The sequence below is a fragment of the Callospermophilus lateralis genome, chromosome X (assembly GCF_048772815.1).
Source record: "Callospermophilus lateralis isolate mCalLat2 chromosome X, mCalLat2.hap1, whole genome shotgun sequence".
In the NCBI taxonomy this organism is placed as follows: domain Eukaryota; kingdom Metazoa; phylum Chordata; class Mammalia; order Rodentia; family Sciuridae; genus Callospermophilus; species Callospermophilus lateralis.
Genome location: NC_135325.1, coordinates 79,046,292 through 79,118,380, shown reverse-complemented (window position 1 = coordinate 79,118,380; position 72,089 = coordinate 79,046,292). Strand labels below are relative to the sequence as shown.

General features: G+C 33.6%; 1 protein-coding gene and 1 pseudogene across 1 annotated transcript; one reads left to right on the top strand and one right to left on the bottom strand.

Annotated features, from left to right (window-relative positions):
• Positions 1 to 48,995: 48,995 nt before the first annotated feature.
• Positions 48,996 to 49,539, bottom strand: LOC143638609 (tetraspanin-13 pseudogene; annotated as a pseudogene).
• Positions 49,540 to 65,156: 15,617 nt separating this feature from the next.
• Positions 65,157 to 65,840, top strand: Tgif2lx (TGFB induced factor homeobox 2 like X-linked). The gene has a single exon (XM_077106469.1). The coding sequence runs from the start codon at positions 65,157 to 65,159 to the stop codon at positions 65,838 to 65,840; it is 684 nt and encodes a 227-aa protein (XP_076962584.1).
• The last annotated feature ends 6,249 nt before the right edge of the window (positions 65,841 to 72,089 follow it).

Genomic DNA, 72,089 nt, shown 5'->3' with positions numbered 1-72,089 from the left:
GTATTGAGTTTAATTCCAAAAGGACTTTATATTGCACTTTTTTTCTTGTGACTTCTTTTACTGAGGTTGGTGATTTTGATTCTGTGTATGCTGTGTGAGAAGCTGAGTGACTCACTTTCATTTCAGGGCCTAGGAATAGGATCCTTCTGCTAATTTAGTTAGGTATAGAAGTGTGACCTCTGTGGTTATTCTTTCAGACCTGCCAGCACTATGTAGTTTGAAAGTGTTTGAGAGTTATGTTGGGATATTTTTGCGTGTGGTAGAGAAACAGTTTTATTTGTTTTGTTGCTAATATGGTCAACATTCAGTGTTGGATCTCCAGGAACCATTTTTGTGCTCACTTGAGGCCTGATCATCAGCTGTCTGCCTTTAACTTCTATTTAAGTTGAGGTATCTGCTGAAGAATGAGTAGTATTAGGTTGTGGATAGAGTAAGATACAAATTCTTTCAAGAGGATTTGGAGTATAGCACAACAGCAAAGCATCCACAAAATGTATTCAAAATACTAGCACCACCTTGAGAGTAAATAAAACAACCATATGTAAGGACAAACTTTTTAAAAAGCCAGTTATATTAATACAATAAAGCCTATTAAAACAACATCTGTAATACTAATAACCATAGAGAAGAAAGAGACAATGATAATGTAGAGGAGACAAGAATATAAACATTAATGGAAGTAAAATTAGTGCTAAAACAAAATTAAAAGATGAAAACTGGAAAAAAGAAGTAAAAAGAGAAAGAGAAAAAGAAATGAAAAGAATAAAAAATATGAAGAAGAACTAAAAAAAGCAAAATTATACAAAGTAAAAATACATAGAGTTAGATAAAAGTATAAAAATAATGAGGGAAAAGAAGAAAAAACACACACACATACACACACACACACACACACACACACAATAAAATAAATAAATAGATAAATAAACAAATAAGCAAATGCCAGAAAGAAGTCAAAGATTTCTCCTTGTCAAGATATTTAAAATGGAGAAACTTCTTTCTGACATCTTTAATTTTGGAAAACATTAGGTACATCATAGTAGTGGGTTGCAGGTACTCTTTCTCATCTTCAGGCAAATAGGCCAAATTAGTTCAGGCAATATGTAGGCTGAACCCGACTCCTTTTAGCCTACCAGCACAGATGAAACCAAAATTTTCTGCAGCAGACAAATTCAGTCTGCAGGCCTCTGTGTTCACACCCAGAGACTGGGACTTGGCAATAATGTGAGCCACCTGCAAGTCATTCTTAGCTGCCAAGACTGTGAATGTATTTATGTCCCTTTGGTTACAAGACCTTTAGTGATTGTATAGAGTGTCCTGGAAAATGTCCAATCTGTATCAATGTAGCCTCTGAATGCCTCTGTATGTGAGGAAAATGATTGAACCAACAGGATCTGCACAGGAGTGGGGAGCCACAGGAACTAAGTGATTTGCCAGTCCAGGTTTTCTACCCAGCTTCTATGTACAACCACATAGTTCATCTAGCTTCTCACCAAAGAGGTTAAATTGTCAATTTGAAATGCCAACACCTTTTGCTTTCCTCTGCCACACTAACTATATATCCCATTGCAAAGAATTCTCAGTGGCTTTGTGTCATGGTCACTTCCCTGTGCCCAAACTGATTCACAGATTAGATTTAACATGTTCACTGACTCTCTACTGCAGCACCCCAGTACTCTCCTTTAACACCACCCACCTCAAAAAACAGCTACACACCCATTGTTTTGAATTGATATTGTGCAGCCTCAGGTGAGTATTGAATGCTGCTAAACTGCAGGCTTCCAAAACTCCTCATTTTGTTTTTGTGCTTGTTTCATATGATGAGAAGGATGTTTCCAAATATAACTGTGGACTTTTCCAGTTTTTCTTGCAGTTATATCATTTTTTTTTTACTTCATATATCTTGACTTTCCCTTGTTTGATGTATTTAAGTACTGGACCATTGTGTCTTCATACTTTATTTTTATAATTATATAATATATCTCTTAATTTCTATTTACTTGCTCTGAAATCTGTCTTATCAAATATTTGTATAGACCTTATATTTTAAATTCCTATACCATACTTTTGATTTTGAACCTACCCATATTGATATATTAGAAGTATACTTTTATTTGTTCCTTTTTTTAACTGTACCCTGCCAGTTTGCATTTTTTGATTGGTATATTTAAACATTTAAACACCATATAATGAGAGATATATGAAAACTAATGTCTACTATTTCATTTTTGTGTTTTCCTCTGGTTTTAGTACTTCTATGAACTTATAATTGCATTTTTATGGGTTACTTAAATTATTTTAGGATTCCATCCTGATGTATGTAGAGAGTTTTGTGTATATGTTATTTATAATTTTCACAGTGTTTACATATATGACCAATATTAGTACCAACATTTCACCACTTAATGTATGGAAGACTTATTCTTATTTCTGTCCCTTTATCTTCCTCATTTTTAAGGTCTTTGTCATGAGTTCCAGATGGTGTCACATTTCTGTTTCAATCATTAATATGATATATAAAGCTCATGAAAAAAGGATGTAACTTTTATGTACTTATATTTCTATTCACTCACTTATTCTTTTTTTCTTTTTAAAAAAATTTTTAGTTGTAGATGGAAACAACTCCTTTATTTTATTTTTATGTGGTGCTGAGGATCAAACCCAGTGCCTTACACATGCTAGGCAAGCAGTCTACCACTGAGCTACAACCCCAGTCCTCTTATTTTCTTCATAATGCTACAAGATTATTTCTCTTAAAATATTTTATTAGTGCATTATATTTCTACATGATAGTGGGGTTCATTTTGATGTATTCATACAGTTATGGAATATAATTTTTTCTATTTCAATGTCCAGTACCTCTACTTTTTCCTCATCTCCTCCCTTGTTCTCCCATTTCTGCTCTACTGGCCTTCCTTCTATTTAGTTATTGTTTTATAAACAAAGGGGGAGTTACCTGTGGTATATTTATACGTGTACACAGCATAATTTTCTCAATTTCCTTCCATAGTTATTCCCTTTGCTCATTCCTCCTCTCTCTCTCCCCCTGAATTCAGCCTCATCCTCTACTCCACTGATCTCCCTTTACCTTGCATGATATTTCCATCCCCCACCACCTTGGTTTTTTTTTTTTTTTAATTTCTGATATTCTCTCTAGTTTCTGCATATGAGAGAAAATATTCAACCTTTGATTTCCTGACTCTAGTTTATTTCACTTAGCATCATATTCACCAGTTCATTTATTTACCAGTAAATGCCATACTTTCATTCTTCTTTATGACTAAAACCTCATTTTGTGTGTGTGTGTGTGTGTGTGTGTGTGCTTGTGTGTGTGTGTTTGTGTGTGTACACTCTGTACATTTTAATGTTGATGAGTTGCTCGGCTGGTTCCATAACTTGGTAATTGTAAACTACGCTGCTATAAACATTAATAAACCTGCATCATTATAGCATGCTGCTTTTAGTTCTTTGGGATAATTACCAAGGAGTGAGATAACTGAGTCATATGGTAGTTCCATTCCTTTTTGTTTGAGGAATTTCCATGCTGATTTCCAAAGAGTTTGTATTAATTCTCAGTCCCACCAGCAATGTATGAGTATACTGTTTCCCCTATATCTTCCTCAGCATTTACTATTATTTGTATTCTCTATGATTGCCATTCTACATGGAATGAGTTGAAATCTCAGTGTATTATTATTCTTTCTTGTATTTCCCTAATTGCTAGGAATTTTGAACCTTTTTCCTCATATTTGTTGGCTACTTCAATTTGTTCTGTTGAGAAATGTCTCTTAAGTTTCTTGTCCATTTATTCCTTGGGTTAATATTTCAATTTTATTTATTTATTTATTGTTTTGGTTTCAAGTTTTTAAAGGATTTTTTTTCTTTTTTGGCAAACTTCCTATTTATTTACTTGTTTATTTATTATTTGTTGATGGACCTTCATTTTATTTATATTTTATATGTTGTTGAGGATCAAACCCAGTGCCTCACACATGCTAGGCAAGTGTTCTACCACTGAGTCACAACCACAGCTTGGCAAACTTCTTTTATATCTTCTTTAAGTGTAGGTTTATCAGAGGCAAAAATCCTTTGATTTTCTTTGAACTGATATTTCTATGTCTCCTTCCTTCTCAAGAACTATTTTTTTTTCTGCATTAGGATTTTGGGTTAAGAGTTCATTTCTGTTATCACTTGGGAAGTGAAAATTATTATTTTCAGGGTTACCAGTGAAATTCTGTTTTAGGATTAATGTCCTCTTACCATTAATGAATCATTTTCTCTGCCTTCTTTTAATCTGTTTGTCTTTTATATTTGTCTTTAAGAATTTTTCAGAAGTTCAATTACAATGTGGGGGTTTCTTTGAGTTTGTTCTGAGTTCTTTCCTCTTGAATCTGTAGTTTTTTATGTTTAAGCATGTTGAGAAAGATGCAATCCTAGATTTCTCTGTATACTTTCCCACTCCCACTCTTTTTTCTTCTTTTGGAAATCTGATGATATTGAGGCTGTGGGTGGGGGTGCAAAAAGATCATCAATATAGATAATATATAATTGGGTCCAATCTGGAAGGTGGGGGTTGGTTGGAAAGGAAAGGAAATCTAAAGCTGTAAACCCAAAGCCCTTTCCCCCTCTTCCTTCCAAACCCTTAACCCCCCTGGTCCAACCTGTTGCTAAGGTAACCTGATGCAGGAATTGTTCCTCCCTACAGGTGGTGTTAATAGTTGTTAATACTTCCTGGCTGTTATCTTACTATCAGGATCACTCTACCTTTTGGCTCTCCCCCTTGCCCAATTGGCCCCCCACTCCTTTGGCTCACCTAGCCACTGGTAACAAAGGCAGGATGGGGAAAGATAAGGGAGAAGAGGGCAAGAGAATAAAGATAATCTAAATTTATAAAAAGGGCAGGACACTTCTACTTCTTTCAATACCAACTCAGGGTCCCCTTCTCTGGGAAGAAGTCTGTATCTATTCTTTACATAAAACTTGCTTTCTACTCTTGCCTTAGAGTTTCTCTGGTGTTCAATCTTCAACATCTGTGAAAATGGAATTCTTCATCACTGATAGCAGACAATATCAATATAAATGTTGTATACTTGATATTATCTCACAAAACACAAAGTCTTTTCTTTTGTATCCCTTTTCCTGTTGTTCTGAATGAGTGAATGATATCAATCTGTGCTCAAGTTCACTGATTTCATGCTTTTATAGCTCAAGCAATGAAATTTTATTGTTTCAATGCTATTGGTGAAAACAAGTCAGGCAAGCAAAAGTAGAGGTAAAGCATTCATTAGTGATTTTCTTTGAGAAAGACACACACCAACTAGAGAGCCAGCTAGAGGCTGGCTCCAAGAACAAAGAGAAATAGTTAATTTTATTTATGTTGAAGAGCTATTTGAAAGGTCTAAAGTGTAGGAATGATGATTGGCTTTATGTACATTTCAAAGATGTGTGTTTTTCTTTTCCAAGGAAGACAATTAACTCTCAGGAAGTTGTGGTAAGAAGATCATCCTGGAGCCAAATGTTAATTTTACATATCAATGTTGAATTCTGTAAAAACATCTCTGATTTGTGCTAAGGACAAGTAGCTGAAGTTGTTAAGAGAACACATAGGTTGGAAATGAACAGAACACAAATCATGGTAATTAAAAGTTCAAGGCCTGGGGAATTTGCCATTTTCATGATTCCTCAACAGTTTTTATTCTTTATGTTATTCATTCTTTGACAGTAGTGGCAATGTTACCAAAAGTACTATTCTTGTTCCTGATGCCAATCCAATAATTAAGACATGGTTTTGAGTAAAAGAATAAAGAAGTGTTATTACTTTACTAGCAAAGGAGAAGAATATGGACTCCTGTCCAAGAGGCTCTGATTCTGCCCAGGGAAAACCAAGGGCTTTTCAAGAGGCTCTTCAAAGGCTATATTCCATGTGTGCCCTTATAGGGGGTTCCAGGTTCACCCCAATGGTATGTTGAAATTCACTTGTTAATTTAGGAGATAGGTACTTTCTAGATCTTTAAGTGGCATCTCCTTCCTGTGGTGGGTATGGACTCAAGGACCTATAACTTGGTCTAGTATGGAAAAACATAATCTTCTTCCCCATCCCCAGGTTAGGGAGGAGGAGAGGGAGAAAAAGAAAAGAACAATATGTGTCTTTCAAAGTAAGCAACAGGGATATATTCAAAAGACAAAGTAGACCATTTTTACAGAAAGAACACCTTGGCCTAATGATGGACCTGCTCTCTGACGCAAATAAAATTGTTTGAGATAGGGTAGATAAGCCAGATACCAAGCTTCTAATAGCAAATAAGCTATGAATTATAGTGAGAAAGCAGGAAAAACAAACTTATACTCTCTCTGTTAGTCATCTTTGTGTCACTGTGACAAAAAATAACATCTGATAAGGACACCTTAGACGAGAAAAAGTTTATTTTGCCTCGCAGTTTTATCAGTTCAGTAAATGATGGGTTGACTCTATTACTCTGAGCTGAAGAAGGGTCAGATCACCACAGTTAAAGGGAATGGTGGAAAAGCATTTCTCCAATCACAGCAGCCAAAAGCTAACAGAGGAAGAGAGGTAGAATAAGCTTCAGGGATGATGAATTCTTCTAGGGCATGCCTCCAGTGACTCAATTCCTCCAACCACATCTACCATGCATAAAATTACCACTCAGTCCATTCAATCTAGCATACATTGATTAAGTTACAGCCTCACAATCCAATCAATCCACCTCTGAATATTCTACATTTACATAGGAGCTTGAGGGAGCAACTTATATCAAAAGCCAAAGCATTCCACATTTGGCCACCAAAAATTCATGTCTATCTCACAATATCAAATGCAATTAGTTCATCTCCAAGAGTCTCATTATCTTAGTTTCAGCATTGTCTAAAAGTTCAAGTCCAAAATTTTACATGAGACTCAGGGCAAATTATTTTCTGGGAGCCCCTGTAAAAATAAAATCAAATTGCATATATCCAATATACGATGGCACAGAGTAAATATTTCTATTTGATAAAGGAGGAATAATAACATAAAAATAAAAGATGGGGCCAAAAGAAGACCAAAACACATCTGGGCAAATAAGTCCTGAAGTTGCACATCTGGCCTCCGGGGCAGGAGATGGAGAAATGTGTTCTTCAAAGGGCTTTAGAAGAACTGCCACATTGTGCCAGTGGTAGCACTCATGGCTTCTTGGACATAAGTCTTACAGCATCCAGCTACTTTTCTCAGCAGACAATTTACTGGCATTTCTTAACTCCTGGGGTCTCCATTCCAGCTACAGCTTCACCTCCACAACTGAATGCATCAGTTTCTCAGGATTGGCCCACAGGGATTCTGATTCAGTTACACCTTTTTCTGACCTCCCCAGGCCTTTTTTTTAAATCTTAGTGGAAGCCTCTATGACCCCTTATCTCTAGCATTCTGTGTTCCTATAGAACTAATACCACAAGAATAACACGAAGGTTTTCCACCAGTTGAAGTAGTAGCTGACCACTCTGATATAATGGCTACAGTGCCCTGTGAGTGCCTGGACAGCTGAGTAAAATTACTACCTAGGCCCCTTTGTGCAAGAAAGTTGCTCCCAAGGTCTTTTAAGAAAATATTTTTCTACTTTTGTAACAGGAAGCCTACAATGGGTGTATAGTGACAATTTTGAGATGCCCTTAGGCCTTCTTTATTATTGTCTTTTAATTACTTAAAATATTGTTAGTGTCTATGGTCTCTTCAACAATCACAACTTCGTTAGCCCGAGTTTCCATAAACATGCATGTTCAAATACTCCCTCTCTGTTTTTTGCTCCTTATCCTCATGATAAACCTGGTTAAATACTGCCAGAAATATACTTACCTTTTCTTAAATGTTGTGTTGCCTTCAAATTTCCTCCACCAGATTAATCACTTCATCATCTTTAAATTTTTCTTCACAAAGCTTCAGGAGATGGATAAAATATAAACAAATTCTTTGCCAGAATGTAACATGTGTGGTCTTTATCCCAATTCCAAATTGAGTCCTCTCTCTTCTCTGAGACCTCATGAGCACAGTCTTTATGGTTTTCACTCCTATTGGCATTGTGTTTTTCTGAGTTTGCAACAGAATTGCACCCAAAGCTCCACTTAAACGTTTCTGAAGCTTCTTTAGCCTGCATCACCAAACTTTTACAAACTCCTCCCACACATCAGTTCTTATGGCTTCAGAACCACATGGTCAGGTTAGTCACAGCAACAATGCCACATCTGAGTACCAATTTCTGTGTTATTTAACTTTTTGTCCCTGTGACCAAAATACCTGATCAAAACTACTTAGAGATAAAATTTTTATTTTTTCCAAGTGTCAGAGTTTCAGTTTGTGATAGGCTGACTTCATTGCTCTAGGCCTGAGTGTGAGACAGAATATCTATGTTTCAAGCAGAAGGTATGGTAGAGGAGTGCTGCTTCATTCATGCTGACTAGGAAACAGAGAGACAATTAGGGAAGTGGGCTGCAGGCAACCCCAGTCCTTTTAGGGCAGACTTCCAGTAATCCTTCTCCTCCAGCCACACCCTACTTGTGTAGAGTTAATTCACAGTTAATGTTTTCAAATTAGGATGGACTAATTAGGTTTTAGGTATCGTAGTTTAATCACTTCCCCTCTGAACATTTCTGCATTAACACAGGAGCTTTTAGAGGATACCTTATATCCAAATCATATCTTATTTTAATGGCTGTCAGGCCATGAGATCATCCTAGGAGTGCATTACCCTTTTGTCTCTAGGTCAACTATCTCATTATCAAAACAGGAAGATACTACATGATTTTAAATACTTATTCATGTGTATCTATCATTTAAGACAGTACCTTGATAATAACAGGCTCTAAGAATATTTTAAATAAACTACAGTAATTAATGCATAAAAGTGCATGAACACCACATGATTACATTTATAGGTAGAATCTTAAATTATTTATTGGAATTTGATTGTAAAATCATGGTTTTCAGAGGACAGAGATAATGGGGAATAAAAAGAAATAGGGAACTTTGATCAATAGATAATGTTACTGAAAGATAGGGCAAGAGTTTCTCATTTGCTTTGTACATTAAGATGATTATAGATGACAACAAAGTACACCACATTTCAAACAAGTAGAAAAATATTTTTGAATATGTTTTTCATAAAATGATAAATGTTTGAGGAGATAGATATATTTATATATGTATGTAGGGTAATAATATCCACTTGATTCTACTGTCCTTCCTACACCCATACCTCCTCCCCTCTCTTCCCCCCGCCCATCTAGTCCAAAGTATCTCTATTTTTCCCTAGAATCCCCTCCCTTATTGTAAAGTAGCATCTGAATATCAGAGAAAACATTTCACATTTGTTTTTTGGGGATTGGCTTATTTTACTTAACATGGTATTCTCCAGCTCCATCCATTTACTGCAAAAGTCATCATTTCATTCTTTTTAAAGGTTGTGTACTATTCCACTGTGTATTATATAACACATTTTTTTATCACCATTCATCTGTTGAAGGCATCTACTTTGGTTCCATATTTTAGCTATTGTGAGTTGAGCTGCTATAAATATTGATGTGGCTGCATCACTGTACTCTGCTGATTTTAAGTCCTTTGGATATAAATCAATAGCTGGCTCAAATGATGGTTCCATTCAATATTTTTGGACCAATATCCATACTGCTTTCCATAGTAGTTGCACCAATTTGCAGTACCACCAGTAACTTATGAGTGTACCTTTTCCCCCACATTCTTGTCCACATTTATTATTGCTTTTACTCCTGATAATTGTCATCAAATAACAATTTAATTTTACATTTCATGGCTTTAGAAAAGCAGGGACAAACTAATTCCAAAATGAGTAGAAGATAATGAATATTTTAGGCCAGAGCTAAAATTAATGAAATTGACAATTATTTTAAAAAACACAAAGGAACAATGCAAAAGTGAGTTGTTTCTTTGAAAATAGAAACAAAGTTGATAAACAGCCAAAACAAAAGAAGACCCAAGTCAAGAAAATTATAATTAATTTATTTTTATTATTATTTATATTTATTATCATTGACTTAATTAATTTATTTTTTTGGCATTAAGTTTTTTGAGTTCTCTATATATACTGGAGATTAATGCTCTATCTGAGGTGCAGGTGGCAAAGATTTTCTCCCATTCTTTAGGTTCTCTCTTCATGTTGTTGATAGTTTCCTTTGCTGAGCAGAAGCTGCATATCTTCCTCTCACTGGTGTGGTCAATTAGTTGCTCAGCTACCTCAATCACAGGGGTCATGGGGGTGGGGTGGGGTTATTAGAGACAGGGAATCAATGCACTGACTCCAGGAGCTGGTGAGAGAATTGGCTGGTGACAAACCTCAAGTCGACATCCAGTAGCTCAGTTTATTTTTGAAATGCACACAACTGTTATAGGGTTTGAGTGGGGCGTGCCCGTCAATTATACATAAGCAAGACAATATCCATAAGCCAACATCTTCTGCCTAATGTAACCCCACTGTGAGGAAACTCTAAATATTTCTGTCATGGTGGAAAGCAATCTGGAAGGGTCTTTGTCCCTAAGGGAGGGGGCTTACTGAGTCAGGGATTTCATGCCCTGAAGCCCCTGCCTCTCGGTTTCCTGGCACTTCTGAGCTGCTCATAGCTGCTAGCTGCAACTGAAAGTTATTCCAACAAGAAGCTTTTTAGTTTGAATCTATCCCACTTGTCAATTGTTGATTTTACTTCTTGTACTTTAGGAGTATTGTAAAGGAAATCTGATCCTAAGCCCACATGGTAAAGACTTGGGACTATTTTTCCTTCTGTTAGGCACAGGGTCTGTGTTCTAGTGCCTGAGTCTTTGATTCACTTCAAGTTGAGTTTTGTGCAGGGTGAGAGATAAAATTTTAATTTCATTTTGCTATATATGTATTTCCAGTTTTCCCAGCACCATTTGTTAAAGAGTCTATCTTTTCTCCAATGTATGTTTTTGCTATCTTTGTTTACTATGAAATAACTGTACTTGTGTGCATTTGTCTCTGCAACTTCTCTTCTGGAATATTGGTCTGTGTGTCTGCCTTGGTGCCGATTCCATGACATTTTTGTTACTATGGTTCTGTAGTATATTTTAAGGCCCGGTATTGTGATGCCTCCTGCTTTGAGTATTCTGAGCCTCTTATTTTCCACATGAATTTCATGACTGCTTTTTCTAGTTCTATGAAGTATGTCATTGGGATTTCAATAGGAATTGCATTAACTTTGTATAATGCTTTTTGGAAGTATGACCATTTTGATAATATTAATTCTGCCTATCCAGGAGCATGGGAGATCTTTACATTTTCTATGGTCTTCTTGAATTTATTTCTTTGGTACCCACTTACAATTGTGGAAGTGAACAAAGTTCAATATAAAAGTATCAGCAAAATTAAATCCCATAATAAACTGAAAAATATTATGTATATTATAAATGTTGTCACTTTTCAGAGAACGTATTTCTTATTTCTCTATTAACCATTTTATACATAGTAAATCTTATATAGATATTATAGTGATCACAAACTAATATTAATCATTTTTATTGTTCTGTTAGAGATCATGTTTTCATTTTTTCTCTTCAATCACCTGAATATTATAATATTATAATTTTTAAAAAAGTATTGACAAAAAGTCTTTGTATTCATTATATTCTGAACAGTTATAGGTTTGAATTTAAATTTTTATCTATTTTTCTTTCTTTAATACTTATATTTTAGTTGTAGTTGGACTCAATACCTTTATTTTATTTATTTTTATGTGGTGCTGAGGAAGGAACCCAGGGCCTCACACCTGCTAGGCGAGTGCTCTACCACTGAGACACAAGCCCAGCCCCAATTTTTTTATCTATTTTCTTAAGGTACACAGCCAACTTTGGTATAAATCAATATGGTATGATTACTTTAATATTTTTTGTAACTTCATCTTTCTGTACTCTGATAAGCATTCTGTTTACTTTTTGAAAGTTTGCTTTATACCCAGAAAATACAACAAGCTACTTCTTTTGTTTTGAAAAACGTGCAAATATGTAACTGTAGAAATTACCCTTGCTCTTGTTTAAGCTACAGCTTTGCATATCTTAGGACTTAAGTCATCTATATTCAATTCCTCTATGTAGAGGTGAAATGTAGAGAATGAATTGGTGACCTAAAGCGCTTCCAGTTTCCTCCAAAATTTCCAGTTGCACAGTTTCATTATTTAACTTGAAATATGGGACTTTAAAAATAGCTAAATACCCTTTTATTAAAATAAATAAATAAATATTTAAAATAATTAAAATTATATTGAATGACCTGTGCTATACAAGTTATTGCTTTCCTTCTTTATCCTCTATTGGGTCAATAAGAGTAAAGTGTGATCATCATGGATTATTATGCAAATTTATTAATGTTCAATGTCTTAAATAATCTAGTATTCAGATCTAATATGCCTGTTTTGACAAAATGTTTTGTGATAAAACTTATGAAAATTAAGTAATACTCAAGGAGATATTTGAATAGGAACAGAATTTTTCAAAACCTAAAATCATGTAGAGAATATGAGTTTTAAAATATTCTGTGATAAAATCCCTGAAAATAATAAAATTAAATTTTGTTCTCACCCACTCAAAGATAAACCTTTGTACATTCAAATATATTTAGATTTTCATAATAAAATTTAGTGACATACATAAATAGACATAGTTTCTGTTAAAGATAATTTTAGAATACATAATCAATTTATGGCCAGTGGACAAAATCCAAGCCAGACATGTGCTTTCATATCAATATCAATATATTTTTAAACAATTACAACATTTTTCAAAATTTGAACTCTTCATATTGATGTCTAAGTTACAAGTTTTTCATTAAAACTAAAAAGTTGCTGAAAGTGGTATTTTTTCCTTATACAGCAAAAAAAAAAATGCTATGTTGAATATTGACATCTCCTTTAATAGTGTATGAAACTTGCATGTTGTCATAGTCCTTTCTCAGCTTTACCTAATTTGTATTGTCTAGGTGATTTTAGTAGATAATTGAATTATGTTCCCTTGATTGAAATATATCATATTCTTAGAATTCACAGATATAGAATTTATGAAATCAGCTGACCATAAATGAAAGTTTCATAATATATAATTTGTAATTTTTCTAAGGCTGAACTTTTAATTACTGGCATTAAAAATTAGATTGCAGAGACCTATGTCCAACCAGCATCACTTGGAGAATGAACAATAGGTTACTTAATGATCAATGGGTTATAGAAGACATCAAGGAGGAAATTAAAAAATCCTTAGAGATAAATGAAAACATGGGACACAATGAAAGCAGTTCTAAGAGGAAAATTCATTGCCTGGAGTTCATTCCTTTAAAAAAGGAAAAACCAACAAATAAATGATCTCACACTTCATCTCAAAATCCTAGAAAAAGAAGAGCAAAACAACAGCAAAAGAAGTAGAAGGCAAGAAATAATTAAAATCAGAGCTGAAGTTAATGAAATCGAAACAAAAGAAACAATTGAAAAAATTGACAAAACTAAAAGTTGGTTCTTTGAAAATATAAATAAGATTGACAGACCCTTAGCCATGCTAACAAAGAGAAGAAGAGAGAGAACTCAAATTACTAGCATACGAGATGAAAAAGGCAATATCACAACAGACACTTCAGAAATACAGAAGATAACTAGAAATTATTTTGAATACTTATACTCCAATAAAATAGAAGATAGTGAAGGCATCGATAAAGTTTTAAGTCATATGATATGCCCAGATTGAGTCAGGAGGATATAGACAACCTAAACAGACCAATATCAATTGAGGAAATAGAAGAAGCCATCAAAACACTACCAACTAAGAAAAGCCCAGGACCGCATGGGTATACAGCAGAGTTTTAAAAAACCTTTAAAGAAGAACTAATACCAAAACTTTTCAAGCTATTTCAGGAAATAGAAAAAGAGGGAGAACTTCCAAATTCATTCTACGAGGCCAACATCACCCTGATTCCTAAACCAGACAAAGACACTTCAAAGAAAGAAAACTACAGACCAACATCTCTAATGAATCTAGATGCAAAAATCCTCAAGAAAATTCTGGTGAATTAGATACAAAAACATATCAAAAAAAAATTGTGCACCACGATCAAGTAGGATTTATCCCTGGGATGCAAGGCTGGTTCAATATACAGAAATCAATAAATGTTATTCACCACATCAATAGACTTAAAGATAAGAACAATATGATCATCTCCATAGATGCAGAAAAAGCATTCAACAAAGTACAGCATCCCTTTCTGTTCAAAACTCTAAAAAAACTAGGGATAACAGGAACATACCTCAATATTGTAAAAGCTATTTATGCTAAGCCTCAGGCTAGCATCATTCTGAACAGAGAAAAATTGAAGGCATTCCCTCTAAAATCTGGAACAAGACAGGGATGCCCTCTCTCACCACTTCTGTTCAACATAGTTCTCGAAACACTGGCCAGAGCAATTAGACGAAAGAAATTAAAGGCATAAAAATAGGAAAAGAAGAACTTAAATTATCAATATTTGCACATGACATGATTCTATATTTAGCAGACCCAAAAGGGTCTACAAAGAAACTATTAGAGCTAATAAATGAATTCAGCAAAGTGGCAGTATATAAAATCAACATGCATAAATCAAAGGCATTCCTGTATATCAGTGACAAAACTTCTGAAATGGAAATGAGGAAAACCATTCCATTCACAATATCCTCAAAAAAAATAAAATACTTAGGAATCAACCTAACAAAAGAGGTGAAAGATTTATACAATGAAAAGTATAGAACCCTAAAGAGAGAGATAGAAGAAGATCTTAGAAGATGGAAAAAATGTACCCTGTTCATGGATAGGCAGAACTAACATTATCAAAATGGCGATATTACCCAAAGTTCTCTACAGGTTTAATGCGATGCCAATCAAAATCCCAACGGCATTTCTTGTAGAAATAGATAAAGCAATCATGAAATTCATATGGAATAACAAAAGACTCAGAATAGCAAAAACAATTCTAAGCAGGAATTGTGAATCTGGAGGTATAGCGATACCAGAGTTCAAACTGTACTACAAAGCAATAGTAACAAAAACAGCATGGTACTGGTAACAAAACAGGCGGGTGGACCAATGGTACAGAATAGAGGACACAGAGACCAATCCACAATATTACAACTATCTTATATTTGATAAAAGGTCTAAAAGCGTGCAATGGAGGAAGGATAGCATCTTCAACAAATGGTGCTGGGAAAACTGGAAATCCATATGCAACAAAATGAAACTGAATCCCTTTCTCTTGCCATGCACAAAAATTAACTCAAAATGGATCAAGGAGCTTGATATCAAATCAGAGACTCTGTGTCTGATAGAAGAAAAAGTTGGCTACGATCTACATACTGTGGGGTCAGGCTCCAAATTCCTCAATAGGACGCCCATAGCACAAGAGTTAATAACTAGAATCAACAAATGGGACTTACTCAAACTAAAAAGTTTTTTCTCAGCAAGAGAAACAATAAGAGAGGTAAATAGGGAGCCTACATCCTGGGAACAAATCTTTTCTCCTCACACTTCAGATAGAGCCCTAATATCCAGAGTATACAAAGAACTCAAAAAATTAAACAATAAGAAAACAAATAACCCAATCAACAAATGGGCCAAGGACCTAAACAGGCACTTCTCAGAGGAGGACATACAATCAATCAACAAGTACATGAAAAAATGCTCACCATCTCTAGCAGTCAGAGAAATGCAAATCAAAACCACCCTAAGATACCATCTCACTCCAGTAAGATTGGCAGCCATTATGAAGTCAAACAACAACAAGTGCTGGCGAGGATGTGGGGAAAAGGGTACACTTGTACATTGCTGGTGGGACTGCAAATTGGTACAGCCAATTTGGAAAGCAGTATGGAGATTTCTTGGAAGCTGGTAATGGAGCCATCATTTGACCCAGCTATTCCCCTTCTCCATCTATTCCCTAAAGACCTAAAAGGAGCATATACAGGGACACTGCTACATCGATGTTTATAGCAGCACAATTCACAATAACAAGACTGTGGAACCAACTTAGATGCCCTTCAATAAATGAATGCATAAAAAAATGTGGCATTTATACACAATGGAGTATTACTCTGCATTAAAAAATGACAAAATCATAGAATTTGCAGGGAAATGGATGGCATTAGAGCAGATTATGCTAAGTGAAGCTAGCCAATCCCTAAAAAACAAATGCCAAATGTCATCTTTGATATAAGGAGAGTAACTAAGAACAGAGTAGGGAGGAAGAGCATGAGAAGAAGATTAACATTAAACAGGGATGAGAGGTAGGAGGGAAAGGGAGAGAGAAGGGAAATTGCATGGAAATGGAAGGAGACCCTCAGGGTTATACAAAATTACATACAAGAGGAAGTGAGGGGAAAGGGAAAAAAACAAGGGGAAGAAATGAATTACAGTTGATGGGGTAAAGAGAGAAGAGGGGAGGGGAGGGGAGGGGGGATAGTAGAGGATAGGAAAGGCAGCAGAATACAACAGACACTAGTATGGCAATATGTAAATCAGTGGATGTGTAACCAATGTGATTCTGCAATCTGTATATGGGGTAAAAATGGGAGTTCATAACCCACTTGAATCAAAATGTGAAATACGATATATCAAGAACTATGTAATGTTTTGAACAACCAACAATAAAAATTATTAGAAAAAAATAGAATGCAGAAATTGGCTGTTGAGTTGGCCTAGGTAACTTGTAACACCCACATCTAAAATTGTTATCTATTTCTCATTTTGTTTTTAATACATGGTGGAGCACATATATTCTAGAATGACTTAAAAAATGTGTCCTGCCTCCTTCCATCCAGATTCCTCTTTCATATCTTGCAGGTGCTTGTGAATTAATTTTTCTGAATATAGCCAAGGTGATAACATGTTGCTCCTTTCATTAGGTTACATTATATGACACCATTAATGGTATTTCATCTCTATCACTTTTTTAATGTATGAAGACTTTATCTTAACCAGCTGGAACAAAGAGTTGTGCAAGTAGCTTTTCAATTTTAACTTTGAAGAGTTCCATCTGTTACCAAGGTCATGTCAATTATCTTGTAGTTTTGCATCCTTATGGTATATTGGAATAATAGATTGACTAATGATTCAATTTACATTTTATTCTTCATGTAAATATATTCTCAGGTTTCATTGGTTGAGATGGGACCACAAAGAAGTAAAACTGAAATTTTAAGAAGTTGTTAGTATTTTCACTAGTTTTAGCCTTGATTTTTTGACCAACATTCAACAAAATCACCAATTAATTGACTTGAGAATCCTTAAGATTTTAAATATTCCACTAAAAATGATTTTTCATTATTTGGTTTATAGATATGTAAATACAGAGGTTTTTTGTTTTTTTGTTTGTTTGATTTTGGTACTTGGTATTGAACTATGGGTGCATAAAACACTGAGCCATATCTCTAGCCCTTTTTATTCTTATTTGAGATAGAGACATGCCAAGTTGCTTAGGACCTTGCTAAATTCTTGAGGCTGGCTTTGAAATTAAGATCCTCCTGCTTCAGCCTCCTGAGTCAATAGAATTATAGGTCTGTGCCACTGCACCCATCAAGTGTTGTGATAATTTTTAAAATATTTTTTTAGTTATAGACAGACATAACATCATTATTTATTTATTTATTTATTTATATTTCTGTGGTGCTGAGGATCGAACCCAGTGCCTCATAAATGCGAGGCAAGCGCTCTGTCACTGAGCCATGAATCCCACCCTAAGTGTAGTGATAATATTTTTTTCTCATTTTTATGTTTTTTATTAGTGCATTATAGTAATATAATATTGAGTTTCATTTTGACAAAATCATACATATATGTAATATAATTTGCTACATTTCAATCTCTAGTACTTCTTTCCTCCCCTCTTCCCGCCTCCTATTCTCCTTCTCTTCTTTCTATTTATTTATGTTTTTTTAACTTGTGTTTTATAGATATACATAAAGCTGAACTTCATTCTGCCATATTCATATATGTTCATAGCATAATTCATTCAATTTCATTCCACTGTTTCTCCTTTTTCCTGTCACTCTTCCCTCACCCTTAATCCCCTTCCTCTAATCTACAGATTGCCCTTCTATTTTCATGGAATTCCCCATATTTTTTCCCCTTAATATTTTTAAATAAAATTTTCTGGCACTTTCTTATATAAGAAAATATACTAAATGATGTTACTGATATTTTGGATTTTTGCCACCTTTATTGTCTTTCCAAGTGTTTTTTAGGCCCTTTAGAAATGTCAGTTTCTTCAGAGGTAATAAGATTGCTATAAAAAAAGCAAGTACTCATTGTTCAGACTCTATACAATAAAGCTTTAAAGAAGTAGGTCCTTTTGATGGTTTATCAATTCACAATATTCTTTCTCTATAAAATAAGTTTTGCCCATAAAGACAATTCCATTATTAATACTTTATCTTGTTTGATTAGCTGAAAGTTGATATAATATATTTGTTGAGGGAAACTGACATTATATCACAAAGCAGTTTTATTTTGGAGATCTACATAGCTCAATTTCTTCAACCATTCAAAAGTTGACATATCTTTAATTCATATGTAAGAGTAACTAAAATATCAATTTAGCTGATAGAATTATCAAGACAAGTAGTATAAACTAAGTCTCTATTTAAAACAGACTTTCCAATATTTTCATAAACTCATCACTCAACAGATCATTTTTCTGTATAATGACCCAGCTAGCTATTTAATTATAAAGAGGATAACCATATTCAAAGTTAATTCATTTTGCTTACATATACAAATCACCATTTAAAAAATACAAACATACTTCATGGATATAAAAAATGACTTTTCTTTAGAAACAAATTTTACAAAGATAGTCAAAATTCTTAATTTGTAAAAAGTTATTGATGTCATGTGATTTTACAAAATATGTCAAATATATAAGAAAAACTTGAAAACATATTTCTTTTCTATATATATAGAAAAAGTAGCTAATACAATAATTCCTCACTGTCAAAATAGAAATTTAAGCAGTATGTTACTTCTACTGTTACTTTCTTCAATATGAAAAATTAGTGCTAGTTGATGAGGTCTTTGGATCAAAATACCAGAGAATGTATGTGGAAGAATTAGTAGTATAACAAATCAATTGTTCCCCTAAGAACACAATATTTAGTTCATTCAATGGTCATCAATAAATTCTATAACCAATGGATGAAATACTAGCTGGTAACTATATTATTATAGTAAGCCAAATGGACAACACTTTCTTATGTTCATGTATTAATAGAAGACCAGTATAACTCCACATCATGTTCAATCACAAGAATTGGATGCTAATTAGAGTAAGTCATATCCCACATATGTGTAATAAGTCAAAATATACTCTACTGTCATGTATATCTAATAAGAAGAAATAAAAAAGAAAAATTAATAAATAAATAAATTGAAGGTCATAAGTGAAGATACACACACACACACAAACACAATACAGGGACTAAGCAGTATTCACCTGAATAAAGTGATTAGCCTGGACATTACTAGGATTAGAGCAATCAGACATATCACATGTAATGTGTTACTGTTTTGACGCAGTATGGAGTACAGAATATTGCGCTCATAGTAATTTAATGAAAAATGTTGAAGTTGAATCTAATCTAGTTACTACATACATGTAACTTCCAAATGAAAAAATCATACACAAAAAGAAGAATATAATATCCTGTGCTACTAAATAGTTATACATACAAAGGACCTATGCATCTTATTAGAATGATTTCAGTAGGTATGGGATAAATACCAAGAATCGACATTTCTGACAAGTTTCCCAATTGATGTAGATAACATTAGTTTCTATGACACATTGAGAAATACACATTAAAAGATAAGAACAATGTACAAATAATTCTAAAATACAATACAATCTGCTTGATTACTGGTCTCCACAGTGGCATGAAAACAAATAGGGACAAAATTGTTCAATGTTAAAGTGACTTCAGAAACCTCAAAACCAAATGCATTATGAAGATTTTGCATATTGTTGGTTAAAATAAATCAATTTTATGAAACATTATAGAGATCATTCGTGATAACTACATACATTTACCATTGGGATTTATCTTAAATTTTGTTAGAAGTGATCCATTACATAAAAATATCATTTTGAAATAAACATACAGGAATATTTAGACACATAATGTGATATTACTGGAGACTTGCTTTAATATGCATCAGCTTTACCTAGAAAATGGATATTATGTTTTATATAATATACTTTCTCATGTACAATATATTTATGGAAAACAAACAATAGAAATTTTCAAAAGACATTTTTCATATTTAAGAAATAATAAGAATTTCTAGTGAGAGTCCCATATGTTAATGTTAGAAAAGTAATTTATTTTTATATGACATTTTATTTATTATTATGCATTGAAAATTTTGCATGCATGTTTACAAAGCAAATATTTAATAAATGTGTCCTATGGACCACTGTTCACTGGTATGAACAGATGGACCTACAAGAATATTTTAGACATAGAAAAAATAACTTCAAATCTTTAAGGAACAGGCACAGTCATAACATCTGCCAAAATAAGTCTTATTAGTAGGTTCATACATCATGAAAAAGTGAAATTTATCCCTAAAATGCAAGGACAGTTCAACTTAAAAATTCAATGAATGCTAACACTACAATAATAAAATGAGTGACAATTATGTTTTGGATGTGAATTGTCCCACAATCGCTCATGTGTTGAAGGCTTAGTCAGAGCCTTCACTATTCAGAGGTGAATCATGGAAGTTGTAACATCATCAATTGAGTAATGTATTAATGAATTTAAAATTTAATGGGCTATTGGGACATGGTGGAAAAATTCGGAGTGGAGTATCAGTGGAGGAATTAGGCCAATTGAGAAATGCCCTTAAAAAGTATATTTTGTTACTGTACCCTTGCTCTTGTTCTTGTCCTAAGTTCCATGAGGTTAACATCTTTGCTCTACTATTCTCTCCCTATTGTGATATTTGGCCTCATAATGGCCCAGAAACAGTGGAGCCAAATGACCATGAACCAAAACCTCTGAAACTGTGAGCCAAAATTTTTAAACATTTCCTCTTCTAAATTTTCTCTCTCAAATATTATTTTCATATGATAGGAAAGCTAACACATATAATTTTAAAACTACATTATCATCTCAATAAATGCAAAAAGTGCATTTGATAAAATTCACCACCCATTCATAATAAAAATGCTCAACAAACTAGGAACAGAATGAATTATTACCATTATAAAGGTCATGTACCACATGAAAAGTTCACAGTTAACATCATACTCAATGGTAAAAGCTGAAATATCTTCCTCTAAATTAAAGAACAAGGCAAAGATTTTTCCACTTGTATTCAACATAGTAATGGGAATCTTACCCAGAGCAATTAGGCAAGAGAAGAAAACAAAATGCATCCAAATTGAAAAGGAAGAAGTAAAACTGCTTCTACATCATATGATTCCATATGTAGTAAGACCTAATGTAGTGAAAGACTCATAAATTGAAACTTACAAAGCATTTATGAATAAAATGTAAAAGATATAAACAAATGGAAAGACATTCCACATTCATGAATAAGAAGAATTATTATTCTTATTAATAGTTCCCAGAAGAATATAGAGATTCAATTCAGTGGACCCTGAATACTTAGAACAACCATGGGAAAGAAGAACACTGCTGGAGGCATCACACTTCTTGATTTAAACATATATTACAAAGCTACCCTAGTGAAAAAGAATGGGACTTGCATAAACACACAAATGTAGACCAAAGGAGAAGAAAAGAAAGCCCAGAAATGAGTCCATGTGTATGTAATCAAGTGATATTTGACAAAAATGCAAAGAAAGCACGTGGAGAAATGGAGTCCCTTAAACAATAAGGTATTGGAAAATTGGATATCCATATATAAAAATTAAACTGGACACTTGTCTCATACCAAACACAAAAATCAACTCAAAATAGATTAAAGATTTAAATGCAAGTCCTGAAATGTAACATTTCTTGATAAAAACTGGGAAAAAATCTTCATAAAATACATCTTCAAAATGAATTCTTAGATCTGACTCCAAATTCACAGATAATGAAAGAAAAACTAGACATGAACAACTATGCAAATTAAAAAGATCATGCACAGCAAAACAAATATTTAGCACACTGAAAATGAAATGTATGAAATGAGAGTAACTATTTGCAAATAACTTGTCTGAAAATGGATTAATATCCAAAATATGTCAGGGACTTCTTCAACTACAGAGCAAAATAAATGATTTGATTTAAAAATGGGCAAAGACTTGGGCTGAGGCTGGGTCTCAGCTGTAGCTCACTTGACTGGCTTGTGTGAGGGACTGGATTTGATTCTCATCTCAGCATATAAATAAATAAAATAAAGGTCTATCAATAACTAAATAAAAATATTTTTTAAAAAAATGGGCAAAGACTTGAACAGACATTTATCAAAAGAAAAATAATAAATGGTGGACAAGTGTGTGAGACATGTTCAACATTACTAATCAATGGGGGAATCAAAATTGACCTAACCTCATAGTTATTACAATAGATAGTATTTTTGAAAAGAATATAAAGTTGACAAAATAGAGAAATTGTTAACCTTGTACATTGTTGATAGGAATACAATTTAGAGCAGCCATTATGAGAAACATTATGGAGTTTCCTCAAGCAATTAAAAATAGAACTACCATTTGACTCAGCAATCCAAATACTGGTTTTACATCCAAATGAAATTAAACCAATGAAATCCCATGTTCATTGAAGAACTATTCATAATCTCCAAGAAATGAGTATATGTTATGTACCTATCAACTGATGAATACATAAGGAAAATGTGGAGTATACATAAACAAAACACTACTAAGCTTTAAAAAGAAGGAAAGCCTGTCATTTCCAGCAACATCAATTAAACTGGAAATCATTGTATTAATTAAAATAAGTAATGCACAGAAAGTCAAGGATCCCCATAAATCTCACTCATATGAGGCATTTAAATATTTTTTTCTCATAGAAACAAAGAATAGAATGAGAGTTCCCAGAGTACAGGGTGAGTTTTTGGGGAATGTATTATGAGATTCTGATGAATGGAGTAGTAAGTTACAGTTAGACTGGAACAAGAAGCTTTGGTATACTATTGCGTAGTAGGGTGATTTGGAATTAATGCTGATGTACTCTACATTTCAGACAGTTAGAAGAAAGGATTTTGAAAGATTTTGCCACAAAGAAATGATAAATACTTGAGAAGATAGATATGTTTAGACTGATTGAGTCATTATATATATATATATATATATATATATATATATATATATATATATATATATATATATACTAGTATTGAAAATTACATGGTATCCCATTAATATGTACTCTTTTTTATGTTTTATATATCAGATAATTATAAATTAAAGAATGATACAAGAATATAAACTCATTAGAAGTATCATTAAAATAATAAAATATTATGAATAAATTTAACCAAAGAGGTAAAAGATTTGTAAACTGAAAACTATTAAACACTCATGAAAAAATTGAAGACAAAAATAAATGGAAAAAATGTCATATCCATGATTTGGAAGAATCAAGAATGGCAAACTTTCCACACTATCAAAAGTGATCTACAGAAACAATGCAATCTTTAAAAAAATCCTAAAATTCACATGGAATAACAAAATCCCCAAGTAGCTAAAACATTCTTGAACAAAAACAAAACTAGAGTCACCACCCTTCTGGTTTTTTTCAAATTATATTATACAAAATACAGAAATAAAAAAAATATATGGCATTGCTATAAAAACAGACATAGAACAATGAATGAAACAAAATAGAATGCTTTCAAATAAATGCATACTTGTATATTCAACTAATTAAAAAAAACTTGCTATGAGTTCACAATGTAAAGTATATGAAATACTATTGTGTGAACTAAAATATGCACGTTGAAATATAGACTATTATGTTATATCATATATAAAACAACACAAAATAAAGATTTTCTGCAATTAGAAAACTGCCAACATAAAATAAAGGAAAAGCAGCCTTCCTTTGATCATTAAAATTATTCCTTTGGTGTAATAATAAAAACACAGGCAACACAATAAAATAATAGACAAAAAAAAGCAAAGTGTATAGCAGCCTGAAAGATGTTGCCAGTAGAGGAAATAAGTAACAGAGTAAAGAGGCAATATAGACTAGGAGAAAATATTTACATATTCTAAATTGAATAGCTGATTAATATCCAAAATATATAAAATTGAGTGACAAAGTAGAAATGATAATAACTATTGTAAGTTAATTAAGATTTGGGAAAATGATTTGAATATATTTGTATTCAAGGAGATATGTAAATGGCCAATAGGTAAATGAAAATTACTATTAATCAAGGAAATGTACTCAAAATTACAATAAGTTATCATCTTACATTTCTAAGATAGTTATTATAAAAAAGCAAAAACTAAATGTCAGGTTAAAAAGAAATAAAATATGTATAAAGAAAAAGAAAGTCTTAACAGACCTATAATGAGTAGCAAGATTGAGTCAGTAATAAAAAATCTTCAATCAAAGAAAAACCTAGAGCAAGATATAATTACTGCTGAAAGTTATTGAACATTGGCAGAAGGAATAATATTGATTTTCTCAAATTATTTCTAAATATTGAAGAAGAGGAAATTCTTCCAATGCCAATCTAAGAGGCCCTGTTAACAAAAGCAGACATGGACACAACAAAAGAAGAAATTTACAGGCCAATATCTGTGATGAATACAGAAGCAAAACTTCTCAACAAAATATTTGTAAAGCAAATATTATAGCATATTAAACAGAATATTCACAGTGACCAGCTGGGATTCACCCCAGGGATTAAAGCATGTTTTAACATAGGCAAATCAATAACCATGATATACTACATTGATTGGATGGATGAAGAAAACTACATGATCATCCCAATAGACACACAAAAAGCATTAGATAAAATTCAACATCTTTTCATGGTTAAAAATTATGAAAAAAAAATAGGTACAGTGGGAATGTTCAAAAACATAATAAAAGTCATATATAATAAGACCACAGCTAACATCATACTGGAAAAGAGAAAAACTGAAAACTTCCTAAGATCTGGAAAAGGACATTTAACCAATTTTACCAATATGATCCAATATGGCAATGGAAGTCTCAGAGCAATCAAGCAAGAGAAAAAAACAAGGGATCCAAATCAAAAAGAAGGAAGTTCAGTTTTCACAATTTGCAAATGACATGACATTATACCTACAAACCTCTAAGACCTCTAAAAACAGAATTAATAAACAAATTTGGCAGTTTCAGTATAAAAAAGCAGCATATGAAAATGAATAGCAACAAATGGTAACAAACCGTGACACAAATGAAGAAACAATACAATTAGAATAGGTAAAAAATAAAATACTTAGGAATAAGTTAAATAATTTAAGAATAAATTTAATCACAGATAAAAGATCTCTGCAATGTTAACTATAAATATTAATAAAAGTATTGCTAAAAACATACAAACATTGAAAGATGTCCTGTGTTTGTGAATTTGGAAGAATTAACATTGTAAACATATCCATAGTTCCCAAAGTATTCTACAGATTAAATGTAATACATATAAAAGTATTGGTGATGTTCTTCACAGAAAAAAAAGGTAATTTTGTATGTAACCACACACACACACACACACACACACACACAAACAATATACCAAGAGTCCTATATATAAGGAACAAAGTAGAAGATATTAGGATACCTAACTTCAAAATATTCTATAGATCTCTAGGAACTATATCAGCATGATATTGTCATAAATACAGAAACACAGATCAATGCAACAAAATAGAGTCTAAAATTAGACAAAATTACATATAAGAGGAAGTGAGGGGAAAGGGGGAAAAAGAGAGAGAGAAATGAATTACAGTAGATGGGGTAGAGAGAGAAGATGGGATGGAAGGGGAGGGGAGAGGAGGGGAGGGGGGATAGTAGAGGATAGGAAGGGCAGCAGAATACAACAGACACTAGTATGGCAGTATGTAAAAAAGTGGATGTGTAACCGATGTGAATCTGCAATATGTATACGGGGTAAAAATGGGAGTTCATAATCTGCTTGAATCAAATGTATGAAATATGATATGTCAAGAGCTTTGTAATGTTTTGAACAACTAATAATAAATAAATAAAATTAGACCCCAAATCTATACCCAACTGATCTTCAAAAATTTTTTTCTAAGAAAATAGATTGGGGAAAGAGGAGTCTCTTCAAAAAATGATGCTGGAAAAATTGCATTTTTCATATGCAGAAGAATAAGAAGAATAAAACCTATTTCTCACCATAAAAAGGAACTTAAATTAAAGACTAACTCTGAGTCCTGAATCTATGACACTTCTGAATTAAATATTAAAGAATTACTTTAGGATATTGGAATGAGTAAGGATTTTTTTTTCTCTGTGTGTGTGTATAGTGCTAGGGATCCAACTCAATTCCACCACATGCATGTTAAGACATTACTCTATCACTGAATTACATTCCTAGCCCAGAGTGTGTGTGAAAATATTTATATATAAGCAAATATATGTGTGTGTGTGTATATATATATATATATATATATATATGCATATATATACATATATATATACACACAAACACACATATATATTAAATATACATTTGTATGTATATATGTAATACATAACTAAAGCATGAGTGTATATATTTTTAAATATATGTAAATATATATATATATTATATATATATATACACATATATATACACACACATATATATTTAAAAACAGTAACTGAAGCAAAAAAAATTACATTGAACTAAAAAGTTTCTACACAGCAAAGGAAACAACAGAGTGAAAGAAACCCTATAGAATGAGGTGATATATTTGAAAATTATATACACAATAAGGGATTAAACCCAGAGTATATAAGAAACTCCAAAAGCTCAATACGAAACACAAATAATCCATTTGAACAAAAGTGGGCAGTAGGCCTAAGTAGACATTTCTTAAATAAATATACAGGTAAGTAAGAAAATGTTCAATATCACCAGTCATCAGAAAATTGCATATCAAAACCATATTGAGCTATTACTTTGTATCTGTTAGTGTGACTATTAGCAAAATGACTAAAAATAATGAGTGCTAGTGAAAATATGGACTGAAATTAACCCTTATACACTGTTTATAGGGTCACAATTAATACAACCAATATGGAACAACAGTATAAATATTCTCCAAAAATATTAAAAATAGAATTACCTTATAATTGATTCCAATACTAGATACACATCCAAAGGACTTGAGATTAGTATGTCAAAGAGACATCTATACTCCAATTGTTATTGCTGCACTATATACAATAGCCAAGAAATAGAAACAGATTCTAAGTGCCCATCAAATGATTAATGGATAAAGAAAATATACATATACATATATGATATTATTCAGCCATAAAAACGGAAATATTTTCATTTGCTATAATACGGGTGTAATGAAAAACATGTTAAGTGAAATGAGCCAGACACAGAATGTGAATTCTGCATGATTTCCCTTACGTGTGGAATCTAAACATGTAGATATAATAGAAGTTGAGTGCAGAGTAATGGTTACTACAGTCTGGGAAATAACAGGGGAGGGTTGGATGGAAAAATAGTGGTCAATAAGTTCTAAGTTATAGTTAGAGAAATACGTTTTGATGTTATATTGCACTTTCAGATGAAGATAACATAACATGCTGTATGTTTTATTAAAAAACAGAATAAACTATTTTGAATGATTTCACCTCAAAGAAATGATAAATATTTGAAGAAAGAATATGGCTACCTTTATTGAAACACTACACAACATACACATGTAGTGGACTATCATATGGTACCCTATAAGTATATGATGTTTTTGGTATCAATTAAATGTATAAAAAATGTGAAATGTATACACAAACACACATATACATAATTAATATTTTGGCTGAATCAAATATTCAGTATTATAAAAGAGAATAATGTCACTCATGAAAACATAGATGAACCTGTTAAAAACTATGCTAAATGAAATACTCCAGGCAAAGAAAGTCATATATTACTTAATCTCACTTATATATGGAATCAAATTTAGGCATGCTCACAGAAACAGTTTAGAAGCGAGGTTACCAGGGGTCAGGTGGTGGTTGAAATGGGGAGAGATTGCTGAAACTGAGAAAATAAATACTTTCTCAATCAGTATATCCTCCCTTTCCTATTGGAAATTCTTTATAAAAGCATATAGAAATTAGCTGGGTGCAACGGTGGACGTCTGTAATCCCAGCAGTTTGAGAGGTTGAGGCAGGAGGATCGGATCGTGAGTTCAAAGTCAGCCTCAAAATTTAGCGAGGCCCTAAGCAACTCAATAAGACTTTTCTCTAAATAACATACAAAATAGGGCTGGGGATGTGGCTCAGTGGTTGAGTGTCTCTGATGAGTTCAATCCTGGTACCAAAAAATCAAATAAAAATATTAAAGGAAGACATACTGTTTTTAAATAATATAAGAATAAATTATGATGTTAAAAAGTAAATAAAATTAAATTTAAAATACAGCAAATTTATATTTGTAATTAAAAAGAAGTGTGTAATAGGAATATTACCTTTCCTCAACAAATAACCACAAGTAATTATAGGCATAGTTTTAGAAAATTTTAGAATTTTTTCTATTGATCAAGAAATGAAAATTCATACTAAATTTGCAGAATTTTTTAAAAATTAAGAATATTTTTATAATTTATGCATCAGAGCATTTTCACATTATGCATAAAATGAAAACATGAATAATATATATATATATATATATTTTCCCGGTGATCTCCTATTGTGTACAATCTGTCACTTAAGAGTATTTGATTTCAATACCAAAATGGAAGATGATGAAAGTCAAGAGAAAAAAAATATATTCTAAGTGAATAAAATATGTTTCATCACAATAGAATGACTGCCAGTTAAAAATATATTACCCTTGGTCGGGTTAGAATTTCTAGTGAAGCCAAAGAACCCATTCTAATTTTTCAAATTAGGCACAGTGAAAAAATTAAAGAAAAGTTTGAATTTTAAGATATCAAAAGCTTTGTAATAAACTAACATTCTCAGGATTTAAAGGAGAATATCATTAGCAAGACCTCTTTTGTAACTTCATCTATAAAATAGATTTGCAAGCATAATTTCTAGTTATAACTATCTTCCAACATGTCCCTATACTTCATCATGGTAAATTTCTGAAACTCACAGGCCATATCAGGGAAAAACAAAGAAAATGTTTACATATTAGTAACTCTTTGTTCAATGTAAGTAAAGGAGTATACCTTAAAGAAATCCTGTAAGGGTCTTTAAAGCATGAATAATTCTGAATTTAAAGCAAGAATATCTAGCTAAACAGGTTCTGTGTGTACTCTGGACATGCTTCTTAGAAAATAGTCTATTTCTCATCATGTGTTATTCAACTTACCTGGCTGAAGAACATGAAGATATTCTTCTTAAAGTATTAGTATATGTCTTTAATTAAGAAAGTACTTTTTCTAATTTTATTGTTTCATCCTACATGAAATGTTTAATAGGAAAATATCTTAGAGACAATCCAGTATAAATCCTTTGTTTTATAGAGGAGAAATTAAACTTTAAGGTTTTTTATTTTGTACCTTAAAAAATGTCATAAAAGTAAATATCATTTTGTCATGAATGTACACATAGTAACTTCAATGTGGGCTATGATATGTTTTCTAAAATGTGTAGTTTATTTTGTCATACAATTAATACGCACAATGTGTATTATTTCTTAGTTAAAATAAAACCAGGCTAAATATCAAAACCAGAAAATCAGCTTTGTTTGAAACAATAAAAAGAAAAGAAAAAGGTTTTTTTTGAAAGAACATTCATAATTGTGCCACAATTGTAACAAACATATAGGTATTGGCAAGATTTGTAAGCATTATTATGTCTATTCATGAGCAGTCTCTGTGTTCCTTCATATTCCTCTTATCAATATACAGAAAAAGGAAGGAGGAAAACTTTCTCAATGATGCTTTTGAGATACATTGTTAACATAAAAAGGTCCTTCAGTTTCTATGGTAAACAGAACTCTAAAATCATCAAAAAATGCAAATGTTATCTACAATTCTAAAAAACGAGTTTAGCAATACTATGTGATGACAGCTGATATGTGAGATATGGAACATCAAGTTAGTTTAACACTGATCACAGCTGCCTTTTCAACTTCAAATAAACCTGAGAGTTCTTTGTATTATTATCTTGAATTAATTTTTCAGCATTAAAGGAAATTGAATTTTGTGAGAATATAATTCACTTTATAGAATAAATACACAAACTTTTTCTTTTTGAATTAATATCTTGTTGTCTTTGTTCTCTCTTATTACATTATATTCATTTTTTGAAAATAAAAATAAAGGGAGCCTTCAGGATTTGACTTCAATGGAATGAGCAATTATTCTGTTTTTTGGTCAGTAAGGAAAATGATTAATAATGGAATTAAGGAGATGTCTTTTCAATGCATTATTACTATCTGTCCACAAGACATCATGAAAGGGGTTGGTGGCATTGAGGAAAATGGATACTCACAAAGAGTATTTATATTAAATGTTCAGGATGATCATTTATATCCACATAATCAGCAACATCAATAAATACATGGATCTATGCTAGGTAAGACAGGAGAAAATGTTTAATAACCCTTGCCCTAGTATAAGAAACATAAAATTGACACATAGATGCAAGTATAACAATATAAACATTCATAACTAAGCAAGAAGAACTTAAAGGAGAATGGCAAAATGAAAATCATATCCCAAAGGCACTTATTTAAAAAGCTGACTTGCCCATGGGTAAAGTCAAATTTGAAAATATTTGCCAAATTTTTATCAAGTAATTTTAAACCATGCATGTACTTCTTTAATGTGGACTACCTTATTTGTCATATAACTGTATGTGAATTTATAACACAGCATGATTAGTCTGGGATTGCATTTCTTTTGGAAGAATACTACAAATATAAAATTATTCCTAAATTTTAAGAGTTAGCAAATTGAGCTTTAGGGATGTTATATTATTTAACCAAAGTAAAATAGTTGATAAATTTAAAAAGGAGTCAGGATTTAAATCTAGGCCTACATGCCCACAAAGCTAGACTTCATAATAAATTCACATGGCTCATCTTCTAGATTATACCACATATTTCCATTAGGTGAAATAATTTATTTTGTTTTCTTCCTTATTTTGTTTTTCATATCTATCAAACTTCCTGCTATATATTCACCAAATATTTGTTGAATGAATGAATTATCATTCAAGTATAAAACATGTAGGCTTTTAAGGAAAAGGACAAGGAAGGGTAACCCAAAGAGTAATTATATAGCAAATGGTCCATCAAATACTAGTGATAAGACACAGTTAAAAATAACATTCTCTGAACATATAGCAAATTAAAGTTTTAAAGATAATATTCCCCAAGAGGGCTCTGATGTGATAGCAGTGTGTGTGTGTGTGGGGGCGGGGGGGATTGGGAAAATAAGAAAAAGAAGAAAAAAGAAGCACATTGAAATAACAGAAATTATTTTAAAAAGAAAAAGTAAAAAGTACCTGGAGGGATGACATTGGCATTGACTGTTTCTTTAAAAACCAAAAATTTCTTTAGAAGAGCTTTAAATTTGCAAATGTTGCAAGTATTACCATATACCCAATGCCCAATTTCCCTTCTTATAGTATTAAATTACATTATCCTGGCATATTTTCCCAACAGATCAATATTGATATGATACAATTAACTAAAGTCCACATGTTTTCAGAATTCCTTAATTTTTACCCAATGTCTTTTTAGTAAGATTTCTCCAAAGTATAACATGAATTTTGTCAACATATCTCTTTAAGCTCTTTTTGCCTATGATAGATTTACCAAATTCCCTATATTTTGAAGACCTTGTCAGGTTTATGGCATACTCATCAGGTATTTTGTAGACTTATCCTTAATTATGCTATGTCAAATGATTTGTTCATGATTAGACTGGGATTGCATTTCTATTGGAAGAATACTACAAATACAAATACCTTCACCATTGTACTGTATAAAGCATAAATGTATGAATACAACTAATCACTGGTACTGTTAACCTTGTACACTTGACAAAGTTAGTTTTTGTCATATTTATTCACTCATAAAAGTCAGTCTTTGTCACTTCCTTACTTATATAATCTTTAAAAGAAAGACCCTACATGCAGCCACACTTATGGAATAAGCTCCTTGAGTACAGTAAATCTGTGTAAATTATTTGGAGTTCTTCTAAATTGGACATTTCTCTAATCTTTCCCATTTATTTACATATTTATTCATTTATTTATGTTGTTAAAAACTTCTGTATTTTTGTTGTATACTTTGAGTTATGAAATAATGCTAGTTTATTTTGTTAATCGTGTTATTATAACTTTGGTCATTGGGAATGCTTCAAGTAAACTCTTGTATCAATTTCAAACACACCACCAATGTGTGTGTGTTTTAATATTTGATTGTTAAAAATTCCCTTTTACTTTATGTCTTTACACAATGTTTCAGGATAATCTTTTATATTTCTTATCACAACCTGAAAATCAGCTATTTTATAGGTAAAACTTATTGTTTATTAATGATGGCACTAAAAATCAAATATGGTTATTGACTCTGGTTACTTATTTTGGTAATTTTTATTCATGTGTCATGTTTAAGCTCTTTTCAACTAGAAGATCAATTTTTGTATGTGTTTATATGAGACTATGTGTGTATATATTTTATAAATCCATACCTGTTTATATAGATTTTCATTTATGTTAAACTAATAATTATTCCATAATTAGGTTTCAAATTTCAGTATCTTACTAAAACAATCACTCTAGCCTCTTATCTATGCTTATACTCCAACTGTAAGAACCAGTCAGTCATTATTTGATATCCATTTTCTTAATTATTCAATCTATTACACATTTATAGTGGTTTCAAAATTTTTACTGTTGTGTTGCAGGTAGAACTTCTCTATCAAATAAAACCAAAATATGACATATAAATATCTTCTAGAAAGGGTTCTTCAACTTGAAATAAAAGGACACTAGATATACATGTAAAGCCACATGAAAATATCCCTAGTAAAAATAAGTATGCTCAGTATGTGGATAGTTTTCTGTAGGATTGAAAAGAAAATCCTATGAAATATAATGCAGCAATGGTAGTCATGTTAATACAAAAACATAATATTCACTGTGAATTATCAAAAACATTTAAAAAATAACCAGCACCAATCCTTGTGAAACTTTCCTAAGACTAGAACAAGAAAACATTTCCTAATCCACTCTATGTGGCTAGCAGTACCCTGATTAGAAAGACAGAAAAAGACTCTATGTGAAAATTAAAAACCATTAGTCCTGATAGATATTAATTTTTTAAAATCAACAAAATACAAACTGAATGCAACATTATATTAAAAGAATTATACACCATGATCAAATGGATTAATTCCTGGACTACAAAAGTGGTATATCTTGGTAAAATCAATTAACACAGTATGCCACATTAAATGAGGGAAGAAAGAATGACACTGATCATCTCAATTGATTCTAGAAAAGATTTTAAAATAAACATCTCTTGATAAAAACAATTAATAAAACAGGAATAAAAAGAAACTACCTTGATATAATAAAGTACATATATGGAAAAACAACACACAGCTACAGAGGCAAAAGCTATCTTTTTCCTCCTAAGATCAAGAATAACATATGGGCTGGATGTCATGGTACATACCTGTAATCCTAGGAATTTAGGAGGCTGAGGCATGAGGGTCACCAGATAAAGGCCAGTCTCAGCAACTTACTGAGACTCTACCTCAAAAAAAAAAAAAAAAAAACAAGGAAAGATAAAATGGGCTGGGAACATAGCTCAGTGGTAGAAACTGTCTGGGTTCAAATAACAGTAACAAACAAACAAACCAAAAAAAAAAAAAAACCTGAATCATGAATAAATGTCAGGTAAAATTACCAGTAACAAACTAACTAAATAAATAATTTAATTAATTAAAAATAAATAAATAAATAAAAACCTGAATAATTTGAAAAACTTATGGATATTCACATTTAACATTTTGATCCTCATAGAATTCCATGTTCCATTTTAAAAAACAATTAGGTGAAGAAAAATGTTTCAAGGGCTCCAATGATCATAGTTTTATCTTCTATATTATGTTATGAACATTTTTGTGTATATACATACATATAGTAAGAAAACATCCTCTATTTATTCCATCTCTTATTCTCTTATCATGTAACATATGTATTGACTTTACATCAGTATTTAAGTTTTTTTGGTTTGCATTATCCTATTCAAGCAATGGATACAAGCATAAGAGTACACAAGAATTTCACCTCTTCTCATGAAAAATGAATTAGCATTTTCTCAGTAATAAACAGAAAAATTATATTACATTAGGTAGTATTATGGCTTTGTTATTATCTCTATTTCAAGATTAAAACTGGCTTAAGGAGATGAACATAAATTCAAAGTTAAAAAAGAGTGGACTTGTGATAGATAAGGTGTCAACTTCCCTGGGCTGAGGAATGCCAGATAATTGTTAAAAGATTCTCTCTTGGTGGGTCTGTAAGGGTATCCTCCAAGTAAATTTAACATTGAATTTGGTGAATTAATTAAATGAGATGGCACGGCCCAAAGTGAGTGAGCATTATCCAATCAGCAAAGGACCTAAATAGAAGAAAAATGCAGAAAGAGTATGAATTGCCTAACTTTACTTGAGCTGAGACATTGAACAATATTTTCACACAGATATAAATTCTCCTGGTACTTGAATTATCAGACTAAGACTAGGGCTTACACCATGGGACTACTGATTCTCAGGACTTGGAATGTGAGATGAATTATACCACAGAATTTCATAGCTCTCTGATGGGTAGATCATGAAGATTCAAGGACTCTGTAACAACATAAGGCAATTCTTATAATAAATCTCCTCATATATTCCTCCATTTATATTTATATCTATGTATCTGTCTATAATTTGTTTATCTGGAGATCTCTGACAAATATAGATGCACTAATCTATTTCTTATATATAAATATGTATAAACAATTATTAATTAATATCACTTGTATAGATTAGTTTAAAAATATCTTACTGTTGCATTGTAATTATACACAATAGTGGGATTCATTATGCCACAAAAATAAATACATATAAAACAATTTAATCAATTTCTTTCCCCATAACATCCTTTTCCCTCCATTCCTCAATCCCAGGATCTCTACTATACTGACCTCCCTCCTATTATTTTTATTATTAAATTAATTAGCATGATACATATAGAGATACAGATCTATATTTATAGATATAGATAGTTTGGAATGTAGAGTTCCCAAGAAAGCTTATTGTGAGACAAGGAGTATTAAGAGGTGATATGATTTGATTGAGTGCTATAATCTGATTACTAGATATTTACACCTGATGAATCAATAATTAGAAAGGACGACTGTACTGGGTGGTGGTAGATTGTAAATAAAGGAAGTAGATCATTGGGGGCATGCCTTTGGGGTTTGTATTTTGTCCTTGAAAAGCAGATCCCTCTCTATCTCTCTCTCTTTCTCTCCCTTTCTTCTTTCCAGCTATTTTGTCTTGTGCTGTTGTTCTCTGCCATGCCCTTTAGCCATAATAGTCTGCCTCATCTCAGGCTATGGAGTCAGACAATCAAGAAATGAACCTGTGAAATCATGAGCCAAAATGAACTTTTCCCCCTTTAAATTGTTCTTATTGGGTATTTTTGTCACAGCAACAAAAAGTTGACTAAAACAAAAATTGGTACTATAAGTAGGGTTGTTGCTGTGACTAATTTGACCATGTGATTTAGAGGCATTTCAAAGTTGGAGGGATTTTGAAAAATTTGGAGATGTAGGGTGAATAAGACTTAGAATATTATAAGGAGAGTGAAATTGGTGATCCTCTTCAGAGCTCAGAAGACCATAATGCTGATAATGTTTCAGAAGACAAAGACTAGTCTGCTAGTAATTGTAGTAGAGACCATTTATATTACATTTTGGCAAAGATGTTGTCTATATTTTAGCCATGTCCTAAGACATTTTATGAGTCTGGATTTGAAGGTGGTGGAATGTTTAATCTGGCTTAGGAAAATTCAAGGCATCATAGCATTTAGGTGGTGTCATGGACATTACTGGTATCTTTTAGCCAAATTTACTGTGATAGTCATGAGTAGAAAGTAGAGACAAAATTTTTAAATTCTTGCAAATTCAACTGAAAATTGCATGTTAAATAGGATCAGGGTATTTTTTGTTGAAGAGATTACATTGGCTACAGAGATGATAAATACTTTGCACAGAGAAAATATTAAGAATAGCTTGAGGGCACTGAAGGAATTGGAAAGTCCAAATCCATATTCAATTCAACTTTACAAAACTAAAAATTTCTTAGATACCATGGGATCACCTTGCTTGCACAGGGAGGATTTGGAAGTTATTTCACCATGCTCAGCCACAGTCCCAGGAGACTTGGCAACTGTTTCAGATGGTGGCAGATCTTGGTGACAGCCATGTAGTACTGGTTCTGCAGGAATGCATTATTCTAGAGTTAGAGAGTCATGAAGGCTTCCATCAAGATTTCAAAGAAAGACCTGGGAGGCTAGGCAATATGTAGCAAGGCCAGAATCCCTATAGGCTGCATCTGAGAGGATAATGAATGGAGATGTATAAAAGGAAACTGATATTTCAGTGGAAAACCATAATATTAAGTGATTCCAATGATGGGGGATATCTGCCAAAGAAGGCTGAAGGAATGTAGAAGAAACCAGAGAACATTATGCTGCTGTGTTGTATTCCTGAGATGTTGAATGTAGAGCTACAGGACTTGTTTTCTGAGCTGAATTTGGGATTTACATTGGTCCCATCCCTTCTTCCTAAGCCCTCACTTTTCCTTGGTGGGATGGAAATATTTATCCTGTCATTATATATTGTATATATGTAACTTGCTTTTGATCATGGTTCACAGTCAAGAGTTTGACTTGAGATTCAGATGAGATTTGGACTTGGACTTTTGAGTAATGCTGGAACTATTAAGACAATGGGTATTCTTGGAAATGGACTAGATTTATTTTGTATTTTGATATGGGCATGAGTTTGGGGGATTGGGAGTAGAATGTTATGGTTCATATATGATGTATCCCCCCCAAAATTGTGCTTGAGACAATGCAGGAATGTTCAGAGGTGAAATGATAAGATTATGAGAGGTGTAACTTAATGAATGGATTAATCCACTGATACAAATTAACTGGGCAGTAACTTTAGGCAGGTAGGTTGTAGCTGGAAGAAGTACATTACTGGGGGGTGTGAATTTGGGGTGTATGTTTTGTTCTTGGTAAACAGAGAACTTTGCTCCTTCCTTGTTGTCATTTCCTAAGATGATTTCCTCTGTCACATCCTTCCACCAAAATGTTATTTCTCACCTCAGACCCATGGATACAGAATCGGCCAACTGTGACCTGTGAAACCATGAGACAAAATAAACTTTTCCTCTCTATATTGTTCTTGAAATCTCTTTTGGTCACTGACAACAATTTAACCAAAACAAAAGAAATATGAGTTTGCAAAATAATCTCTAATAATCTCCTATATTTCAGAAATATATTTTCTGATATGTCTTTTATCATTTTTAATTTTCATGTCTTGGGTCTTCTCCACCTTTTGTTTTGGTTAAGTGCTTATCAACCTTGTTTCTCTTCAAAGAACCAAATCACTTTTTCATTGTTCCTTTGTGTTTTTTAAAATAATTCTCAATTTTATAAATTTTAGTTGTGGTCTAAAATATTTATTGTCTTCTAATCATTTTGGAATTAGTTTGTTCCTGTTTTACTACAGCCTTGAAATGTAGGATTAAATTGTTTATTTGATGGTGGTTATCAATAATCCAAGATATAACAAGTGTTGGTGAGGATGTGGAGAAAAATGGTACACTCTACATTGCTGGTGGGACTGCAAATTGATTGAATCACTGTGGAAAATGGTATAGGGATTCCTCAGAATACATGGAACAGAACCACCATTTGACCCAGTTATCCCACTCCTTGTTTTATATCCAAAGAAATCAGCAGAGTACGGTGATGCACCCATCTGAATGTTTATAGTAGCTTAATTCACAATAGTTAAACTCTGGAATCAAACTAGATGCCCTTCAACAGATGACTGGATAAAGAAACCCTGGTACATATACACAATGGAATATTAGCCTTAAAGAAGAATGAAATTATGGCATTTGGTGGTAAATGGATGGAATTAGTCAATATCATGGTAAGTGAAATAAGCCAAACCCAAACAACCAAAGGCCAAATGTTTTCTCTGATAAGTGGATGCTGATTCATAATGGGAGAGGGGTGTAGGGAAGAAAGAAAGAACTTTGTATTGTGCAGAGGGGAGTGAGGGGAGGGAAGGGGGTTTGGGAATAGGAAGGACAGTGGACATTATTACCCTAGATAGATGCATGATTACACTACCAGTGTGATTCTGTGCCATGTACAACCAGAGGATAGAGAAGTTGTGCTTCATTTGTGTACAATGTGTCAAAATGCATTCTACTCTCATGTATAAATAATTAAAACAAACAAACAAATAAATAAATAAATTATTTGAGATATTTGTGATATTGTAGGAACTTTGTGCTATAAAATTTTCTCTTAAAACTACCTTTGTAATGTCCCAGATATTTTGGTATGTTGAATCACTATTCTCATTTCATTCTAGGAATTTTTTTTAAATTTCTCCTCTCATTTTTTTAGTCAGTTTTTTTTTCAGCTGTGACTAAAAGCCCTGACAAGAACAATTTTAGATGAGGAATAGTTTATTTAAGGGCTCACAGTTCCAGAGGTCTCAGTCCACAAAATGTTGGCTCCATTACTCAGATATTGAGGTAAGGTGGAACATCATAGCAGAGGAGTGTTGTAGGGGGAGGCAACTCACATGATAATCAGTAAGCAGATAAAGAGAAACTCTGCTAGAGACCAAATACCCCAAAAGGAACACCTCCAATGACCTACTTCCTCCAGCCACACCCTACCCACCTTCAGTAACCACTCAGTTAATCCTGTCAGAGGATTAATTCACTATTGGGTTCAGGCTCTCATAATCCAATAATTTCTTTTCTAAACTTTCTGGCGTTGTTTCACACATGAGCTTTTGGGGAATACCTCACATCCAAATCATGACACATTTATTATATGATTCAACTCATTTAAATTAATATTGTTCAACATCCATGAATTTATGTGGTTTCTATAAATTCTCTTGCCATTGATTCCTCATTCCAATCCATTATGAATTGATAAGAAACAAGATATTATACCTTTTTGTTTGTTTGTTTTTGCTAAGACTTGCTTCATGATCTACAAGAGAATATAGTTTGGAAATGTTTTCATGAACTTCTGAGAAAGATGAGAGTTCAGATATTTTTGGAAGAAATATTATACAGATGTCCATTAGGTCTATTTGATTTTTAGTATTTTAGTCGGAGTGTTTTTATTGCTTGTATGTATGGATGACCAGTCTATTGGTAAAAGGGTTGTGTTGAAACCACCCAATATTGTTGAATTAGGGTTTATGTGAGACTTAACATCAATAAATATTGGTTGTATATAGTTAAGTGCACTGATATTTAGAGCGTAAATACTTACTATTATTATATTATCCTGTTGGATTGTTCCCTTTCCCAGTATATAGTGACCTTCTTTGTCTATTTTGACTCATTTTGGCTTGAAATCTGCTTTGTTGTATATTAGAATAGCTACACCTGCATGTTTTTAACTCCCTTTGCTGTTAGTAGTGGCAATTGAATTATGGATTTTGAACTGTCCTGTGACAGAGGTGATGCTCTTCTGGGAATACTTTTGGTATGAGTGTACCAATGGTGATCAGAGTTGCTATGGTTATTCCCTGTTCAATAGGGGGTTCTGTGCTAACCACAGAGTCATTTAGTTCTTGATCTAGACCTCAGACTCCAGTTCCCAGGGATAGAGGATTCTGAACATAGTAAGGTAACCACAATGTTTCACCAATGCTGTAACCTTCAAACCTGCCAACTTAATAGAAATTTTGGACAATATGCTTTCTGGGTGTCACAGGAAGCTCCTAGAATTTCAGCAGTGAAATGACTACAAGAATGTCTCTAGCCCTGTAACTTTCTAGTGCACAAAGAACAATGCCTCTATAGTCCTTAACTTCCTGATTATGAGACCCTATATAATAAACTGCTGGGCCAGCTCTGGGTGGCTGTTTATCAGAAATCAATCATCCATCTGAACCCAGATTTCTCTCTGTATCTCTGTGTGTTTTTCTTAATCTCCCATTACTCCTTGCTTGTTTCTCAGGTTCAGTTGTGCAGATGGCAGCATTTTGCATTGTATATGTTTTCTCCATCCTTTACATTTCTGCCCATGGATTTCCTACTGAGTCTTTTGCAAATAGTATATAGTAAGGTCTTTTTTTAATCCATAATTCCCATCTCTGACTTTTTATTGTACAGTGACTTTCAAAGTTATTAAGGATAGATATTTATTTTTCCTGCAATTTTTGTTTGCTTTATATAAAATATAATTCAATTTCTATTTTCATTTACTTACTTATTCTTCTGAAGAGAACTTAATTTATTTCAGAGCTCTGGAGTTAGTTTCGGAGTTCTTCTCCACGTAGTATGTCCTTGTAGTATGTAGTGCTTGCTTAGTGATCATGGGTTCTCATAGTTTATTCTAGCAATGTAAAGTGTTTATTTCCTATTTCATTCTGAAAAAAATAGCTTTGCTAGGTAGAGTAAGCTTAGGTGGCAGTTGTTTTCTTTAAGAGCTTGGAATACTTTATTCTAATCCCACCTGGATTTTAGAGCCTGGGGTGAGAAGACAGAAGTGAGAAGTATTTTTAAATCTTTATTATTTATTTATTTATTTTTATGTGGTGCTGAGGATCAAACCTAGGGTCTCATGCATGAGAGGCATGTGTTCTACCACTGAGCCAGAACCCCAGCCCAGAAGTGAGCAATATTAATTTACCTTTCATTGTGACCTGATATTTTTCTCCTATGATTTTTAATATTCAATTCTTACTCTCTGTTGGACATTTTTATTGTGATATACCTTGAAGACGTTCTTTTTTTGATTTTGTCTAATTGAGGTTCTATATGGTTACTGCATGTAGATGTAAAGCTCATTTTTAAGGTTTGGAAATTTTTATTCAATATTTTTCTAAAAATGTTCTTCAGCCAGGCATAGTGGCATACAACTGTAATCCTAGCAACTGGGGAGGCTGAGGCAGGAGGATCATGAGTTCAAAGCCAGCCTCAGCAACTGCAAGGTGCTTAGCAATTCAGTGAGACCTTGTGTCTAAATAAAATACAAAACAGGGCTGAGGATGTGGCTCAGTGGTTGAGTTAAATCCCCAATACTGCCCCCCCAAAAAATTGTTCTTCAGGCAATTAGCATGTATCTTCATGCCTTCTTTAATTCTAATTAATTTTCAGTTGTTTTTATTAATGTAGTTCATGAGTTTCATAGTATGATCATGGTCTCTCTTTTTATTTTTGTTCTCTGCTGCTTATTGAGGCCCAATATTGAGGGCCTTTGGGCCTGAAGTGCTATTTTCTACATAACTTCATCTGTTAATAACACATTAAATGAATTTTTAAATTTTATTCACTATGTCTTTAATTTCCAGGTTTCAATTGGTTTCTTTTCAGAATTTCTATCCCTTTATTGAAATGGTCTTTCACCTTCCATATTTGAATTTTTACTACATTCCTTAGATCTTCTTTTTGGTTCATTAAATATTTACAAAATCAATTTTATAGCTTTTGCTTGGAATTTCATCCCCTTCAAATACCTGTGGATTCCTTTGTTGAGTGACTGTACTTGTTTGGTGTTTTCTATTGTGTTTTCAGAGATCTTCAATTGTGATTCTTTTGAGAGGGATTTGTCCTCTTTTATGAAGATACACTTTGGTGTGCAGCTATCTCTTTTTTAAATAAGTATTCTATTTGTGGCATCTTTTATCAGCAACCCAAAAGTTGAGTGTAATTGAAGTGTTAATTTCAACTGCAAATTCTTCTCAGTTTGCTGCTATAGAAATGATGATTTAATTCACTAATTCTTTGAAACAGATTGGGTTCTTCTGAGCCAACAAGAACAGAGAGAGCTACTATTAGCTCCTAATGTAATAGGAGCTCTCTCTGTTCTCATTGTAGAAATAAATATCCAGGGTTATGACCTCTACTTGAGGTCTGGTCATTGATTTGAGGGTTTTTCCCCTATATTCCAAGTGTTAAAGTATTATTGAAGTTTGATGGGGTTAGTTTGTGTGTGGACCAAAGTGTACTTTCACTTGGCTGAGTTTTGTGCATAGCTCAACTGCAGAATCTCTATTCTGTGACCTCAAAATGTCCCAGTGGCTTCCCAGCTCCTCTCAGAAAAAGGGGAAACAAACAACAGAAACAGTAGTAGTGACAAATATACAGGATTAAAATAAATTATGTAGTATATTGTAGTATACTACAATGATGTAGCCATATCAATATTTATAGCAGCTCAATTCACAATAGCTAAATTATGGAACCAACCTAGGTGCCCTTCAATAGATGAGTGGATAAAGAAAATCTGGTATATATATATACACATATACACACACAATGCAGTATTATTTATCTATAAAGAAGAATGACTAAAATATTTGTCAGTAAATGGAGGGATATAGAGGCTAACATGCTAAGTGAAGTAAGAGAGTCTCAAAAAACCAAAGGTTGAATGTTTTCTTTGGTGGAAGGTAACTCACAATGGGGCGGGGGTGAGTGGAAAAATAGAAGTGCAATAGATTAGACAATGGGAAGAACAGGGAAAGAAGGGGAAATAAGCAAAGAAAAAACAGTGGAATGAGTGTGACATAATTTTCCCATGTACATATTTGAAAACAACTCAGTGAATCTCACCAACATTCATATCCATAAGAATGGGACTCTAACTAGAATAAGATATATTTCATGCTTGTATAATTACATCAAAATAGATTCTGCTGTCATGCATAACTAAAAAAAACAGTGTAAATAAATAAAAATAAATTCTTGGTGCTGAATATTACATTTACAACAGTAATTACCATAAAAAGAGAAATAGTGATATTGGCAATAAAATAATTAGATCTAGCATAAAAATAAACATCAGGTGTCAACTATACAATCCACAGTACTAATTTCCATAATAACATAAATGGTAGTGGTCATAATTATACATAATTCTAAAATATAGTAAAATTATATTTCTTTAAGATCAAATAAAGTGGGATAGGAAGGCAAAACAAAGTTTAAACTATTCAAAAAAATGAACATAGGGAAAGCAGGACAGATGTATCAGGTGATGGTTATAAAGGAGCAAAAAGTAACTAAAATAAATAAAATATATAGAGGAAGAGAGAACAAGAGAATGTGGCTATTAGAGGGAGAAGAAAGAAGAGAAAATGTAATAAGATAAATAAGAAGAAAAGCAACAACATATGAACAATTGAAACATTAAACCAAAACAAATACACGAAATCCTCTAAACCTTCAAAATAAATAAATAACAGGTAAAATGTTAAATGTTATATATATACTCATTAAATTATCAGTACATCAGGACCAAACACACATACACACAGAGAGACACAAAATATGGAAAAACAAAAACAGAAGAGGAAATCTCAATGAAAAAGGTATATTGTTTTTCACGAAATGGTCAAGGATATATGTTCACTGACTATCCCGTAGTGTTCTTCTCATTTCTTCTTGTTCTATGTACCCTTTAGAGACAGCAACTTAAGTTAATCTCATCCTCTTTATTTTGCTCACCAATCTGCCATATGGAGTTGACTATAAACAAACCTGGTTGTAATACATTTCAGCTTATCTTTTTTCCAGCATATTGTAGGACAGAATGGGGAGTACTGACAATTGGAGTTTTGTCAGTATTGATGCTCCCCAAGAACAGGGTTGATGTAGAAATCTAAATGGGACACACCAGCAGCTGGTGTTAAGCTCTAATCATTCTTTTGAACTTGGTTGGGTGGAATCTATTCTAGAGATTAGATCCACATCCTCTATTGCAGGGAAGATAACAATCTCTTCTAGATATCTGAATATCAGAGGCCTCTTAAGAACTTCATTCTTAGGACAGGGTAATTAAGCTTCAGCCAGTCTCTCACACTCTACCACCTTCAAATGTGGTCTTCCCAAGATCACAATCTGAGTGCCAACATACCTGACTGTTCAACTTCTAAACCTTCCCAGAATGTCTCATGAGCTTCTAGAACCAAAGATAAAGTAAACCATACTTCCCTCCATATCCCCCACCTGAATTCCCTTGGGCACAATCCTCTCTGTACCCATTTCAGTAGTGCCACATCAGACACTTTCTAGACCCTATGGCAAGCAGGTCATGCTGAGACTATTTGAAAAGAATTGTTATGACCTCCCATGCTCACACAATAGAAAACCAACTTGCAGTGCTTCAAAATGTCTCCTCACTTTAGCTCTTTCCTCACCAGCAGAGAAATATGGAGTACATTTCAAAAACCAGCTTGCTGCACTGTGTATTATTCAGTTAGGATCCGACTTCCCCTCTGTTCCCTTGCTAAAGTCTTTTTTTACAGTATTTCCCTCTTTCTGCCTATGTCATCCCTCCCCTCTGTGGTGAACTGACATAACACTGCCATTGCTTCCAGTGAAGATCCAAGGTATTGCTTCGTGCCCCATGTTCAAAGATCCTGAATTTCTGTGTCTTCATGATTCAATTGTTTTCTGATCTTGGATTTCAGTGAATTCCTTCTGTCACCTGTGTTGTTGAGAATCAGTACTGTTACAGCTTGAATCCTGAGACATAGGGCAACTGGAAAACATACCCTTCCTCTAATCCACCATCTTTTCTTCTTCCAGTATACATACTATAATACCATTCAAAAGACTGACACTACCATCTTCTCTATTTCAAATAGAATTTTCTGTAAAGTAAAATATTAATAACTCTTTAGTATTATATTAATGTCTCCTTCTCTACACCTCTTCAAATGGAGAATATAGACTGTAAATCTTCTGTTGATCATGACAACAAACAGAGAAGGACTGTTCAATTAATCCAGTCTGCTATTTTACTTGCTTGTTGAAGGAACATGTGCATGTTACAATTTTTAAGTTATACAAAAATTTTCAGTTCCTACTCCCAAAATAAAAGAAAATGCAACAGAATTTTTAGATATGGGTATTTGTTTTAAATTGTATATTGTACTTTAGAAGTACTATGAAATTAGTCTTAAATTGTATATAATTTTCAAATTTATGCCAAAAAAATCAGGTATGAAATTAGTCTTAGATTGTATACAATTTTCAAATTTATGCAAAAAAATCAGGAAATTCCATCATGAGTTTTTTAAATATTTTATTTTTTAGTTGTAGTTGGACACATTACCTTTATTTTATTTGTTTAATTTTATATTCTACTGAGGATTGAACCCAGTGCCTCACATGTGCTAGGTGAGCACTCTACCACTGAGCCACAACCCCAACCCTCAATGAGTTTTTAGAGTGGAAAAACTGAAGTGAATATTTTCTTTGAAAGAATTAGATTTTCTGGTTACTCTTGATAAGAAGATTTAATTAGATCAATCTCTTCATAATTCTTCAGCAAGTTACATCAAAACATATGAATACAATGATATGGAGATATTAAGCTTATCCCCATAATACAGTCAGTAGTTTTAGTGCCTCAACGAAATAACTAAGCTGACAAAGTACCATGTATATGCCATGCATTTTGAAATGGAACCAGAACATTTCAATTCCTCTCTACAAACACCAACAATGAGAAAACAAAGTTTAATAGAATGAGTTATATAGTACATCTAGGCAAAAATCAAGGATGTATATATAACATATTGATTGAAAATTATTTTCTGTTGCTAGTTTTTACATTCAATATACAACAGATAATTGTAAAACCTGATAAAATTTCACCCTTTTCCATGAATATCTATAAGTGTTCAGCCTATTTTCAAGTTTTCAGGATAACCTTAGTAATGAGGTTGTGATACTGAAAATGTAGTGCTCATAAATTATTAATAATGCTGTCTACTATATTGACCTTTTAATATTCTGCACTTCAGTCACTTATTAATTCATAGAAAATTAATACACCTGTAGGAGAAAGGTGATATTAAAAGCCCACACCAAAATGTTATTATTTAAAAGTGCAACACTTTATTCAGAGCATGATGTTAATTTTTAAAATATGTGTAATGATGTATGTATTTATTTTTCAGATACATGTTTGTCATATTATATGTAACCTTACACTCTGTGTTCTTTAATATATATGTTTACTAAAAATCATCAAAATAAATTCATATATGAACTTAATTTGCACATTCCAAAAACTGCCATCTCTTATGTCAAAATAGTATTAAGGGGCTGGGGCTGGGGCTGGGGCTGGGGCTAAGCAGTAGTGCACTTGCCTTGCATGTGTGAGTCATTGGGTTTGATTCTCAGAACTGCATATAAACAAATAAAATAAAGGTCTATCAATAACTAAAAATAAAAACTGCATTAATCCATACTTTTATGCTACTTATTTATCTAAAATTTTGCAGATATTTCTCCATATAACATATATACTAGCAAAGATTGGCACTCGGCACATGCTACATACCTGTAATCCCAAAAGCTCCAAAGACTGAGACAGGAAGATCACCAAGTTCAAGGGCAGCCTCAGCAACTTAGCAAGGCCTTAAGCAACTTAGTGAAACCTGTCTCAAAATAAAAATAAAAAGGGCTAAGGATGTGACTTTTTGATAAATTGCCTATAGTTTAAATACCAGCAACATAAAAAAAAATCTCTAAAAAATTGGTAGAGCAGAAAAAATAAAACAAATGCCTAATATTTATTTAATTCTAACCCTTACAACTGAATAAATAATTAATTGTATTTGATGGTAATTTAAAAAACTGGGTTTTTTAAACTTCATGGACTAATAACAAGATTGGGATCCTAATTAGAAAAAGTTAGTCTCCATGTATTTATAATATGTAAAAATACTCTCTACTGTCATGTATATCTAAAAAGAACAAATAAAAAAGAAAATAAATAATACATAAATAAAAGAAAGAACTGAGTTTTAGTCAAGGTTTTCCATCAACACATTCTTTTAATTTTTTTTAAGTTTCCATCTTTTTTTAACATAATATACAGGAATATGATACCATTTCAATTTCAAATTATGGGAAATATCACACTCAAATATGCTTTTATTTGACAAGGTGTTATTACAATACTGAGAAATTTAATGAAAAAGTAATTTGGGCTGGGGCTGGGGCTCAGTGGTAGCACACTTGCCTGGCATGTGTGAGGCACTGGGTTCAATCCTCAGCACCACATATAAATAAATAAATTAAAGGTCTATCAACAACTAAAAAAAAATTTTGAAAGTTATTTGGCAATTTTTAAGATAATCAAATGTCTTTTTTGCTACATGGGCCAAGGCATTCATTATAACTTGTTCAAAAAATGCAGTCTCTTTGACTTCAAACTATTTTTAAAAATAAAGATTATATAGACACATTTTCTGAATTATTTTGAACAATGAAGGTAAGCATTCTACATTAAGCATTTAATGAGACCACTTTTCCTTTGCACATACATGTAAAAATCAAAAACTACAGCATAATTCCATAAAGACTTAGCTATTTCTAGAATAGTTTTGTGTAATCATAAAAGACTCCTAGAAATAAATTATCACTTTTATATTAACATTTTTCACTATAATATATGTTTTCATTTTTAAAAAAATATTCACTTTTTAGTTGTAGTTGGACACAATACCTTTATTTATTTATTTATTTTTAATGGTGCTGAGGATTAAACCCAGGGCCCCGCATGTGCTACTCAAATGCTCCACTGCTGAACCACAACCCCAGCCCTACAATATATGTTTTCTTAAAGATAAAAATCTTGGGAATTTGGATTTTCCTTATTGATTGAACATAAAATAATCTCTTCCTTCCTGTATTTAATAAACTTCAACTCCTTCTATCAGGAGCTATATACACAGCACTGCCACAGTCTGGCTGGGCACAATTCAGGAGCCACTTGCCAAAAAAAACAAACTTTATTTTTAGAACACACACACCACACCACACAGCTCTTCAGGAATTCACTCAGAGCCCAACTGCCACCACCAGCTTCCCACAAGCCTCTCAACCTCACCCATTCCTCCTACTCTTGAGCCCGATTGGCTGGGTCGCATGGGCGGAGCCAAAAAAAAGTCCCCCAATGAGCAGCTCCATGGTCTGAAAGGGTGGGGAAACAGCCCAATGAGCATCACCACAGAGGAGCCAATCAGTTGGCAGCTAGAAGTTTGCTGGGGCCACTGTGAGCCAATCATCAGCTGGCAGCTGGAAGTTTGCTGGCAGCTAGAAGTTTGCTGGGGCCCCTTCGGCTGTGGCTCTCAACACAGCACAGTGTTACTTAAAGTATTCCAGTGAGATGTGTACTTATTTTCACAATGATCAACACAGTGGTGCCATAAACAGTTTCTACAGGTAAAATGCTAGGAAATGCCAGAGTGGACAGTGCCAGACACTGAGTACAATAGATACATTACAGGTACTCCTGAGGGCCAGAGGAGACCATAAATTTCAATTTTTAAGTAAAACATCTACAGAAACATAAGAAAAAATATATAATTCCATTGTTGATAATGTAATTTTCTAGATACTGTTTCTTTTGTTAAATGGACAAACTAACTTAATTTAAAATTAGAGAAAGTGAATATAATCATAATATGAAGGATCTTCCTTGTTTTCTCATCAGTGGAATGCAGTAGGATTAGTGCCAGGATCTTTCTGGCTCCTATATTTATAGTTCAACCAACTGAAATCCCAGGATCTCTGAAACTGAAAAAATAGGCCGAGGCCACCCAAAAATCTCAAAACCGCCCCAGTATATTCTCCCATTATTGGAGCACACAGCAAGCACTGGTGGCTGCTTTTGAACACAGCTGGCCAGATAGGTGTCATTTGGGTTAAAACTTCAGAACTCACAACAGTTTAAGTTTCTCTGGATTTCATTTTGAGCACTTCCTGTATTGTTCCAACCACCCTCCAGAAGCTGACTGTTGCTCCTGATCCCAGGCTAAGCAAGCACAACAGACAGAAAACTGAACAATAAATACAAGGAGGGGACTAATCATATATTTTTTAAAAACGAATAGCAACACCTGATGCTGTTTCTCATCTCCAATTAGCCCACTAATGCAGTCAGAAACATAAAGATGTCAACTGCAATGACAACACTGACCACTTAGAGACTATATATCAGTCCAAAGCAAATGCCTCTAGCAGCAAATCCAATTGTTGATTAACTACGTAACTAAAAGCTAAGTAAGCACATCCACAACTATTTGTTTTCACTTTGAGACAGTGTCTCACTAAATTACACAGGATGTTCTCCAGGTTATGAGTCTCCTACCTCCACTGCACCCAGTCAGTTTCTGATTTTTTAAAATTACTTCTTTTGAAAACTTGATCCAGGCTCTAGCCAACTCCACATAGCATAGCTAAAACATACATGGTATTCCATTGTCTGGTTCTCAGGAATCCAGAGAATATGGTTCATGTTACCATTGTAACTGAAAGGTATGGAGGAAATACTGAAAAGTGCCATTCCAGAGGAGGAATAGTCTCAAAAATCTTTGTATACATTTTGCCCTGATTTCTTGCTGATTTAAGAACAACTGAAATGGTATGACAGACTTCATACAACCTCGGTAAGGCTGAAAGAATTTAAAGGACATAACAGTTGCAAGGAATACTAGAAAAGAAGAGTGAGAGAATGAAACAGAAAATACTATCTGAAGGAATAAAAGGCAAAGACATCTCAAAATTAAAAAGTGCATGTGTGTGTAGATTCAAGAAGGTCTGAGAACCTAAAGAAGATAAAATTAACAAAAATAAATTATCTTACAACTGTTAGAAACCAATATGAAAAAAGAACCTTAAAATGGTCTAAGCAAAAATGATATGTCATAAATGTGCAGTGCAACTGTAAAGGTAAAATTTCTAAGCTGATTCTAAGCCGCAGAGCCAGAGTTAAAGTGTAAGAGACCGGACATTGTGAAGTTTCTAACTGCAAGGCTTGGGTTAAAGAGTAAAAGATTAAGTATTGTTACAATTCCTCTGCTACCCCCGGAACCTATAATCTCGGTAGCTGTTAGGACAATACCCGAGCTGCCCAGTAAATATTCTCACTAACTCCTCTGGTTGTCTAATAACTTGGGGTTCTGTGAAGCTGGCACGTAGGCACCTCAGGCCCCAGAACCAATCAGTTTAAATGTTCACCCCGCTTAAAAGTAACCAATCACCCCCGTCCAATCTGTTCCCGCCAGTAAATGTACTAACCAGGTCTCAGAGTTGTTGTTCAATTTTCCCGCGCCTCATGATGATTTGTTCTGATGTATGCAAAGCCCCCCGCCCTCTCCAAAAAGTGTACTTAAGCTCTGCCTGACCTCTGCTCGGGGCTCTGAGCTGCTCTATCTTCCTGAGTGAGCCTGGAGCCTCAGCATGCTGAATCAATAAAACCCCTTCTGCCAATTGCATGGAGCCGGTCTCTTGTGGTCTCTCCCTCCGACGTTTCTCTGGACCCTTACACAACATTGTATATCAATGATGACTTTACTTCAAATAAAAAAGGAGATAGGAAGGTCATTGAAGGGGATTTTGAATGGGCTCAATGAAAAATCATCTAATTATTTGATTCTGTATTCAGCAAACACATTTTCAATAAGAGAAATGAAATGCAGATATATTCAGAAAATGAAAACTAAAAGCTAATTCATCATCCACAGAACAGCATAACAAGAACCTCAACAGGAATTTTTTTTCTGGTTGAAGGGTAGTTATTCCAGATGGAAACCACATCTTCAGATATAAACAAAAAATATTAATGTAAAAAAAAAACTTTAAAAAATTTAGTTATGTCAGTAAACAGACTCTTTTCCCTCTTAATTTCATAAATATACATATGATTGATCAAAAAATTTGTTTTTTCAACACATTACCATATTGTAAGCATAAAACAATATGTAGAAGTTGAGAATTAAGAAAACGAACATATTAAAACATAGTATCATCATATTTTTTATGAAACTGTATAAATTTGCCAGGAAAAGAAAACAAATATTAAAACAACAGACCAAAACGTAAATATCAATAATTATATAAGTATTTTAAAAGAATAGATTTTCAAATTGTACAAAAAACTATGGTAAATATTATAAATCTTATAAAACATATGTGTTATAAGGATAGTTTAATTGAAAGTAAATACAAAGTCCTTAAACCTTTCACAAAATATTATAATGAGTTATGGGTCCAAATATAAAATGCAAAGGTATAAGACACTTACAGCTAATATAGGAGAAAATCTAAACCTCCTTCTTTTTTGCGATGACAAAATATTTTAAGTGCACCAGAATGTGCATGTTTATGAAAGAATTGATAAGTTGAATTTCATTAAAATTAAAACCTTTTGCTCTGAGAAAGAAAGTTAATAGAATAAGAAGAAACAAATTGCAGAAAATGTTTTAGAAACATATCTGTTAAAATACTGGTATTCAAAATATATAAATAGTTTGTAAAAAATCATTGGTAAGAAACCAGACAATTGACATAAAAAGAGGCTAAGTATTTGAACATCATGCTAGAAAAGTTATACAAATGACAAATAAGTATTTAAAATAATGCCTAACATCATAAGCCACTATGAACTTGCAAAATAAAACAACTTACACTTCTATTTCTAGTAGAATGGCTAATTTCAACAAAACTAATAACACAAAACACTGGAGAGAATGTGGCACAATAGGAAATCTCATTCTTTGCTGCTGGTGGAAATGCAAAATGGTAAAGGAAATTTACAAGACAGTTTGACATTTTCTAATAAAATTAAATATGCTCTTAACATGTAATCTATTATTTATACAAATTAGTTGAACCTATTCTTACACAAAATCTTGTACATGAATGTTTTGTCAAAATTCAAAAGCAGCCAAGATGCATTTCAGAAATTAGATGGATGCCAGGAGCAGTGGTGCATGCCTGTAATCCACAAATGAGCTATTAAGCCACAAAAGACATGAAACAACCTTAAATGAAAATGAGAAAGTTAAAGGAGCCAATCTGAAAAGACTCCATACTCTGATTCCAATTATATGGCATTCTATTAAAGGCAAAATTACGAGGATATTAAAAGGATATCCAAAACTCATAGAATGTTCAACACTAAGAATTAGCTGTAATAAAAACTAAGAATTTTGGCTAATGACAATACAAAATATTGAATCATTGATTGTAATAAATATAGTACTTTAAGATGTTAACAAGAGTGTCAACTGTAGTAGAATAATATAGCAATGTTATCTAGAATAGCAAAAAGCAAATGGAAAAAAATAACAAATTTAAATGAACTTAATTGTCAGAATATTAAATGTAAAGTATATTCACAGCTGACAATACCTTGTAGAATTCACCTTAAGAACATTAATTTAAAAAAATAGATCAATGATATACAACAGAGTCTTGAAGAAGTCTAACACATATAACTCAACTGATTGTTAACACTGTCGCCAAGAAAAATCAATGTGAAAAACAATCTTTCCTGCAAAACCTATCCAACAATGATAAGAGATTGTTAAATAAGAATAAATAAATAACTTCAACAATACTGTTTTGAGTACATTTCAATACTTGGACATGAGACTTTGTGGGTCATTCTAGATCTATGCCATTAACAGAATTGTAATAGTGGTCCATTTCACCTTTTGAATATAGTCTTATCTGCTTATTCCAAAAGGAACACGTTTTTCATTTCCTCTTCTCCCTCTCCATCTCCCTAACCTGGGAGCATGGAACAGGATTAACTTTTACCAATCCTAGACCTACTTATCTGTATTTGAGAACACACAAAAAACAGGAACCTAGTAAACCACACTTGAGGAATGCCCCCAAAAATCTAAGGAATGGCTATCTCCCAAATTAACAAGTGAATCACAATCACCCTTCAGGGCACATTTGGAATACAGCTTTTATTCTACCTTATGAGCAGAATTCTGGCCTCTGGGACAGGAGTTCTTTGTTCTTCTTTGCTACCAAATCATTAAACCTTCTTTTTCCATTTTGCAAAAACATGTCCTCATTATTGGATTGGCATCAGGGGCAAGGTCCAAGCTTACGGTAACAAAATTGGTGACACAAATGGGACCCAAGAGCAGCCCCCACTCCAGCTTTTGGCAGGCCTGGCACTCCAAGCAACCCTACTTCCATGCTGAGGGTGTTAGGCAAAATTGTTGACAGCTGACTGCTGGAGAGTTAGGAGTTGGGTGTGTTTGCCTTGGGTCAAATCAGAGAAGCTCTTCCAGTGAGTAAAGGGAGTGACTGATGGACTACCCCAGCAGCTGCAAAGCCCCTTTTGTTTTCGGGAAATCCCAGCTTCCTTCTCTGAATTGTGTGGATTGCTCCATCTTGGTCTACTTTGAGTAAAAGCAAACTGAATGCAGTAAAGTGCTGATACCTTATCCATCTGGTAAGTTCCCTCTGTGTTCACAGACCCTCTGTCTCTGTATTTTTTGTTTGTATCTGTTACTGGCCCTTTAAGACATGACATAAACAATACTACATTATTATTATTTTTTTTTTTTTGAGTGCTGGGGATTGAACTCAGGGGCACTCAACCACTGAGCCACATCCCCAGCCCTATTTTGTATTTTATTTAGAGACAGGGTCTTACTGAGTTGTTTAACACCTTGCTGTTGCTGAGACTGGCTTTGAACTCCCAAGCCTCTTGTCTAAGCCTCCTGAACTGCTGGGATTAGAGGCATTCACCACCATAACCAGCTACTGCATTAATCTTACAGGTAGTTTCTTGGGACAGATCTTGACTGCATGGGTCACCTATAGATACAAAATGGTCTAAGAAAAAGATGACATTTTCCTGTAACAATGTGATCTTTGCATGGTTTTTTGAGTTATTGTACAATTATGTAGTTGAAATTGGTCTGTTGGAGATAAAGTAATGAAAGAAATTCTGTATTTTCAGGTATGTATGCAGTTGCATAATAAGGAGTCTGAACAGTTAAAAAAACTAATGTGATGATACAAAATGCACTGTCTGTAATGTGTGAGGATAGCAGAACCACAGACTAAAGGGTTTAAAAAAAAAAAAAAAAAAAAGAACATTTTAGTCCTTTCAAAGGTGCTGGGCTGACAATCCTAGCACTGCTTCTCAGCCTGGCCCCAGGCAGCTGCAAATTATCCTGCTGTGGGTCAGGGATTCCAGTCCTAGGCTAAAGGAAAGAAATCCCAGGAAAGCTGCCTCATCTATAAAGAAATGGGTAAAGAGGACCTGGCCTCTACCTTGCCTTCCATCCACTTTTTGCCCATGGGAACAAAATTAGAGTTTGAGAATGCAGCTTAGTTTGCTGCTTCTGCTGACAAATGAAATCTATGTAAGCTATGGCAGTCCTCGCTGATTTCTTTCTGAGTTCTTGTCTCATGGGTCCAAATAATAAAATCCACAGATGGTATCAGAGGACCAAAATGAAAGCAATAAAGTTTGTTTTGAATGTGAGAAGAAAAGATGAAACTCTCCATAATGTGAGGGGATAATTGGTGGAATGCTTTTCCACTTGAGCATACCAGTCTGGGGAATTATGGCTTCTGGATAAAGGCATGATCAGAGTTCGAGCTGAACAAACATTAATTAAAAAGCTTTTGAACTGCTTGTTGGAATCTGCTGTACAGGTTTGGGGAGGGTATCAAGGCTATTGGCTTGGTCCATGACTTTCTAGTTGGCTGTCACTTTTAGTCCTTAAGTATGAATTCTTTTTTGTAGCTTATATTTGAATTCACACTCATTTCAATTTTATTACAGCCCTGGGACACAACAGTGGACTAGATTGCTTAACCTCACATTATGACCCATTAACTTCATTGTCTAACTTTTAACTAGCTTAGTTTTTTAGAATTTTTTTTTAGATATTGATGGAAATTTATTTATTTATTGATTGATTGATAAACCCAACCTGATCTTTTATTAAAATTGGGAGCCATCTTGCCACAAAGCCATGAAAAGATAATTTTGGCTTTACTATAAATTACTGCAAATTCTGAACCTGCATGGAATGCCTGCCCGTGCCTTGAACTCACCCATGCCTGGCTCTCTGACCAGATAGTAGCCCTCTCTGAAACTTAGTGACACCTCATAAATATTGGCCTTCCCTGGCCAGACAACGACCCTCTCTGAGGCTCTAATGGTCCTCCTAAATTCTGATGTTGGGGCCAGCAAAAAAATGTAAACTACCATTAGTGTGATGCTTGTCAGAGTTCTGTTATCTGTAACCCCCCTTTGTGTAACTTTCTGGGCTATAAAGCTGGGCTGTAGGAAAGGTGGGGTGGCTGTCTTGTTCCCGCCGTTTTGGGAGGGAGATGCAGCCCGGCCGGTCGAAATAATAAGCTTGCTTTAATTTGATTTTAATTGGAGTCGGTGGTCTTTTCTTGTGTCCTGGTCTAACATTTATGGTGCTGAGAATCAAACCCAGTGCCTCACACATGCTAGGCAAGTACTCTACCACTGAGCCACAACCCCAGCCCCTTAACTAGCCTATCTTATGTGGGTGAAGAGAGAAAGCTGCCAGTCATAAAGAACATGGCAATGGGTTTCAGTTCTATTAAATTAAAATCTGGGGACAAAATAGTCTTCCCTTTTAAGTTCTGACAGAATGTCCCATTTGGCTAGGTGACACTTCAGGATACAGTCTTGACTGCTGCTTACAGATCTCAAATACAATGACGTCCCAGAGTCCCAATGTATACAGTATTGTATGTATTGATTCTGCTGATTTCTGCAAAGAAAGGTCCATAACAGTCTGTATAGTCAATGTGGTCTTCATTGGACAGAGCACCATGGAGATAGATAGATATTTTTTTAAGAGTCTGGGTAAAATTGTAAGTGGGGAATGCACTTAAAGTTGATTATCACAATAATAATAAGAGAGACTGATCAAACAACAATATTCTGTGCTCAAAACCCTTGAATGCAAACTGGAAAAAAATATTGAGTCAAAATTTTTGGTATATGTCAGACAGTCCCGATCCCTCTCCTGGGATAAAATGTTTTGTCTAAATTAAATGTACAGATAATATTATCACCCACCTTAATTGACAAGTGACTCCCCAGAAAAGAAAACAGAGCATGCTCTGCTGGAGGTTTATGAAAATCAAATAAGGCCATTTGGGCCACAGGACCCTGAGAAAGGTGAATAGGATTATTATAACCAAGATTTTGTTTAAGGAGGAAACAACTTGACCCTGGGGGATAAAATAACCCCTTAATAGAGATACATTAATAAGAATTCATTCTCTTCTGGACTAATGTTTAAAACATGAATTGAGTCAGGTTTGCCAGGTAACCTACAATATACTTATTCTGCCTGTTAAAAAAAAAAGAAAGAAAACAACAACAACAACAACAAAAAAAAAACCTCACCCTGATGAAACAGATGACTTAAATAAATGTTGACTAGGCTTGATTTTTTATGAATAATCTAAACACACGTGACTAGAGATATGTATACATCTGAAACTATGTTTATCTGTGCCTTCTCTAAGTTTTCTGTAAAATTTTATAAAATAAAAGTTCAGGACTGGTGCTGTAGCTCAGTGGTAGAGCACTTGCCTAGTATGTATGAGACACTGGGTTCAATCCTCAGCACCACATAAAAATAAATAAAGTCCATCAACAACTAAAAAAAAATCAGGGCTGGGGTTGTAGCTCAGTGATAAACCACTTGCCTTGCATGTGTGCGGCACTGGGTTCTATCCTCAGTACCACATAAAAATAAACAAATAAATAAAGGTATTAAATCCATGTACAACTAAAAAATTTTTTTTAAAAGTTCATGTAGGTTTAACCAGTAAGTGCTCTCTTTTATACATTGCATCTGGCAGAAAATGTCCATACTTCCATTTGAAAAACCGTCTTATATCTCTCTAAGTCTATTTCTGATCATTGACACTGTTTATATAATGCATAAGAGACTTAAGGCTATCCTTAATATTTTCTAGAACTTCTAAATTTTGTGAACTTATAATTATCTTTGCATTCTGATTTTTACTGTAAAAGTTAAACCTAGTTAATATAAAGACATCTGTGTAATTGTGACACTAACTATTCATGGCTTCTTTGCATATTAGATGTATTCATGTTTTTCTAGTATTTAAAATACAAAGCTTAGGAGAATACTTAACCAAATTGATGTTCTCCAAATTTTAGTTGTCTGTAATAGTAATCTCTTTTAGACATATTATATAAAAATAACAAATTTAATTGGGGATTTATTTATGACATTTAATGTTCTGTAACTTGATGCAGGTAACCTGTTATCACTAAGATATATATCTTAGGATCCTAGAGAACAGGAGAAAGCCAACTAGAGCACATTCTGCAAACAGGAGAATCATTGGAAAGAGAAATGTCCCTAATATTTTCAAGAGAAGCCACCCATAGTCAGCAAAACTCTGGACCAATCCTGGCAGATGGCATTACTGGTAGAAGAAACTGAAGGAGGCAAGAGTCTTTTCACATGTTCCCCAGAGTGACACCCTGAAGAATCTCAGCTGACTCTTAAAAGAAGATAGGAACAGGTTAATTTTGACCAACTTGGTCTTAAATACCTGAAATAATAGTATGACCAAAGCACACTAATACATGAACATTTAAAGAATATTTTTTTAATGTAATGTAAGACGTACATGTATTAGCCCTATAAAAAGTAAGTAAAGCTGGAAGCTGTAAAGAAAGGGATATTATGTGGTTAAGCCTAATATTTAACTATCATAAAGGACTCTGGAGTCACAAACTTGTCCTGCATTTTAGAAACTGGCTGAAATACTGTCTTTTGTATCAATTATTTACAAAAAGAGTAATGCTTTGCTTTCTTCTTTATTTGTGTCCTGCAGGATCCTTGCCTAATATATGCCTTGTCCAGTCACATTTCAAATGCCAGCATGGACCTCTGGACCATTCTGATGCTGAATACCCTTAATTGTCCATGCCTCACCTGAAAGAGAACAAGGACTTTGGGTCACTTCTTCCCTGTCAACTTTACCCTCTCTCAGCAAGAACAGCTTGGAGGTGTCCTCACCCATTTGTCAATAGAAATGGAATGTAGAAATTGACAGTGGGTATATGAAACAGTGGTCCCTTGATCTTTTGAATATAGCCTTAGCTGCTTATTTTAAATGAGACTTGTTTTTTTTTCCTCTACTCCCTGTCCACCTCCCTAACCAGGGCATATAGAATAGTATTACCATACCCTAGACCTAGTTATCTGTATTTGAGCACACACCAACACAGGAAGCAAGTAATCCACACTTGAGGGTTGGCCCAGATCTAAGGAATAGCTATCTTCCTAATTAACAATGCATCACTATCCCCCTTTAGGGCAAACTAGAATGAAGCCTTTGAAGAGCTTCTTTAAAAGACCTCTGTTCTCCCTTATGGGCAGTATCCTGGCCTCTGGAATAGGAGTTCATGTTCTTCTTTTTTGCTCTCAATGCAATAAACCTTTTCCTTTTGCTCAAAACCATGTCTTCATTATTGGATTGGCATCAGGGACAAGGACCATGCTTTTTGGTAATGGTAATAACCAAATTACAAACTTTACTTGGATTTCACATTTTTATTTGTGATATCTGGTATATAGAGGGATATATGGCATGATAAAACTAGTTCCAAAGATTCAAAGCAGACAAAAATGGCAAAAATGTCTGGACATTTGGGTGGGGTGAGTTTCTAGGAATCTGAATTTACCCCCAATGACAGGAATAGAAGCTTATAAAAAGTTAGCTTTTTTTCTAGATAATTCTTGATCAATACTGTGAAATGAACAATTTTACTCCATATGGGCATTTCCTTTATGCCCTTTGGAATTTGTCGGGCAGCCAAGTGTGAGAGGCCCCTCTTCACCTTAAATGATAAGGGTAAAATATTTTGAAGTTATTTAGCCTTACTGCACAGACCTCTTCCAGTCACCAATTAAAGTGTTAAGAGATCTAGATGTCTCATGGTTTTGGACTCCACTGTTTTTGTTATGTTTTCTTTCTCTTTCTCTCTCTCTCTCTCTCTCTCTCTCTCTCTCTCTCTCTCTCTCTCTCTCTCTCTCATAGGCTGTGAATGAAACCCAGGACCTTTTACATGCTAGATAAGCATTTTATCACTGAACTACATCCAAGCCCCTTATAATACTTTGTTCTTGATGCATATTTGTGAAACTAATGCTGAATTATATTATTTTTTTCTTGGCTTCTGTTAATATGATTAAATATTTCTCGAAAATATTAATATAAAAAATAAATATAAAAAAATATAAGGTGAGTGTTGCCCTCATTATACAAGATAATGTGTTTCCTTTTCTTTTTCATATATATATAGTGGGCATTTAACCCAGGGCTTTGTACATGCTAGTGTAAGAGGACAGATAGATTAGGATGGTGGAAACATGAGGTTAAAAGGATAATTCTGTGGGATGAACCTACTGTGCTGACCCCCCATCTGCTTGCTTTGCCCAAAAGCAATCTTCCTGAAGCCCTACCTGGCCTGAGTGGACAGGATATGTCACATTCCTCAGCAAACTGAAGCAGGGGGTGAAGGACAGGCAGTCAGTGTAGGCAATGAATGATGGGGGTCTAGAAAGGATGAAGACAAGTCATCAAAGAGGGGACCAAGGGTTGTTAACCTCTGTGATTGTGCTCCTGGGTGCTTTATGTTATTAATGATTATCCTCCACATTTATATAAAAGAAGAAGCCCCCTCCCTCCAGCTCTTGGCTCCCAGGCTCCAAGGCTCCAAGGCTCTAATTCTCTTGGGAGCAGTCTGTCTCTATCATTTTCTTAAATAAAACTTGCTTTCTGTGCTTGCCTTGGTGTTTCTCAGGTGTTTGAGCTTCAACACTAGGGAACAAAGACCCATTCTTGATTGCCAAGATTGGTATCAGCAGGCAAGTGCTCTGTAACTGAGCACTGAAATCCTAGCCTAAGGAATTAAATTACTGATATTTTTCTACACCCATAATCACACACAAACAGGGCATGGGCACAATGCATACATTTTGTGCATGTACATACTTTGACTTTCTTTTTTCCAAAAATTGATAAAAATTTGCATGCTGTTTTTGAATTGCTTTTTGACATCCTCCACACATTACGTTTAACTACATGTCTATGCCATTGAACTTAATTACTAGATTTTTTCAGTAGTACACGAATTATTTTATTTTATCAAACCCATAATCTGTTTTAATTTAATAATAATAAACTATGTGAAGACAATTTTGTATATTATATATTTATAATTTTATCAAATATTTTCCACATGATCAACTCCATAAACATTCCTTGTTTGAATAGTACACTTTATTTTTCTTTGACTCATTCTTAAAGAACAGCTCTAAAAGGATATATTATTTTATAATGCCACCAAAAGTGTATTGGGCTGTTGGGGTTGTGACTCAGTGGTAGAGCACTTGCCTCACACACTTGTGAGGCACTGCATTCAATTCTCCACTATTTAAAAATATATAAATAAAATAAGGATTTTTTTAAAAAGTGCATTGATATTCATATTTTAACAGACTCTCAAAAATATTGTTTTTTAGAATCTATTTAGTATTAACCAATAAGTTATGAGAAAAGCATACCCAATTTCCTTTTATATGCATGTCATTGATTATTTATAAAAAGTAATTAAATTTTTAGCTCAGTCATTTGTATTTTTTTTTATAAATTGTCCAAAATTTTTGCTCACTTTTCTATTAGTACAATCTAGATCTTTATTGATTTGTAGGGGATAGGGCAATAATAAATTTATTTATGTATTATATGTCATATAGATTACCAATAATATATTTTAATAATTTGCCTTTTTTAATATGGTTATAAAGGTTTTCTTCTGTTTCAACGTTGCTTTTATACAGAGATTTCTAACATTTATATAGCTACATTATACAGTCTTCAGTCTTATAATGGTTTTTATGCAATTATTTTTGTGTGAATCATAAGAACCATATTTACACAAACACATATATAATTTCATGGGAATTCATAATAGTATTACATAGGAGATAAAATTCCTAATACTTTCATACTTATTGTAAAAACAAAAGTATTCCTTCTTTTTAAAATGTCTATTCACTTTACCTTACTTATCCTTTTTTATATAAACATAACACTCCCATCTTCATCCTTCCTAAGTATATTAAATGAATTTGTCAGTATTCTTTATGCTTTCTAACACTACCACATTTTCACTAAAGTGAAATTAATGATAAGTTTCCTTTATAGTCCTACAATTTCTGCAAATTGTAATTGAACCAAAGTAAACTTTCCAGGTTTATGGTGTTTTTGGCAATATTCTTTATTTTCAGGGGTAAAAAAGCATTCTTCATCAATTAAATTGAAAAGATTAACTATCATGCACAGTCCCATAAAGTCCATGAGGTTGTTCTTGTATTTTGTTTCATTGACCAGTTTATGTATATATGTTTATGGTATTTATGATGTCATTTTAATGACTTGCTACTTACAAATATAATATCTAGTAAGAGAAATATTTTTACTTCAGTTTGATCTTTCAAAAATGCCACATTATATCACATATTTATTCCTCCAACTAAAGTTTAGAAACATTTTTTAACATTTCAACAAGGCAAAAGAAAAAAGTAGGTTCAGAGTAGAAGTATTTTATAGGTAAAATATTCAAATATAATTGTAAAGAGTGGGGGCACAATGGCACATGTCTGTAATCCTAGGTGATCAGGAGGCTGAGACAGGAGGATTGCAAGTTCAAAGCCAGCCTCAGCAATTTAGTAAGACCTTGATTTAAAATTTAAAAATTAAAAAAAGAGCTGGGGAAGTGGCTCAGTGGTTAAGCGCCCCTGTGTTCAATCCCAGTACCAAAATAATAATAACAACAACAATAAAAATATAAAAATAAAGATAATTAAATTAAAACAGTGAGATTTCCTTTTCCTATTCAAGAAGAAAATAAATGCTAACATCTATTAATTTCTGTCTGTCTGTCTGTCTCTCTCTCTCTCTTTTTTTTTTTTTTTTGTACCAAGGATTAAACCCAGGGGCGCTCAAACACTGAGCCATATTCCAAGCTCTTTTTATTTTTTATTTTGAGACTGGGCCTCCCTATGTTGCTGAGTCTGGCCTTGAACTTGCAAGCCATCTGCCTCTGCCTCCCAAGCCTCTCTGTATTACAGGCATGTGCTACCACACCCAGCTTTCATTTTACCATCTTTAATAGAAGTCTATATTTGTCTTTCAATAGGACTAGAAAGTAATAACTAGTTTTAGACCTAAGTTTTCTTATCTTTATTCTTATGATTATGTACTACATAATGTTTGCAATGTATTTTCTAAATAAGTTTGATGATATATGTTATTGTTTCATCTTTTATTTGTTATCTGGCCACCTCACTTAAATGTTATTATTTTCTAGCAGTTTCTGAACTGATTTTTCAATATTTTCTATGTGGCTAATCATGCCATCAGCCAATAATATTGTCTCCTTTTTATATATAATGCATTTACTTTTTTATTGATTCTATTGGTTCAAACTTCTAAGTAATATTATAGTAGTGAAATGAAACATGTTTGCCTTGCTCATGAAACTAAAAGAACATTTTCTTTACTATTAAGTACAAAGCTATGTATGAGAGAGCTTAAGTCTCTGTGGAATCTGTTATGTGAAGAAAACATCTTTCTATGCTTGATTTCATATGACATGTTTATCAGAAATTCATTTTGGGCTGGGGATGTGGCTCAAGCGGTAGCGCGCTCGCCTGGCATGCGTGCGGCCCAAGTTCGATCCTCAGCACCACATACAAACAAAGATGATGTGTCTGCCAAAAACTAAAAAATAAATATTAAAATTCTCTCTCTCTCTCTCTCTCTCTCTCTCTCTCTCTCTCAAAAAAAAAAAAATAAATTCATTTTGTATCACTAACTTCCATCAAGATAAAACATTTTTTAACAATTAATCTGAAAACTGTGTGTGTATATTCTCTCTCTCTCTCTCTCTCTCTATATATATATATATATATATATATATATATATATATTTTTTTTTTTTTTTCTGATCTTATATTTGCTTTCTTGGATTGAAATCCACTTGTTCACGTTTTATTTTTCTTGAGTCATCTTTAATATTCTTTTTTTTAGTTGTAGATTGACACTATACCTTTATTTTATTTATATATTTATTTCTATGAGGTGCTAAGTATCAAACCCAGTGCCTTACAAGTGCTCTACCACTGAGTTATAACCCTAGCCCCAATCAAGATTTTATTGAGTAATAATTTATGATTTTTAAAAGTGAATCTGACACATTTTTTGGCCCTACTTCATGATATTTTAACACCAGGTCATGCAAGATTTATTTAAAAATTGGAAAACATTTCCTTTACATTAATGCTATGACAAATTTTAAGTTCAAAGGAGATCATTTGCTTCTTAAATTGAACAAAGTCAATAATAAACTATAAGATCTATAAGTCTTGTTGGGAAATATTTATCTTATATTTCATCCTTGTTTGTTGGTTTATTTCATGTTTCATATACATTACACATACCACTAGTCCTTCCGATACTGAAGTCTATTGCTGAATCCTACATGTTTCTTCAATTTGTTTCAATATGTACAATTGCTCGTAATAATTATCTAGATAATTTAAATTTGAAGGAAAAAAATGTGCCCTCCTTGACAAGTTTTATTTTGAAATTTAATAGAGCGCAGTAACCACACCACTAATTTTGGCTTATTTCAAGTCACAATTTACATAATAGTTTCATCTAACATGGGGAGGGTGAGTTCCATGAACTTGAAATATCAAGAAAATATTTGTCTTGGTGCAATGGTAGAGGCACATAATCTCAGCAACTGGGTAGGCTGAAGTGGTAGGCTGAAGTAGGAAGATTGCAAGTTTGAGGCCAGCCTGGGCAACTAACTAAGTTAGATTCTGCCTCAAAAATTTGAATCTAGGCGCAGTGGCACACATGTAATCCCAGCAGCTAGGGAGACCAGGCCTGAGGTTTACAAATTCAAAGCCAGCCTCAGGAACTTAGGGATCCTGTCTCAAACTAAAAAATAAAAGGAGCTGTGGATGTGGCTCAGTGGTTGAGCACCCCTGGGTTCAATCCCTGGTACCAAAAGGAAAAAAAGCTTTGGGGATGTAGGTCACTGAAGATTCCCTGTGGGGGTTAAATTTAAATCAATTCAATCTGTAATGTCTGCAATTAGTTATTTCTAAAAACCTATAGTGCTCCACGTTTCTAACAACAAAAACAATTTCTCTTGGTTACTTAATTTCTGTTGGCTATCATGACCCAAAAGCCACAATGATGTCATGACAAAGTCACAGATTTCAAGGTCATAGAGAAGAAAAATCACTATAGTAGGGTGCAAAAGTGTAGTTAAAATATTCTTAAGATTGTCTTTGAACATGGAAAAGTAAAATCAAAATGAAAAAAAACAATGGACTTAACTAGGAAAAACAGATTTCTTCAGAGAACGGAAATTGGAGAAGGAGAGAAATACAACTCCAAAGAGCTCCCAACTCCTCCAGTGAAAACATGCACATTGGAAACTATGGAAAAAAACCGAACAGTGGCGTGAGGGTGAACCAGGAAATGGAGGGGAGGGGCAGTCACGTAATGCGTTTAGGGGATGTGACGTCACAGAGCCTGTAGATTGTGCGATTAGCAACTCTGTTCATCTCCCTGGGAAGCAACGGGTGAGACTTCCCCTTAGAAAACTGTTCATGCCTTTTTTTCTGGATCTGTCAGACCTACATTAATCCTACCTCAGCCTTTCCAGACTTTCCAGAGATTGTGAACACAGTCCTCAAGAACATGGAGGCCACGGAGGATAGCCCATCGGAAATCCAAGGCCAGGTCCAAGAAACCTCAATCACATCGAAACCTAACAATAGTACAGACAAGGTTCTAACCTCAACAGAGAGCAAGAGGCAAAGGAAAGGGTACCTGCCATCAGAGTCCGTGAAGATTCTCCGCGACTGGCTCTATGAGCACCGGTTTAAGGCCTATCCTTCAGAGGCAGAGAAACGGATGCTGTCAGAGCAAACTAATTTATCATTTCTTCAGATTTCAAACTGGTTCATAAATGCCCGCAGACGCGTTCTCCCGGAAATGCTTCAACAGGATGTAAACGACCCTAACCACCTTAAAGACAAGGCCATCGATGAAGCCCAACAGCAGAGCACTGATCATTTTGTGCAGGTCAAGTCAGGGGCCAAACTTCCAGACAAGGTACAATGCTTGCCTGAGTCCCTGCTGCCAGTAGGCCAGGAGTCAGAAGAGAGGCTTACAGATCCTGAGTTTGTCCCAAGCCAGAAGCTAATCCTAAACTCCCAGCCAAAGAAAAAGGTCAAGATTTCCACTAGTGAGTCCTTTTCTTCTGAATCTGTGTGGCCAGAGGAATACGAGGATTTCAGCAGCTTCCACTTGCTGGTAGATGCAGCTGTACAAAAGGCAGCTGAAATGGAGCTGCAGAAGAAGCAGGAGCTGGATCCATGATCAACGCCTGCCAAAAAAACACGAACAACATCAAAAAATAACCCCAGGTAGTCTCTTGTCTACTTTGGTAGGTTCATTTATGCTCATCCCAACTAACTCAAATGTTTTTCTTTTATAGTGACATGTTTTCTTCCAGAACTTTTATGAAAGCCGTTGTTAGATATTGTAACTGAATTTTGCAGATATTTCAGTATTTTTACATGGAAGACACTAGCCATCATGATTTACATTTCAGCAAAGTTCTGTCTTCATCTTCCTGCTGGATTTACACTCTTCAGACAATCAGACTAATAACATCTGAGATTAGACACCATGCTGAAACTTCAGAGGATATTTTGTTTTTCTAGCTACAATTTTCCATCCCAGTGATACGGCCAAATACTAAATCACCTCTCTTTCTCCCTTTCTCTGTAACCTTCCTTATTTATTAGCATAAATGATAGAAAAGTATCTATAAAAGATGGCTACTATACCACTGGCCTCATTTTAATGTTGAATTTTTTTTGTGAAACTTTCAAATCTTACATTTCTCTTCATACAGTTTATTTTAAGGAATACTTAATCTCTGCAAGGGGATGAAGGTGACAGCCAAAGTAGATGGGATTCCTAAACATTTTACAAATAATGGTAAATTTTTTTCTGGGGATACCAGTGACAGATCTGCAGTAAAGACAATTTCAAATGTTAGTGGTTGTTGTTTAGTAAGTTGGTTTTAGAGAATAATTTTTATTAGTTTTATTTATATGCATCACTACAAAATGGTAACAACAAATTCACTTGAAAAAAATCAGAGGAAGGTAATTTAAAAAGAAAAATATGTTGGCAACGAAAGTATACTCAGGTATTCTATTATCTTTTATTTTAAATTTTTACCTTTTTAATGCATTTTCCTATTAAAATTTTTGAATTGGTAGGATTTGGTGTAAATATAAAATGCTTCAGTCCTTTCCATATAGAAATAATCCTGTTGTTTTGTTAAGGCAGCTTTTTCTTATGTGTCAAGTGCAGGCACATCTTCAACAAGACTTGAAAGTTATTTCTTCAGAGTTAATTTAGCTTCTGTGATTTTAGGGAGCTAAAACCTGAGGAATCTGAGTGGAAATTGAATGCTAGCCTCAATTTTTTCTCCTTCCCTGAAGTAAAATAGATTGTTTGGTCTCTATTTCTAGGCTCTGGTTTTTATATTTCTCTCTAATATTAATTCTTAATATGAGGTGGCATACCTTCTTTAAGCATCTTAAGAAACAATAGTCAAAGTATATTACTCTGGATATTGGTTTCCATGATACCAAGAAGAAAACAGGCCCACATTTATCACACTGCTATTCTCGAAATTTTGACTCAAATAGTAAGAAGTTCAAGTTTCTAAGGTGCATATGAATTCAGAGGGATTTTGCAGGAAGAATATTCATTATAACATTATTGAGGGAGGGTCCCTATCCACTCAAGGAAGCTCCCATACCATTTCTTTCTTTGTCCCTGGGTTGAACCATTTTCTGCATATAGAGGGATAGGAGGTTCTTATTCAAGGACGTGAAGCTTATTATGTGGGTGGTCAGTTTTTATGCACATACTCTTGAACCCTTACCACAATGTCCTTTAAATTTTATGTCTGACATGTCTTGGTACTCAAGTTTATCTCTGACTCAGTTGGAAATGAACCACTTATTGCAACCTTAGTGCTGGAGTCTGGAAAATAAAGTTTCTTCCTGTCAAAACTTTTCTAGCTTTTCTCTGGAGGCTAAATCCAATTGGATTATTGTAGAGTGATTATTGTTTAACCTGTTCTAAGGGTAATATGTTAGGATGAAAGTGGCATTTTTCTTTTTCAATTGTGTACTTTGTAAAGGATCATGCAATATTGTTGTATTCTAGTTTTATCTGCATTGTGCAGTTAGAACATGGGGGAATTTTGCTTTCGTTGTGCTGCATACATGGGGGAGAAATTATTTTTTCTTTAGCACTTAAATTGATACTTATGTAGGGAAGAACTTTTATTGTTGAGGTTTTTGTCAAATGTTTTTCATTAATATTATTCATATATAACAATGAGACACTGTATTTGCCATTCCTCAAGCTTTAACCATTCTGCAGTTTCAGCTTCTCTATGCCGGCACTTTTCTTTGAATAAAGCATAGTAAACTTTAATCTACTTCAATTTGAAATGGAGATAACTTCTAAGGAAACTACATTTTAAATCATCTCAAATGGGGTGGGTTTAAAGCTCAGTGATAATTCTAGCATGCACAAGATCCTGAGTTACATCATCAGCACCACTAATAACATGTTATTGACTTTAAAAACTGTGTGAAGCTTAATAGAGAAAAGAGTTTGTTGCTAATACCATGGTTTTATAGAATTGAAAACGTAAAGGTAGTGTGGAGAAAAAAAATTTGGTTGGATTATTTTTTTGAGAAAGGTCGATTTTTATTGATATCTTTGGAGTGAGAGAAATCTGGAGAAATTTTGGGTGAATGGAAAGTCTACCAGGTGGCTAATAAAAAGAAGATGTGATTATGAATAAAGTTGCTGTGTTCAATCATTCTCCCTTCTCTGTCTCTTTCTGATGGTGTGGAAGTGAGACTCATCAATATATACTCCACAAATGTCATATTAAAATTATTCTTAGAAAGGGATGTTACATTTTAAAAAAATTTTTCAATATGTCCTTGCTCTCTTATTTGACCTGTTTTAGTTTTTATCAACTATTATATTTCAGTGACCACACACTTGTGTTGTCATTCTTTTTGGAAAATAATTCTTTGTTTATTGTTGAAAATTTGGCCTAGGCCTTTTGAATTTTCCAATTCAACGAGGTAAAATAAGGATAATAAAGGGCAAGGAAACAGATTTAGCCACTGATTACCATATTGTTGCAAAGAGGTGATATCCTTTGGAGTAGGCAAAAAGTAAATTGAAGGTAGAGTATGGTGTTTTTTTTTTTCAAATAAGAAGGCATACAACTATATTTGGTTAGGTAGTTATGAATAATCACTGTGTTTTTTTAGACCTTCATGATGTGGAACACACTAAAACTTGGACTTCAAAAATTATAAATTGTGTGTGCTCCCTCTCATCCAGCGAGGAGGTCCACAGAACAGGGTAGAGGAGAGTGTGGCTGCAGAGTCATGAATCAAGACCTCTGGAGACCAAGCTGGAAGCAGGTCTGATTTTATTGCATAGTTACCATATACATATACTCGGGCAGTAGCTAAGCAGATTATAGTCAGCCACCAATACAATTTCTGGCCAACTGTCCTTGTAGCGACCAATCAAGGAGCTGACTGTGGAGCAAGCGCTAGGACCTCAACATGTAGTCTTATGCCCAGGGCTGTGCCTACGGGGTAAGTGGTTTGCCACACAGGTGCCCTTTACATATGCCACATATGCAGTACTCCATGCACTTATCCCCACAATAAATGACTAAGCCAATATCAATTTTAAAAGAAAAGTAAATTTCACTGGCTGAAACCATTGAGGATGAAATCCATGTGGTCAACACGATCTTTCACAGTGTACTTTTGCCTATTGTATAGCCTGTAAGTCCAATCAAGAGTGTCCAGTAATACTTTAAATGCAAATTGGAGATGGAATAATTATGTTTTAGGATAGCTCCCTTGGTTGAACCTATTTTGAACCCATTTTCAGTTTCAACAATGTTTTACTTTTGTTCTTATTAGCTCAATGATACTGATAATACTTGGAACTTTTAATTTTATATTAATTTGTATTTATTTTATAGTACAAAAAATAATAACAGCAAGTGACCAGTGTTTTTCTACTAGATATTCTATATGTTGCAACCTGCAGTCTCTTATCATACCCATGTGTAGCAGATAATTGTTCTTTATAAGATGATCATTCATTTAATAGAACAGGGAGGTTTTAAATATTAAAACCCTGAGTAGAGATTAGTGAATATCTTGGTTTATATATGAATTTTTTTTTATTACTCTTACTATTATTTTGAAAATGCTAAAACTTTTTCCTTGTTATACTAAAGATAGTCTTAACTATATCTTACATGTGATTTTTCTTAGCTTTTTTAGAATATAATGTAAGAGCAAGTTAAATAAAGTATTGCAATTTGTGATAATTTTTATAAAAGATATAAAAGTGCTTATATGATCATTAGTTAACTCTGCAGCATGATATAAACTTTAATTGTGAAATAAAGATATCCTCAGTTTTTTTGAGTGTTCACTAATCATTGAGTTTTGCACAATATGCTTATGAGATTGTTGAAGAAAATAAAAATCTAAAATTGAAAATAACAGGGCTGGGGATGTGGCTCAAGCGGTAGCACGCTCGCCTGGTGTGCGTGCGGCCCGGGTTCGATCCTCAGCACCTGTTGAGAGCCACAGCCGAAGGGGCTCCAGCAAACTTTCAGACTGCCAGCTGATGATTGGCTCACAGCGGCCCCAGAAAGACCTAGCTGATTGGCTCCTCTGTGGAGATGCTCATTGAGCTGTTTCCCTGCCCTTTCAGACTACCAGCTGATGATTGGCTCACAGCAGCCCCAGCAACATCTAGCAACATCTAGCTGATTGGCCCCTCTGCAGTGATGCTCATTGGGCTGTTTCCCTGCCCTTTCAGACCATGGAGCTGCTCATTGGGGGACTTTTTTGGCTCCGCCCATGTGACCCAGCCAATCGGCCTCAAGAGCAGGAGGATTGTGGGAGGAGGAGGTTGTTGGGGTGTGTGGCTTGTGGGAAGCCGGTGGTGGCAGTTGGGCTCTGAGGGTTTTTTCCTGAGGAGCTGTTTTGTTTATCTTGTGTGGTTCTAAAAATAAAGTTAGTTTCTTTTGACAAGTGGCTCCTGAATTGTGCCCAGTCAGACTGCAGCAGCACCACATACAAACAAAGATGTTGTGTCTGCCGAGAACTAAAAACAAATAAATATTAAAAATTCTCTCTCTCTCTTTCTCTCTCTCTCTCCCCCTCTCTCACTCTCTCTTTAAAAAAAAATTGAAAATAACAAAATATTTTACTAAATTGGGAAAGTTTACACAAGTCTGAAGTAAACAGTTAATAAATATTTTAGATGAACTTATGAGTTCTATATCCTACTCTGTCAATCACATATTAAGTAGAATCTGTTAATCTCAGGAACAGTAATGTATGTGTGTGTGTGTGTGTGTGTGTGAGTGTGTGTGTGTGTTTGTGTGTGTGTTAGAAAGAATCCAAGAATCCAACAAGAGGCCAAAATTACTTCCAATTCAATGCAATGTGTTAGCAGAATCTTCACTGAAAAAAAAGCTCAGTTGATACAGTGCACAGTAGAATTTTACTTATAATGGATGTTTCATAAGAAAAGTTTGACCTCTAATAAGCAAAATGATTACAAAGATTCCAACCAAATATATCTAGATTTTAAAGGACTAAGAGTCTCTATAAGCAGCTATTGTGAATCTATATGCATCTCAGAACATTGTTATTTATACTGATAAATATTACATAATTTTGAAAGTACCTAAAAGAAAAGGATCAAGATTTTATCTAATGACCAATTGACTGGATACAAAAAAATAAGAAAATTTAGTTTTAAAATATATTAAACATAAATTGTGCATGCATTAAATCAACTCTTCCATATCATAATTTAGGGAAAATGTACAGCTTTTCAGGAAAATTCCTATCAGATTTAATTACCTATTTATAAATATGTGCCCCTGGTAAATATTTCCTTATACTTCTAACTTAACTATCACTGTACTTAAGAGTCAAAACATGTTTCATCCATTGACATTTCAACATCAAAAGAAGAGAAGTTAAATTCATTATGAGGGTAATGAAATAGATGGTCTATAAATCTCAGTAGTTTTGAATTAACAAAGTTAATGTTGTTTCTCTCTATTGTCCATCACAGACAAGACTACCTCAATCATTTTTAGCTATTTGGGATGGTATCATAAAATGATATTTTTGCCATAAAATGAAAACCTCATTTATAGTAACAACAACAAAACTTCATTGTTAGAGTTCACTCTTGTGTATATTTAGCCTCTGTATTTAAATGCAAAACATTTGCAGCATTGAATGTATTACCTGTTCAAACAGTTCTTCAGACTGGATAAATTATATCCCTCACTTGGGTAGTACAAAGGTAATTCTGTTGCCATATGTTGTGTGAAAGAGCTACTGCTGTGACAGGGTACATTATGGATGATCTCTGTCTGTGTGATGCCTATTTTCTTCTTCTTACACAGAAATTCCATCCCTACAAATACAAAATTTATGCTATCACAAG

Bases quoted from the DNA above. Each gene is read 5' to 3' on its own strand.
- Tgif2lx (XM_077106469.1), top strand. From the start codon at position 65,157: ATGGAGGCCACGGAGGATAGCCCATCGGAAATCCAAGGCCAGGTCCAA.